Source organism: Takifugu rubripes, chromosome 8 (genome assembly GCF_901000725.2).
Source record: "Takifugu rubripes chromosome 8, fTakRub1.2, whole genome shotgun sequence".
Classification (NCBI taxonomy): domain Eukaryota; kingdom Metazoa; phylum Chordata; class Actinopteri; order Tetraodontiformes; family Tetraodontidae; genus Takifugu; species Takifugu rubripes.
The window spans coordinates 3,458,307-3,530,395 of record NC_042292.1 but is presented as its reverse complement, the minus strand read 5'-3'; the positions used below and the strand labels follow the sequence as shown (position 1 = coordinate 3,530,395).

General features: G+C 41.3%; 1 protein-coding gene and 2 long non-coding RNA genes across 6 annotated transcripts; 2 read left to right on the top strand and 1 right to left on the bottom strand.

Annotated features, from left to right (window-relative positions):
* Positions 1-18,923: 18,923 nt before the first annotated feature.
* LOC101069053 (E3 ubiquitin-protein ligase Midline-1) lies at positions 18,924-67,662 on the bottom strand. Of its 4 annotated transcripts, XM_029840461.1 has the most exons (12): positions 67,440-67,662; positions 67,155-67,242; positions 40,783-41,570; positions 34,049-34,087; positions 31,879-31,974; positions 28,315-28,422; positions 26,468-26,616; positions 24,180-24,307; positions 23,210-23,353; positions 21,312-21,473; positions 21,025-21,232; positions 18,924-20,946 (listed from the first exon to the last, which is right to left on the bottom strand). In XM_029840461.1, exons 3-12 carry the CDS (start codon positions 41,500-41,502, stop codon positions 20,598-20,600), a joined length of 2,103 nt encoding a protein of 700 aa, XP_029696321.1. In that variant the 5' UTR covers positions 41,503-41,570; positions 67,155-67,242; positions 67,440-67,662; the 3' UTR covers positions 18,924-20,597. The 4 variants fall into 4 exon arrangements, with proteins under 4 accessions (XP_029696321.1, XP_029696320.1, XP_011604430.1 ...); XM_029840460.1 differs by lacking the exon at positions 67,440-67,662 and having other exon boundaries at positions 67,155-67,280; XM_011606128.2 differs by lacking the exons at positions 67,155-67,242; positions 67,440-67,662 and adding an exon at positions 52,218-52,460.
* Positions 56,980-60,285, top strand: LOC115250725 (uncharacterized). The gene is made up of 2 exons (XR_003889293.1): positions 56,980-57,101; positions 59,613-60,285. It is a non-coding gene; the product is annotated as an uncharacterized lncRNA (long non-coding RNA).
* LOC115250724 (uncharacterized) lies at positions 67,027-71,644 on the top strand. The gene is made up of 2 exons (XR_003889292.1): positions 67,027-67,282; positions 71,054-71,644. It is a non-coding gene; the product is annotated as an uncharacterized lncRNA (long non-coding RNA).
* The last annotated feature ends 445 nt before the right edge of the window (positions 71,645-72,089 follow it).

Below are 72,089 nucleotides of genomic sequence, written 5' to 3'. Positions count from 1 at the left end.
TAACTACTTGCATATGTTTGCTTTTGCAGGTCTGTCACACTACCATACTTCTGGGTACATATGTCTGCAAATTTGGACACTTAAATGAGAAGACGGACAGTGAAATAAGCAACATAAGGCATTACTGCAATGAAAGAAAGAAGAAAACAGCATTTATTTTTTGAGCTACATCAATTCTGAAGATTTGGTTCAAAGCTGTCAATAACAGGAGAGGGTTCAAGAGAAAAGGAGGGCGCACACACACTGGTTTCTTTAGGATTTACATCCCTTTGCTGGCTGGGCTCGTTGATACACCTGAAGAACACAGTAGATTTCTCCTGCCTACATCAGAGAGAGGAGAGATCCTCTTTTCTCACAGGTCCCTGCTTATTTAGTTTGAAACAAGTTGGATTCAAACTTAAAACAAGGCAAATCTCATTAGTGCAAACATTCTTGACAATGTCTGCCACTTCAAAATGGCTGTGAACAAACTTTTAGTGCTGTTATCAAGAGAATAAAAGAGTCCTGTGCTGATTATACAGAAAATGGGATTCTTTACAACATCAAAAGCAATAAATATATATGTCCTTGAAATATCCCCACAGTAATCTACATATAGGGCGTCTGTGTGGCCCCGGCTCCAAGGTTGATAAACTGCCTTTTGTTTTTTCCAGCTCTACTCCAACTTTTGTTTCACATAAATTAATTAATGACAAACTCCCAGAGGAGACCTCCTGCAGAAACAGGAGAATCAAGACGGGGAGAAAACAAAAACAGTCTTTTCAAAGCCGTGGCTTTTGACAGCTAGAGATGAGAATGGCCCCCCTTATTTCATTCACCTCGACTACTCAGCCTCCCCAATTGGACTTCTTTCTGATCTGTCTCTTTTCCATCTCCTTTTCTTCTCTTCACAGCATAAATGACCCTGGAGGCTTGGCAGGGTTTGAGCGGAGCCCAGTCAGTCAAGATTGGAGATGCGAGAGAGGATCCAAGACCATCATGCTGGATCTCAGGCCGGCAAGCCGGCACGTTTGTGTGTACGTGTGTGTACTCTAGCAGGGGGTTGTCAGCGCAGGGTGGACTGACACAGGAGTCGGTTTCAGAGGTTGTTTCGGAAATGAGGCGGAAATGAAGACGCCTGAAGACAGCCAGTTAGAGTGACTGCAGGGTGGATAACCAACAGGCTTGCAAACAAAATAAGTATTTTTAAAATAAAAAAAACATTTATTTGATTTTTTATTTGATTTATTTGTTGCTCTTCTGTGAGAAGCAGTCTAGGTTTTAACATGATATTGTAATTACCATTAAAATTTGGTGTTTATCCCTTTAAACCACTGACTGCACTATACATCCTGGAGATAAGGCAAATTAAAAATACGTTTTCGGTCTTGAAACAGTTACGCTTAGTTGAAAGCCAAAGGAAACTTTAAATAGGAAATGGGGACTCTCGAAGTTATTGAAGGAGAAAAGATGTCCAGGTTTACTCCACCGACATGAAAGAGTCTTAATCAAATGAGAGTAACAGCTAATTAAACACACCATTAAATCTGCAATGGATATGCTAGATATGCGTACAACAAGGTTCATACATCATAACTGGGCTTCAGTCGGGAGGCCCTACGTTCACTGAGGCGTACCTTCATCATTCTCTGGAATACTTTGACCCACTTTTTATTTATCTAGTTTGCCAATGCAACACAAAAAGACACACATTTACCCCAACAAATCGGTTTGAACTCTACATGTGCTCAAATGTGGCACCCCCAGCATTTCCCAGGAAAATTCCTTTCACCGGCTGCTTTAGAAAAAAGTTCTTTGACTGCCTCAAGAAAGAAAAAAAAATCAAATAGAAGCTTACCAATTCACATGAGTTGCGGTGCTACATACAAGTGTTCGGAGGTGGTGGGGCTTTTGTCTTCAGAGAAATATCTGAGTGGAATTCCTACCTGCCTCTGCTGTGCAGGGAGTCTTGACAGGTGCCTTTTATAATGTAAAGCGCACAGCATGCTGGCTTTTTAAAAAATTAATAAGATACAGTGCAAGCTGTTCTGTACTGCTCTTTTCATGCAACAATAAAGAGGCTCTTTTGGATGTCACCATTCGACAAAACTGTATATTTGATCATGTTTCTTGGTGTATATTTCATGTACTGTAAAGTGTAACCAAACCAAGATCAATTATTCAACAAACAAACCGGGGTGTACATTATCATGGGGAAAACAGGGAGGTGTCCCCAATCTCAACCACTTGCATTTTTATTTAAATGTACCTTAGTTAATATTATAGAAGCAACAAATGAGTGAAAGACACTTAATATTTAGGTTTTCAACAGTGGATTTCAAACATTTTCAAGTCTGTTATATTAAATGCACAGATCAAAAGCATTTACCAGCATCTCTTTTTTTATTGTTCTAATGTGCACTTAGGAAAAATCAGGGGCAAAAGTATCATTAAAAGGTCCTATTGTACTTGTTGGGCTTTTTTGTGAACAATCTTTGATTTCAGTGTTTAAGACGTTTGTGACAATATAGGCTTCTCGTGTTCACTATTTCTGCTTTATCATGCAAAACTTTCTTTCAAAATAATGCACCTTTATGCTAAAAAAACAGCTTTTATTATGTATCCAATTTAGAGTTTGAACATGTCAGTATCAGTGCTTCCAGAAATTAGGTTATAGAGCTTGTTAAAGTAGTGTAATTCCCTGTTCCACCAAATGGCGGCACATGTGCTGTGGCTACCCTGAGAGCATACAATCATCTAATTGACAACTCCTGGGTGAAACACTAAAAATTGATGTGGTTTGAGAAGCACCTGTCAGCAGGCCTTGGCTCCACTTAAAATGCTAACGTCATGGTGACTCTGCTGATGTGATCACTGTTCTTTCTTTTTTTTTTTAAAAGGGGGGGTTATTGAAGCTGTGTTAGTGTTACTAAAGATCTGACACTATGTCAGTAGAGATCTTTCTGGAAGAATAGTTGGAAAAGTTTGTAAGCAATGTTGAACTAGTCACTAGCATGGTAATGCTAATCTTTATGATTTTCATGCCACTATTACTTGTGTTAAGCTACTTACACTTTTAGAGCTCTAAACTGCACATCAATAGGTACATTATACTTGTGCTGCATTTCTACTGAATGTATTCAAAAGTCTTTCCACTAAAAAAAAAAATTCTGGTATGTGGTGTCACATTTTGGTACCTTCTTTTTAGGGTTCCAAAAAAAAAAAAAAAACAGCCGGGTACTTTTAGATACAAAAGGAATGTATGCTGATTGCAGATATTTTAATTGCCAGGGGATTTACATCATTGGGGAGTCAAGAGAGCAACGGGATTCAGAAAAACGTATTCCCGCTATTTTAAAAAGCCCACTGTGGCAACATGAATGTTTTTAATTTTACAAAAAAAAAAAATTAAAGGCTACAAGTAAGGTGATACCATGGTCCAACAGCGAGGTACAGTTGCTTTTGAGCAGTATGGAAGACAAGAGAAGATGGAGCTACATGAGGACACCAGAAATTAGCTCTACCTGAGAGTCTCTGATGGGTGCTCAGAGGAACCAGCAGAGACAAACGTTGTATTGAAAAAAGCTAAAGCCAATGATGATTATCACCTAAGGAATAAAGTGGAAAAATTGGATTTTTCTTTTGTTTGTTTTAGGAGAAAATAGTGTTTTGGTATTTTTAATCTCTTTTTTTGGCCCCATTTATTGAGATGTTATGAACGCTAGGAACCTGGCTTAGTTAGACGGAGTCTACGATTTCATTTTTACAATGTTGTGTACAATACATCCAACATACCATCCCATTGGGTGTGGGCCTGATTTCTCTGTGATTTCTCTATGCTTACAATATGATAATGTGCTGTATGTATTGAAATATTATACAGGAAAAAAAATAGCATATCACTTGGACCCTGTGTAATTAGTATGCAAGAATCTTGCAAGAAGTAAATATATTTTTAGTTTACAGTTTTTATATTTAAGACAATAATCACTTCCTTCTGGCAAATGTCTGCTAAATCCTCAATTCTATATTTTTTTATGGACAACCCAAACTCACTCAGAGGAAAACCATCACTTCTTATTCAATTTTGTTTGGGAATGTATGATGACATACACACACATCAAACTGACCTGCTTTGTTCCAAAACCAATATTTTCATTTTCAAAAGATGCTCATTCATCTATAATATAATAAATAGCTATTTGTGTCCCGACACTGTTATTGTCAAGTACATAAGTACAGAACTTTCGCTACAAAACTGAATGTCAAACAAGAATTATAATAGAATAATTGAAGTTTAAATGTATACAGGACTGATAATTTAAAAAATATATATCTGGAATGCAAAATATAAGTCATTTTGGAGTCCAGAAGTTGTATTTAAACAAGCTAATTGGCAATGACAGGTGGGACAGAAGTCCAAAACCCTACTCACATTTCTTTTATTAAATCACAAAAAAGGAAAATGCCTGGGAATGTACCGCCATGGTAGAGGTACAAGATAAATGCCAATATCAGCACGGTTACATGCACACAATAACACTTTGCAGTGGAGTGGCAGAGTGTGGCCCATAAAATTGCTTCTGAGCCCATTACTTGCACGGGTGTGACGTTTACATCAAATTCAGAGCCGTCCATCCACGACTGAAAACACATTTCAACATGTCAGCGACTGAACTTGTCTGTTATGATGGAGGACCCAAGCAAGCGTTGTGCTTACGTAGCATGAACTTAGACAAGATTCAACTCCATTCGTCTGCTTTCTCGGCTTGGAAGAAAGTACCAGCTTAACTTTTTTTCCCCCACCAAAAATAATTTCTTATGCATCCAAGTATTGTGCAAAGTCAATAAAACAATTGGCTTCCATAGATGCTTCTGCTTTAAAGCAGCTGTATATTAACAAGATGCAATTAGAACAATCATCAAAGAGTTCTACTCAACCTTTTGACCATGTCCTTGGTGTGAAAGGGTTACAGAAATCCCTCTGTTCATTAACAGCATTGGAACATCCTTTGTGCATGCTTTGGCCACTTCGCTCTCTGCTGTTATTTTGGAATTCCCTCTGGCAAAGAAAGCCCACACAAATCCGAATTTTAAAAGGACTGCGTCCACACATGTGCCTAATTACCCCAATTATGACACTGTTATGCATCTGAAAGCAAACTTTTGTTCTATGCTTGAAAAGATACATAATGTATGAGTGCAGCTAAAGCTAATTAAGTCTTTTTTTATGTGTGTTTTTATGGAACTTGATTAAACTTGACGGTGCTGAATCTTTACTTACACGTACCAATCTTGGACATTATGCATGCTATTAATTGTTTTAGGGTGTTTTGTTTGTGTGGCTCTGAGGGACCCTATAATTCACAGGACAATGCTGAATAGCAAGCACTAGTTCTCTTCGATTGTGTTGTAAGGTCTTTTATCCCCTTGGTAGCCATGAAAGATCATGAGAGGGAGACGGAGGCGGCAGGAAGCGAAGGCAAATAATATCAAGCCCCAAAGAACTACAAAGAGCTATTTAAGACCACAAACAAATAATGTTGGTGTAAGCGTAATGCAAGCAACACATCCCTAAAGATAATGGCCTTGGACACACCTCCCTGTCAAGAAAGATAAAAGTACTGCTTCATCAGGTTGTTCTTTCCATTATCAGTTCTTGGCATCGAGGCGGGTGTACAAGACAGCTCCTTATTGTATTTCCTGATCTTATCCTTTGCCCCCTTTCATTTCCGCTTGGCACCTTTCATTTAGACTCCAGCACCTCACTTTGCCAGGCTTCGTCAAAGCTTGAGCTAAATATGCAGCGGCCGCAAAGGTGGTCTTACCCCCCCTTCCCTTATCTCTGTATTGCTCCCTCATTTTCACCCACTCACAGTTTCTGCCCATCTTCTTTTTCCCATCTTTTCACTCAAAGCTCAAGAGCAACTGGTGCTCTCAGTGGAAATGCAGGGCCTTGCCAAAGAATTCATTGAATTTGTTGTACAATTGATCCCTTGGAGGCAAGCTGGGATTTAGAGTGGGATAAGGGGACGTAGAGGACCTGGAGGTAAGGAAGGGTCAGGAGAACAGGGATGGAAGGTTAATGTGAAGGGCTGGCAGACTGCACTTGGGGGACATGATTGAAAAGAACACGGAAAAGTCTCAATTGGAAAAGATCCTGTTCAAATCTGTCCACCCGAATACTGTGGAGTTACGAAAACAGGAGACTGCAAACATTTAGACCTTTCTCCCAGGTTAAACTATATTCAATAGGTGTGGTATTGTATGACATGACAACATCAATTGTTAAGTAGCAACCCATTTTACTGTATGTCACTGTGTTTCCGCAGCTGCTTCCTACAATATATCAGATGACTTTTGCAAATAAAACACTAAAATGGAAGCATTTAGGCAACTTGTCAGGGAAGAGGCCTGTTTTGCACAGCTAACACCCAGAAAAAGTAATACACACATTTATTTCCTCCAAACATGACCATTGTAATGACTTTTATTGCAGCAAAGACTCCAGTTAGTGTAGAATGTGGCCACAAGACTATTAAAGGAATAGAATAATCACCAGCCTCAGCTCCCTCCTCAGCTTTCCGAGGAGTTTTACAGGTTTAATTTCAAGATTTTATTGCTTGTTTGTGAAGATTGAAATGGCCAGTCTCGGTCTGTATTTTTCAACAGGGGGTTTTCTAACTTTACAAGTTATTAATATTTCATTTTTAATTCTCCTTCTGTTGCAGAACTTGCTGGTAGATTTCAGGCACACAAACTTTTTTTGCTGGCTGTTGTATGTACTGAAAAAAAGCCAATGGTTAACCAGACGAGGCATTTTTGGTGCATTTATGTTAATTTACATAGACATGATGCTGACAACAGAATCAAAGCACCCATAAAGGAACACATCAAACCTGTGAAAGCAAGAGACAAAAACTAAACTGCAATCCAACGTCAAATTTATTCATTACTTATTAATTTTACACCGTCACAAGTCTTCCCTGGTTATCAAACATACCTAGTTTGGTATGGGTCAATGCAGTGATGAAGTTTGTTGTATATAACAGTTTTCTTCCTCCAGCTGCATCAAAAACTCACAAATAAGAAATTGCAAGTCAAAGCACAGCTGTTAATATCAATGGTTAGCATTTTTGTCTTCCTTTAATTTGTCTATTTATTACGGATGTACTTTGTAATGAATCTTTGTAATGCTTACTTTGTAAAAAGTTCTCATTTTATCCAATCAGCTGGCTATTATACTTACTGTTGAAATCATTAAATTATGTTCAAGTCTTTATTTCATGTACAGTACAGCAAAACCATCTTCCTGCATCCATGGACCCAGATCCAGCACAACTGGATCGAGAACAAAACTACAATTTATAGTACTTTGGTGTCTTGGACGGGATATTTTAGGAGTTGAGGAATAGCAGCATAATGGCCATACCAATTTGATCATTAGAGGCTGAAAGCTATGGTTGCATTTGGAGGACACTGGTGATTACCGGCTGTTCCATTTTGATTTCAAGAAAAAACAGAAATGGGCTTGTAATTTGTATGAAAGGGGCACAATGTCCTCAAGGAGTGTGAAGTGGTACTTATTTTGGTGTGACGACACTCAAACCACATTGGTGGACAATGCAAAATGATGGCGACTGATAATTGCACAATGTATACAGGGTTTTTGAAAATAATCTCCACATTTTGGGCAATGCATTTGGTCCTTTTATACTTGACAATTTTTATCAAGTAATTACTTACCATAATTGTAAAGCATTACTTTTTACCAAATGTTAAACCTACTGTCCACCTTTTCTTTTATGTCCTTTCCTGGCCATACTCTTTGAGCAAAGAGCTGTTTTCCTAAAATCCAGAGTTCTTTGTGTTTTGGAGGGGAGATAAAGGAAAGGATAGATGATCCATTTCATCAAGGAGGGGATTCCACAAATTACATCCTAAGGCTTCTAAACTCAGCATATTTGGAGAACAACCACTAAGAGCAGCGGCATCCAGCCTTTACGAATTTCAGAATTCAGGAGACAATAGCCCAGAAAGGTCTTTCTGGCCTACATCCTTGCATTTCTATAAGGTTAGAGTTACATTATTCTGATAAAAACCAATCTGGCCATCAGCAAACAGAAGCATTTTATTGGTGCATTTGCAACCAGAGTGATGATCGTCGTTTTAACTGTACTCCAGTAACTAATCTTACTTATCTCTATCTAGTGCTCTTTATTTGCCAGTTTGTTCAACTCCTTGAGACAGAACTCTGCTTATCAGTCCCCCAGACTTTCCATTTATACATCACTTACAACAATATGCATTTCTTTTCAAAAATTTAATGTGGGACATAAAATGGTGAATCCTACTGGCAACTCAATCAACTCTTGCAATCAGCATGGAACTTAATAGTTCAAATAATAGATAAAAGATGAAATAATTCACTGTAAAATTCCCTTTTAGAGCTTTTGAATTGCTGGAAATTAGTTTAACATCTTGCTGCGCTTTGAAATCTACACAGACTATCTTGAAGTTTTACTTCCAGCCCGCTGCTGCAATTTATCCTCACTTCCCCTCAGTAATATTACTGTCATTACACAGATGACTATTCCTTCCACTTTTCAGCCTCTAATGCTCCTGAAATTCCCCAAATCTCTACCTTGAAATATACTTCTTCTGTGCTATGAACCCTACGCTGCCTAACCACAATCCCTCCAGGCAATAATTTCATTACCATAAGGAGCATAGCATATAAGGGCATTGCTTCTGCTTCAAAACATGCGTCTCACTGCGTGCATTACTCCCACAGCCATCAATCCCATGGCAGCATCTCAATGCATTAGCTGCACACTTGCATTTCAGAAACGTTCGGGGTTGTTTTTTCCGTTATTCTACAGATACATTTGTGAAAATGTATCTGTAGAATAATTTTAGATGATTTACTATTTTTTGAAGGGATCCCTTCTTTTTATGACCTGCTAAAGCTGTAATAACAGATTAAGAATCTCAGATAAATCTCAGTCTCCATTGATTTACACATCTGAGGTTTTGTTTTTTTTTTCCCCGTTTGATTTATCTTTGACCTATAACATCCATTGTCTTTGTGGATGGACTCCAAATACTTAATAGAAACATAGATGCACAAGCCATTAAGTCTGTAAGAATCAGAACAAGGGGGATGTTTTTTATAAACATAATCAAATTCACAAAGTGAAAAACCACCTCCATTTTAAGATCTTTTGCATGACATCCTGGAATTGCGTGGTTCTTCATGTGTGGTTCTTTTGCAGTTATTCACAGTCTGACGTTGCAGAAGTGTTGTGTAGGCTGTATTGAATACAGGATGAAGCTGTATAGTCATTGTGGGTAACATTGTTAGCCGCTACTACCTGAAAGCTCCATGTTATGTGTCATATGGGATTGTGTTTTTCGAAAATAAAGTAACAAAGAACTGGTTGAAAATCGGCAACATTTTCCCATCCTGTCATGCAGCAAAGTTAAACATGGTTGGAAGCAATTTCTTTGAATTTATTTGCTTGCCACTGAACTGTTACACTGACTGTGCATATTTGCTCATATTTTGTAGAAATTGACTGGAAGACTTCTGAATTCCACTGCAAAATGGCTACAACAGCCACTCTATGTACTGCTCTCTAATAAATAGACCGTAATTAAATGGTCGAAACACCGGAGTTCCTTTTACAGGCCCCGTTTAAACTCGCCTGGCAAGAAATGCAACACTCCTGCTGTAACATGTGCCCACCTTCAATTACCCATGAACAGACGACATCCAGCACTTAAAAGGTGTTGCCAGAGCATTTATGTCCTTCCTCTGGTGCACAGTTGACCCATAAAATGACTAAGTCAAATGGATATTTGACTCAAACGACACCCGGGGATGTTAATGCTGCACTCTAAAATGGCAAACAGGTTCAAAATTGCCCTGAAGTAATTATAGGCATATCCAAAAACTGCTGCAGCATAACCATGTCGGATCTTTGAGATACAGAGGCATATCTGGGATGATTTGGAAAAAGGACGGCTGGCAAGGAATCTCCATGGTTACACAAATCTGCTCCTAGAGCAATGTCTTAGGCTGGAGCAGTGGGTGGAAGAGGCTTTTTCAAGTTGTTACACACAGGCACAGGGAAATGATCTCAGGCATCCTGTTTGCATTGTTTGGAGTGGCCTCCATTGTTGGTGAATGTCAGCGTGAAACTTCCAGCTCTCCAGCATGTGTGGAGAGGGCTAAAGCTTAACGCTATCAGATACACACGCGAACATGCTGGACACACACGTGCATGCAGATGAAGTTTCAACTCTATTGTTTATGGTTGGAGATGGAGTACTAGACAATTCCCTCACAATCCCCAGTCTGGAAGGAATCCAATATAGTGTGTCTATTACTCTCTCCTGGTGAAATGAGTGAACTGCACCTACACTTCTTAATTTTATGACTGTTCTAAAAGGTTCATTGTCATCATTATTATTAATCTCTTTTTTTAGTGTCGTCAATTGAAATCATTGTCAGTGTTTTTATTAGCCATGAATTTTTGAGATCAACGATTTAACGATTTGCTAATCTTTATTTTACAAGTGCTGACAAAGAGGTTTCAGGAAGCATGGGGTTGGATGAATTTGGTTTTATGATGTATGGTATCTGTACTTTTTGTTGACGTTATAGCATTTTGTGAGACTTTATTCTGACCTCTTCATTCATTTATATCCAATTTTACTTTCAGACGAGACCCACCCTGCCAGTGATACAGTTCAGTTTAGTGCACAAACCAACAGAAAAAACTCACATGTATGAGTTGTACAGTGGATCTACACCCACCCAAATCATTGGCCACTGTGTTGACTCTTCTGAAGATGTGACAAATTCTACAGTATGGCGTGGGATCTTATAGATATTTGAATGTGTTTCGAGATAAATTTGAAAAGAAATCATGTATTAAAGCTGAAAGACAGAGGTCCTGCACTTCAGTTGGTAATTAGAAGAGCGCTTTTTGCAGCAGTAATCTTGGGTAAGCTGCCGTACTACACACAGAAAATTATTGATTCACTGGGTAAATCAGGAGCCTCCAGGGGAAGCCCTGCAAAATAGGACTTTTAAAGAATCAATTGCAGATTAAAGGACTTGAGTGAATTCACTATTGTTTCTTGTCTACAAGAAAAATGTGTGCATAGGAGCATTCAGGTCTCACATCTGAATCCATAAAAGGTGATTTAAAACTTTCAGTCGTCATTTATTACCCAAATTGACACTGCAAGCACAGACCGGTTTCCATCATGCACCCTGGAACCTGCAGAGGATAAGCCCTGGAAATACAAGGACCAGTGAGTTTTGAGCTTATCACGGTCACCCCTCATCTACTCCCAGGCCCACCATGGATCAGCACGCACTCTGTGTACAGAGGACTATAACTGAATGCTACCTTTAACTTTCACTGCTCACAGGTTCCCTGCAGACGCTGGAACATCATCACACACGACTCACAAACAACCTACCCAACCTATCTGTCTGCTTCTATCACCATTAGCGTCATTCTGTTTTAATCAGAGATGATTGCATTAGGTTTCGGGCTCACGAGATATCATCCTTGTGCATTTCTGGTCCTATTTCTGGGTCTATAATCTATTATGTATCCTGTCATGTAAACCAAAAAGATTGTTGCAAAACATTTTCACCCACTTTCTGCAGACGTTCCTGTTCAGCTTCTTTAATGGCTACATTGAGGTTTGCAGCACAGACTAAGTAAATGAGGGATGATGTTTTAATGCGGTGTGTGGACTTGAGGATAACCTCACTGGGAAATTACACATTGTCATTCACTTCCCTATCTCACCTCACAGTTAAGGGGGCATTTATTTAAGTCTAGTCAATTTGAAAAGAGCTAGTTTCAGCAGGCTATATTTCAGTGTCAAATCAATAAGTGTCTCAGTCAAAACACCTCCATTTCGCTCTTTCATAACAAGATGGATTGTGCTTTTGTTTTGGGGCTATTGTGCAAAATAGTTTTATTCAAATAAGGAGACTTACTTCTCAACTTTATACATGGGAATCTAGTGGGATATCCAAACTGCTCACATGGCCCTGCTGTGAGAGAACTGACAAATTTTGAAAATCCCAAAATGCAATCCATTGGAAAAACTTTGATCAAAACAGATTTTTACTTTTTTCGAACAATAAATGACCGATGTAAGAAAATGCTTTTTCTTTTCTTTTTTTTCAAACAACCTAGACTTTGTAGGTAAGAAGGAAAAGTACAATTTTCTCCAGAGCTCTCTCAGCCTAAATCCCAAACTTGGTTTAAAACATCTTCACGTTTGATGCCATTGGCAGCTGTTAAACTTTCCAAATGCTCGAGTTGAACTGAGAAGTGATCAGTTTTTCAGTGATCAGCACAGTAAAATTTGGTATTCTTAGGTCGTGCTTGTTCCTTGCAGATTTGTACGACTGTTGCGTCCTTCTCTATTAGGTCAGAGTTTTCTATATGTTGCCAATAGAATGTAACCATTTTTTTCTGGCCATCACATTTGAAATCTTACAACTAGAGGTCCGATTCAGCCATTGGACCCCTGGCTCTTCCATGATGCTGCTAGAACTCCATACATCTACTCCATAATATCACTGTCAGAGGTCAATGGCTGCCAGTCATCAGAAATATCCTTTATCACTCCAAACCCAACCAAAAGCAGATGAATGACATTCAATTGAAGTATCGTTATTTCATCACATTCCTCTCTCATCGATTTATGACTGTTTTAAAAGGCTGATGTAGCTGGAGTTTTTTTTTTTTTTTTTAAACTAGAGGAAAAGCTGTCTTGTTTGCAAAATGGGAAATTGCTTAACGACCACAGACACATCTAGCATTAAGTGGAGAAGTGGGCTTTGGCCTTCATAGCTGATTGTTTGGACCACTATCAATAGTGTAATCAGGTGTGCTAAAGCTGGCGTGTTGTGCAAGGAGAAGTGGGAATTTCCGATGTAGTTCTCCACACATGCAGTCAGACCTAATGTAGCATGTATACATCCCGACCGCTTCTCAAATACCCCCTAAATACAAATGACCTTTAGCAGCCATGGTAGAGGGGCCACTGCGCTCACACTGCCAGACATGATAGAGAAGCTCTCTGTAATGGAGCATCATCATTCTGGCTTTGATGGAGCAAAATGGAGTTGAGCATTACTATGGAGTTAAGTTCATGCCAAAAGATTCTGAAATGAACTAAATGTGCTTTGCAAATATAAAACAAGTTTTTAATATATAAAAATACCATTTATACATTCTGAAAAACTAAATGTGAATCCAAAATCTGCAAGTGTACAAAAATCTCAAGTACAAAACAGCGCAATATTTGTACCAAATTTTGGTTTTGCAAGTGTCTTGTAGTCCAACCTTCACACGAGGTGGTGTCAAATACCGACTCCACATAAACGCTGCAAAAAAGAAGATGTAGATGTCCGAAGACGATTGGTCATTGAGCCACAATGAGCAACCCTCAGGTGAGAGAGTGGATTTTACATTCTGCTCATTTCTGGAGTTGGGTTAACAAGGCATTTTTCAGCACAAACAAACACTCACTTCCTCGTGAGCCGCTCATCATGGTTGACTGGTAATCGTTCAGCGACGTCTTTTATTGCCGTGTTCGTGTCCAGGCGTTATGCACCAGCGCGTGCGAACGCTAAACTTTTAGCAGAAATATTCCACTGTAGAGTGTTTGCTTCACATTTCCCTATTAAAACGTTGTATTTTGTGAAAGGAGTTTTACATTCGAAAACCACGTTTTATATCTGCAAAACACATTCAGTTTATGTGCATGAATTTAATTCCATAGTTACCGGCTGAAATTAGGCCGAGTCACTGATGATGGATTTAGAAGTGTGTGTTTGCGTGGTGTTTCAAGGGTCATGCGCAAGTCCCTTCGATGGAGACAGCATATCAGCCTGGATCACCACACAAATAAACACACACACAAATACAAGCAAAATAACACCCCAACCGGATATGAACATGATTCAGGGAGTCACCTGGGAGTGTCATTTCTTAGTATCTCCAGCGGGACTTGCCTCAGGTAATCCTTAAGCAATTATTCTGGGGAGACAAGAGACAGGCCTGTCATATCCGTTCTCCTCTGTGCAAGCGTGCTCAAGCAAGACCAAATGCAGTCAATACTGTATAGATGCACACCCACACGCAGCAGGTTTTCATACCCAAAAGTGCATCTTTCTGTTTCTGTCACCTTCCCACACCTAATATCAAACATATGTATACTCTCTGTTGCCTTCACCTTGTTCACATTTATGTTTGTTCCTGATATTTTCCCCATACTGTCACTTTCTCTTATTCAAACCAACACATTTTATACTCATACCTTCTTTGTATCATGAAAAAAAAAAACCCTCAGTACACCCACCTCATCTAGAATACTAAGCACCCCCTGTATCCAGTCAATGTTCTGCCCCTCCTCCACAGCTGTAGCTTACCAGATCTGCCAGTCCCCATCTAAAAATGTTAACTGAGGTTCTCAGAAAATGTGGCAAAGGCAGGACAATGCTATTTCCATGGCAACAGTGATGCCAAAAGACCAATATCTCAATAGGCTCTATGTGCAAATATGAAGGCACATTATTACGAGAGGTGAGACAGATGAAGGTGTTATCTTTTTACATGCCTTTTAATTACCACCACAAAACTAGAGGGGTTACCAGGCTTGTTAAATGTAGATAGATCAATACAAAACACATAAAAAAATATATGGTGCATACCGTACAATGCACACGTCGTCAACAAAGTGGGACAACACGCCGACAAGTCAGGTCACACCACAGAAATCTTCCACTCAAAGGATTCAAAAATTCGCTTTGTTTGTTTCTGCAAAATTGCAAAAATTCAAGAGAGCACCAGCTGCACACACAAAGAAACACAGCTCTTTGTTCTGCCACCTTGATGGGTCAGACACCCTCTCTGGTTCTCTCCTTAAAGGTGATGTGTTGCTGATACACCCGCTGCTGCCCTGAATTTCAAAAGCTGATACAAAAAAGTCTCCAAGTCCTCAGATCACCTGTGTTGCATTTTGCCCTCGAGGATTTCTTGGGAAACATTTAAAAATTTAAAAAAAAGGTGTGGACTGGCTCAAAAGGAGAAAATGAAGAACACTCAGCTCCAGACAACAACTGTCGGCTACCTTTTAATTAATGCATTTATCATTTCTTGGTGGCTACCTTCTTTGTGGTTCTTAAATATATTTATTTAATTTCCCAATTACTTGAGTGCAAAATAGCTCTTGCCCATTTGGAGTGCAATAAATTACTGTCCCTTAATTAGGCTGCTGGATGATAAAAGCATGTCTGTCCAACTTTGTTTCAAACTGACTGAAGATTTTTTTTTCTCTTTTTTGATTGAGCGGTGCAGACTAATTGGATTCTTGACTGGCGGTTGGAATGAAATTATCAGTCAGAAAAAGGAGTTGATTGCTAAGATGGTGGGAGAGATTGTTTTTAGAATAGAAAACAATGAAATGGGGAAACACGCCAGACTGGAAAAGAAGAAGAAAAAATAGCCAGCATTGCTCACAAAAAGCTGGAAATAATATTTCATGATTTGAAAGTGATGCAAATAGTTGTAACTACCTTGTTTCACGAAATATGTTTCATAGTAGCATCTGCCCATTTCTGATTCTTCCTAAATTGTGCTCATTACTTGAACCGCTGACTGCGACTGTACTTCAGTACAGCAGTACGAGGAGGCTGCTGTCATGGATAAACCAGTAAAGCTGTGGAAGGCAAGAGTCATGCGGAGCCTGCTGAAACATCTGAGGGAGGAATTCTGCTCTCGTCTGTGCTGAGGTGTGGCCTTGATTACGGTACAGGCTGCAGCTTACAGCTAAATGCTCCAGTCCCGAGTGCACCCTGTAAGTCACATGACCAGAATATAATTACCTCTCTCAATTAAGTCTAACATTTTCTCCTTATATTGATAATACTGCCAATCGATAGTTGTGTTATAGACTTTAAGAGCCAAATTAAGATTTATAGTACTGAAATATGAAGTAGTTAAAGATACATGTTATGGTAGATAATGTAATGATTCTCACTGTATAATTGTTACATAAATGTGCCTATAAAAGAAGAGACTTAATTCTTCTGTTGAAGCCAATTACAATTCAAGACGGGTGCCTGCAAACGCCCTTAAAGTCCCACTATGTGGTTTTATTTTCAGAACTATCAAGATAGAGGGATGAAACAACATAAACCAGATCAAGCTTTACTATTCCTAAACCGTCAAAGTAGGACCTGCAATTTCCAAAATTATTGTTATTGAAAACAGGTTTTAAGCCCTTTTGCTTTTTCATGCTAATGATGCTGAGCTGCTAGCTGTACTTGAGAAGCTGAAAGCCATGAAAGAAAGGAAAGAAATACCTTTTGTAATCTTGAAGCCTCCCAACAGCTATACCGTGTAATTAGCATAGCCTAATTGTTGGCTGAAGAAAACAATAGTATTTAAGCCTCCCACCATCAATATATGCAAGCCGGGGAAAAACTTCTGGGATTTTGTGCTTTGTGAGGTCATAGAGATGACAGTCATTAAGCCTCCGTGGCTATATTAGTCCCTTTCCCTGTAAGATTCACTGTTACAGATTAAAGCAGCAATGTCATGTGACCTTTCCTGACATCAACCAAATTGCCAACAGGCAGGAGGTGGATCTCCTTTAACCACTCCGAGTCGGAAACGCACGGTAGATAACCCCTTTGATTCGCTGTTAGGCTGGCATGCAGCTGATCCAATCACCTACAGTTAAGAATCGGAATCTGTTAGCCACGATAGCTAATGAAATCCCAATAATAATTGTAATTTCATCCTCACGCGACCAATTGTTTCATCACAGCGGGTGTATGATTTCTTCTGTGGTGGCTATGTTACATGCAGTGTGTGGCAATTATCTAATTCACCTGATGATAAAACGTATGAAATATCATCTCTGGGGGTAATTAGGCATCAGGGCTTTGCTCAAGGGTATTTGATTGTAAGATCACAAACAACTGATTTTGCAAATGGTGTTGTGTAATTATCTTCTTATAACCCTGTCCCGTGACATTTCAGTGTCTCAGTGTCAGTGTGATGCTTTATGAAGGATTTTCTTCAATACTAATAGTGACACCTGCTGGTTAGTTTGGGTATTTATCTTCAATACTCTGCACGACACTCCACACAAACCTAAATACATCTTTGGGTCAGACAGACACATCTAAATCAGTATGATATGCTTATAATATGATTTGGGATTATAAAATAGATGATTTGTGTATGTATTTTTTTAATAGACCCATGTGTGTTATGTATCAATACAGCATTACATTTTAGCCTAAAGGTATGTGAATAACTCTAGAAGGAAAAGGTCAGTGATTCAAATTTCAACTCAAAATATAGATCAATAAAACAGAGAAATAAAACAGGGAAAAATAAATGAAGGCTAATGTATCAGTGAGTCCATTTTACAGATCAATAAAATAGTCAGCCCTGAATGTTTGCAATACGTTTTGGTGAAGCTCAAACTCTCTAGACAGCACAAGTAACCATATTGATCGTTTAAAATGCTTCGTAAAGCCTTCAAAAAAAAGAAAACAGCAGAAGGGTCAATAACAACATTTCAAGTGCTGATATTGGCTGAATTCACTCAGAGGAAAATGTCAAAGTTCATTATGGGACCACAGGTGTTTTATTCTTACGGTAGACAACACCTATAATAGATGCTGGACTGGTGAAAATGTGAAGAAAATAGCATTTAAAGCAGCCTGTCGGTAGTTTATGTCTCTGATGAAGCCTTTCAGATCACATACCAAACCAAAGGTTGCGAACAGCGCGACAGCTGTTGTCAACACTTGTCATGTTGTCAACACTTGTCATGGCCAGCTTGTCAATGATTAGCACAATAACACGGTGCAGCCCTGCTATCTTCAACATCCCCTCTCTGGACCCGGTTGGATGATGGATAAACAGGCACATACCTCAGGTATTTACCAACAGTGACCTGCAAACTGCCTCTGTGTCCTTTTATTGTGTACCAATCGAAGCACTGAGTAAACTCATTTTTGTTCCCGCTTATGCCACTAAAACTTTTTTTTTTTTTTGAAACACCCAAAGCTCCCTCTCATGCTAGCAGTTTAGTGGCAAGACCGCCATCAAGGCCCATAAGCTGAAAGCAATTGCTCCTGGAAGCTCAGAAGGAGGCAACCATTTCCACGGGAACCTTTACAGAAAACTCAACTGTTTCCTCTTGTCGTGGGAAAATCCGAAACTGGCCTAGCGATGCTGCACTGAAGAAAAGGAACATTTAACACTGAACACAAAGCTAATGCACAGTCCCATCTTGAACTGACTTTGTGGCTGAAGTTTGGGTTATTATTTAAGGTTGGGAACCATTTATAAGCCAGACACATCTTGTCTCGCATACTGAAACTGCACTTCAGACAGAAATATTGAAAAATGAATGAATATAGTTTTGAAGGTTAGGCGTTTCATACCCTTGTTAGAAGCTTTTCCAATCGGTCCCTTTTGGTTTACACACCTGTTAGTGTGGATTTTCTTGATGCGGGCGACGCTTTACCAAAAGATATGATTATGGTGTGTTTTGGGGAATGGGAATTTAGGAAACACCTTCATAATGCCAAATCTTGAATCCTTGTCCATCTAAAAACATGTAGTTGAGTTGTTTCGTATTAAACTGCCAGAGTCCCGAGTAGCTAATCATATTCATGCCTGTAAAAAAGGCTGCAGCAAGGAGACTTCACTCTTAAACACATCAGTATTTTACAGTTTCGATAACTGGACTTGGGTTCACGAACCCTCCTTAAACTGCTCTTGTGTTTGCATTTCTCACAATGAAGCTCGGAAATGGCTGCAGGCACGACTTTGCCCTCTTGGGTAAAAGAAAGACAAAACCAAGGAAGAAAATATGGTTTCATGTGAAAAGGAATTTTTATTTTTGAACTTCTCATGAACACATCTCAGATGACAGTGAAGCAAGTGCCCACATCCACAACAAAAAGGTCTGCAGACAGTACAAACAGTATTACACCATGGTCAGAAAGTTAGGATGGAAACATTAAATTAAGAAGTGCACGTTCGCATTTGTGACACAATGAAAATGCACAGTTTGAATTGGAACAGATAACAGGTTATTCCTTCTGTTACTTTTAAGTGTACCAGGTATTGAAACAAAGCAACAATACAAAATACCAAACAGATTTTTATATTTACAGTAGGAAGCATCATATATGGTTACTTTAGTAACTATTTTATTTGTTTATCAAATCGCAAATGGACTATTCTGGCAGGTTTTTTTGTTGCTCTTTTTATGTTTTGTTTTGATTTTATTAACTAGGAAAACATGAAATTAAGAGTCAGAAAAAGAATAGTGAGGTCCTCTGTGCTGAGCTGTTTTTTGATCCACTGAAGTGACTCTGAGTGACTTTTTTGTCAAATACCAGCTGCAAGTGTTTAAAAACCAATTTTTCAAGTAAATGAATCATTCTGGGATTTTAACAAGGAAATGTTTTACTCAACAGCTTGATTTATACAATAGTGATAAAACAAAACCAAAATGAGCCATTTACACCCCACATTTAATTATAACCTGGGGCCGCAGAAAGAGAAAAAAAAAATCATCATGTACCACATGAAATTATAACGGCAGGCCCTGTCAAGCTGCCAAAAACAAAATCAACATGCTAACTCATTAAGAACACGACACCTTCTCAACATTGTTAATTGCACCAACATTATTTTACCTTTTTGGGCTAGAGAAACTCTGAATAACATATGACCAACATGTACAAAAACAAGGTCTACCTTTTAAGGGAGTTTTGTATTTGATTCGCATCTCATTAGCTATTTCCTTTTTCACTTCCAAAATAATTCTGCAGCTCTATTATGTTTGTAAAGACACCAGGACAGACAATAATGGCTATTTTGGTTGCTTTGTCATCAGGGAAGTATAATCAGTAGGGTGAATTTACAAGATTTACATTGTCTGGCACTTTCCTGTGATTATATTTGCCCAAATTCCTGCAAAAATGTAATTCTTGCATCACATCTGCATCCTTGGCTAACCACGGATCAGGGCATTCAGAATGACATCAATTATTCATCATCAGAGAATCATTATTTGACGACTCAAGGGTGAGAAGGAACTTTCTGGACAAAATCCGAAGCTAGCATGTGCTAGCTGGGCTCAATCTAACCAATGCCTCGTGGCTGGCTGACCTGGTTCTGTGCAGAAGATGTGATTCAAAGGTTTTCAAAGTGCTATGTCTGATGAGATGAAAGTTAGAAACTGATTTTGTGCCCCTCCTGAAGTACTAATCCGACGCTTCACTGGCATCTCAATCGCATGACCCAGCCAAATGTTTTTGCTGTTGCTCCACTTTTGAGGCATAATTAACGATAACCGCTAAACATTAGCTCTTGTCTTTGTAATTTAAAGCTGCAGGAGGCAAACTTAAATAAAACTTCATGACCTAAGAAAGAGAAGGTAGGAAATATGCAGTATGGTATCATACAATTGTGCCTCATGCAGCTTTAGGATCGCTCGTCCTAGCTGGATTTATCCCTGATTCTCTGTACTCTCTAGTCTTGGGGGTCCAGTCCTTCTAGATGGTCAGGGATAGGAAGGCCAGTGAGGATTGTCAGACACCTGTTCCACACATTGAACACAGGGCAGATAGGTTGAGCAAAGGACACGTGGAATGTGTGCAGGTGCTGGGAACCCACTGCATCGTAGAAAGTGACGCAGCCGGCGTCATAGTCCAGCAGAACCCCGACGCGTCGCAAGTGGGGCAAGGGCTCGATAGCAAACTCTTTGCTGTTGTGGCGCACTGCCCAGGAGTTGTTGCAGCGGCACAGCACCCAGGAGGCCGAGTTTTTGCCGATCCACTCATGCTTGGGGCATGATTTGTAGGCTATGCCCACAGCGTACCTGAAGAGTACACGGCACATTTACACTTCTATTCTAGATATCAACATTTTTAAAGCCTAAAATAACCAAAACCCTCACCATGTGCTCCCGCCAATCAAAGCCTCCCAGTAGTGCCGACCACTGTCAATGTAGACATTTCCAACCACTCCATAGCTGCTCTGGCTGCTGAAACGCTCCTGGCTGTGGCCTTTTTTGGAAGTGGTCTCATCCCGCTCCACTGTCAGGTTGTCATGTGACACCTTCAATTTCTTGTGCGCAGATTTTGGATCCAGTTTAAAGGGTTGACCTGGTGAAACAGAAGAGCAATATACATTAAACAGGCATAACATGTAAAAAAGTCACGCTTTTAGTCCGTTTGTACTGACTGTTGGTCTTCAGAGTTGCAGGTTCGCTGCTTCTGCTTCCTGCTTGGTTGATGGCCTTGACAACAAAGATGTACTTGGTGCCGCTCTGCAGACCATGCACGGTGTAGTGGTTCTGCTTGATGTTGGGAACAATCATCCAGCTGTCCAACGAGTTACACAGACCTGGCAAGTCAATACAAAACAGGCCCAGATGAGTGGAAAATGAAAATCCAGTTCATCAGTTGTGTTGGACAGAAATTGGGGTTCCAAGCGTTCGTCTTGGCTTCTTCTAGCAGAGAAATTAGGTTAATTTAATAGGTTTCCTACATTTTATACAGCTGTATTTCCACTGTCCAGGCTGTATACTAAACCTTGTATACCCATGAGGAATAAGCAGTGGCTAACAGAAACCAGAAGGGTGAATATTTAAGACATCATAAGGTAGCAATTTTGAAAGACGTGTTTATTAAAAAGCATGTGCTTCAAAAGATGTGTTGAAGACATTGAGGACTTTGACGATGGCAAAAAGCCAAATAATGAATCCTTCAGAGGATGTGAAATACAGCCGTGTGAGATTATTATTTAATGCTTATGGGTAAGCCTGTGTTGGAGAGCACAGATGAAAATGTGTGAAAAGGCATTTGCACCTTTGCTGGCTTCAAAGCGACAGTGTTTTGCCGTGTGCGTCTCTGTATAATCCTCAGGCGAGTCTGAATGCCCGCGTGCACGCATTTGCCTTTTGTAGCAAGGCATTTGTTGCTGCCGTCGCCCTGCCTGTGAAATCTATGCAAATTATCCACCGCCTATCATCATCAGCGATCAAAAATACAAACAAAATGAAAATAATCCTGGTTTAAACTTGAATGATTTTATGACATTTGCAAACCAAAGCCAAAGTCAATTTTCCCTGGAGGAGTTTTGTAAAGGCTGAGGTGAACAAGTTAAGGCTGTTGTCTTTGTGTTGACATTGGAAGACTTTGTGAACAGTGATTCATCTCTCCACGGGGGAAGCGTCCAACTCGTGACTTGCATGCAAACAGCAACACCTCTCTGACATTATCGTGCGTGGAAAACATGAGGTGAGAAAGCCCCGGGGTGTCTGGGTGAGGGGAAAGACAAGGGATCAGTCTCAAGTTAGTCTTTAAAGTGGTGAGATAGCGACAAGACACAAACAACAAGTGAAAAAGTGCAGCTGAAGGAAAGTAGATTAAAGAGAACAAAAAGGCAATGATTTAGTGCTCTGATGTAAAAGTTGAAGAAACATCTGATACCCAGACCTCAGTTTTCATCCAGGCAGATGTTGCTACATCTTATTATGAATCTAGGTTCGTGAATTTAGTGAAGTCTTGAGGCACCATTGTCAAATCTTCCCTCTGTCATAAGCTACTGTTGTTTGATGCTAGCATAAAGGCCTCCAGGTGTCCCTTCAAGAGATTCTGCTGCCGGAAATTTGTCATTTCTCAGAAGAAGCATGTCATAAATTCGAGACACCCAAAGGGAAGTGTTGGCCAGAGGAAAACGTCACAAAAGCTCTGAGAGGAACATCATAAGTTATTGTAGCCCTGAGTGACAAGAAAAGGTGGAGGAATAAAAGGAAGGCTGGTATGGTTTCTAATATTTGCTTCAAAAAGGTTGTATTGCTATGAGCGAGCATGTGTCATTTGGTTTGAGCTGCTTATATTGTCACGATCTCCAGTCGGAGCGTGACAGCATGCTAGCATGCCCATACTCTCTGCAAGGGGAATTCAAACCCATCAGCAATTTCTATGAAAATAATGGAATAATCTCCAGTGGTGCTGCATGTTGCTTCCACTGATTGGGAAAAGAAAGAACGTCGGTGTCAACAGTGTCAGACAACTCGAGCAGTCAGCTCCAGCAGCTGCACCAGAGGAGAGTGATGAGTTCATCAAACTACTCACTGGCGATGTTGGACTGTCCGGTGAAGATTGCGTACTGGAGTTCGTATGACACCACTGTGAATTCATCGTCCGATGTCCAGTGGACAGCGATGGTGTCGTAAGATGCCGTGCACAGCTCCTCCCTTATGGACGGAGCGTTGGGAGCTGCGGAGGGTGAAAAGAGTCTTCAGTCTCGGTTTCCAAAAGATATGAACGTGTAATCATTTTAAAACTACACTGTCAATTATTTTGACAAACTGTTGCCCCAATTAACCTTGTTTTTGTTTATGCAGTTTGGTTTATGAAGTCAATGCTTTGTTACACAGGGGATTGAACATGTTCTTTCCAGTCGAGTGGTGCGTTGAGCAATTAAAGCAATACGGAGCAGATATGATAAAATATTCAGCTGAACACATTATCACAGCAGGAAGAGTAAATATCACAGTCCCTTTAGCAGTGACAAATGTGGGTCATTACGTAACCACAAGAGATCCCAAATCAGCGTTTTTGTACACTTTTTTAATAATAAGCTGCATTGCTTAAAGGGGGAAAAATAAGACAAACGCGTCTTTGCATTCAAAGCATGTAGCCGTTAGCAAAGCGAAGGGGAAAAAAGACACAAAGGCACAGCTTGAATTGATTGTAAGGCCACTTCCTATTTTTTTCTGAGTCTGTCACTCTACCCCCCCCCCCCCCCCCCACCCCCCCATCTCAAGCCTTCTGCCATGAGTGGCTGCACATAGTGGAGTGATTCAGACTGATTCACTTAGTGAAAAGGCCCTCCAGCAAAGCCCTTGTCCATTACAGAGAATAAATATGAGCCAGCTATTTTTCACAGGCCTTCAGGTCCTCCTCACATGATGTTGTGATGCACTCATTGTTGATGACACCTTGTGATTGGCTCCCGTGAGAAATAGTGAGAAATAGTTTTCAGTAATAATTGGTTGAGTCGCTTATATGTTTCACTTTTAGGAGACAGCAAAAGTTTTACCAGTGAGATAATCCAGGTTTTCCAACAACTTCTTCTCTCTGCCAAAGTCCAGGGCAAACGTATCAAAAGTGTCTGTCAGGTGAATCTCAGGGATCAGTACTTGGGTTGATGCAGTTGCCATGGAAACCCTAGAATGATGGAAAAAGAGCAAAAAGAGGCATTAATGTTGCATTTGTTGGATTATTCTAACTGATTTGTTAACACCTACAGATACAAAAATGTTAGAGCAAGAAACTTGCAAATGAAGGATGACGTCATTTTCTTGAATGATGGACTGTTCTTAAGCATTGATATTTTGGGATGGAGACGACACACCAACAAGCTAACGTGATGCACTAAGCAAAGTTGTTTCTCCTCTTACACATGACATGACCATTTCATTTAGCTTCTCTGCAATCATTAATAGTCCACATTTAATAATTTACAAAAGATAAATCATTTTCAGTTATCAGCATTTAGGCCTTGAAAACTCTGTTATGTTCTAGAATCATCCAAGGAATTCTACACGTTAACACTAGAAGTCCCAGAGAGCGGCCATTTGGCCTTTTTACCTAGAAAACCCACAAGACGGCCAATTGGCCCCAAGTCCCCCCTGTGGACACTCATTTTGTTATGGAAATGTGGCTGTTAGTGGCACACGGCCGGAGCCACTTGAACCTGTGTGGGGGAGGGGACATACCTTACAGCTCAGGAGGTTCTTTTGAGAGCAAGCTTTAGTTGTGAGATGGATAAATACCTCAGTGAACATAGCCATAAAGACTTAAACTGGACTATGAGCTGTATGCAGTGGAAAGGATCAACAGGAAGGAAGGGATCAACACACTGACATTTATTGTTAAAAAAACAAAACATATTTACAAAGAATGAAAAAGCAACTTTTTCCCAGTTTTGGTGTGGAGGGTTGTTGCAGAAGTAATTGTTATTTTTGTGCTAAAAATAGTAAAAAAGAAAAAGAAACCCAAGCATATTTACAAAGAATGAAAAACCATGCATTATGAGTGAAATACATTTGAGCAGTCACTCACAATCCTGGCACTGCCATTGCTCCTTTCGGCATTTCCCACATGTAAATCGGTAGCAGTCAACACAGCGCACAGTTGCATTATTGTCCCTACATTTAATTTTAGCCTGACACTTGGCTCTTTTTCCTAGTTGTGATGTGGAGGGTTGTTGCCGAAATAATTGTTCCTTTTGAGCCTTTTTCTTACCCAAGTGGGTTTGAGCCAACTCTCTTGCAAGCTCCAGCAGGAACTCCACCCGTCTCTCCTGCCTCCCGGTGCATAACTGATAGAGCACGTGTGCATTCAGTGCTGCCATATCTATCATGTTATAGAACACTGCTACTGGCCAGCGCCGTGTTCCTGCGCGGACAGTGTACTCTCGCACCATCTGGTCCATGACATCGACGCCGCACTTTGTTGTGTTGTAGAGTGTGATGGTGTTTGGCTTCTTTTTGGTGGTATCCTGTGTCTGAATCATGCTGTGCATGCTGCTGAGAACAGCTGCTGAAGCGATAGTCCATGTGCACTGAGGTATTTATCCATCAAACAATTGTCTGGTTGCAGTCGATGAGTCGTTATGGTCACATGGGACATTCACAGGTCCACAATTTAGAATAGAATGTGTTTTTGTCTGTGTAGATTCTCAATCATCCAGGTCATTGTATCATTGTAGTTTTCTCTGTCAACTGGACTGGGTTTCTTCTCTTGAAGACATTTCGCCTTCTATCCAGAAGGCTTCTTCAGTTCTGAGTGAATGTGTTTTTATTCCTCATTCTCTGTAAGGTGTGACCCCCTCACCCCACACACTGCCACTAACAGCCTCATTACCATAACAAAATGAGTGATTAGTGTATTCGGGAAAAGTGGTCAGGCCAAATGGCCTCTGTGTGGGTCTTCTACGTAGACAGAAAAATGCTGGGACTTCTAGTGTTAAATAGGTTTGCATTTGACAAGTAATTGTCTTGATCACGATGATAATACAAATCTGTGTCTTTAAAAAGATTCTAATTATCATTTTGACACAAAAAAGATCTTGAAACATAGCGAAGGATAAAGTTCTCCAACAAATATTGAATAAAAAACACAGTTTACTTCCTGGTTTTGAGCTGGAATGTTCACTTAGACTGGCAGAAAATAATCCTGTCAACATAATTGTGGATTGGAATCAAAGTAATTAAATTTATTGTTGGAGGCTCTTTTCTTTTTCAATCACTGTGTTCTGTTTGTGCCTTGGCACACTGTAAATATCTCCATCATGTGTTTCCACAGCGTGATGTTGTGTGTGACCTCTCGTTGATGCTCTTGGCAGTCTGCAGGAAGCGGGCGTGATCAGTCTCTTTCAGGGTCTGGTCGGCCTGCGTGATGAGGGCCGACGACCTCTCGATGCACTGCTTGCAGTTGGCTATTTGCTGTGCGAGCTTCCGAATACGCTGTGACTGAAGAGAATGACAAATGGGGAGAGAGGTTTCAGCTGAGTCGCTCAGACAGATCGAGCCCGGGATACCTGAAGATTATCAAATCGTGGTTAGCATAGTGGGGATTATTAGGGATAAGAACAGAAAATACACTCCATATGGTGTTTCTGTGGTCCAAGAAGATGTGTTTCAACTGCATTTTTAGACACATCAGGGATTCTGTTTGAACAAAATCTTCCCTTAGTATCCCCCTTGGTTTCATGCCCTCTCCTAAAGGAATGAGCAGAGATTTTAGGAGACAGATTGAGGTCAGCTACTGAATTGAGGGCAAAGGACATTTCATCAGAAATTTGGCTTGGACATAATCCACTCATCTTCGCCTGAATCCATGTAAATTAGCAATGAACATAACAATAAAAAAAAAACATGAAAGTGGTTGGAAACACTTGTGTTGTCTTTATCTGCTATGATAGCTCAATCTTTAGAAATCTGTTGGTCTAAATGTAAATGTAGCTTTACATTATTTGAGTCAATCCTCATTACAAAGAGGATCCCTTGTGGCTCATTAATTCGAGCTGGAAAAAGAAATCACTTGGTTTTAGAGTGCAAGTAAACATAAATAAACATAACCTCGTCCCATATGCTCGCAGGCCTACTGTACTACTGGCCAGTCTGGCTGTTTTCACTGTCCCTTCAGACTGGGCTGAGAACCAGGCTGTTCTCAGATCAAGAGGATGAATCAAGTTTTTAAGGGGAAAAAAATGCTCAAATAATATGCAATGCACCAAAAATTCAAGCTCTAGAATGTGTCTCACCATCAAGTGGCAGGGAAGCAGAGTGACATTAGCCTGTTTTTGTGGAGGAACGTCTATTTTTCAAGATTTTCAAAAACTTCAGCAGAGTTCGACTGAAATTACAGAGATGAAAACTTCACGCTAAAACTGCAAGCAATGGAGCAAAAGAGGAGAATCTATGAGAAGTGGACGGACGATGAGGCTTCTTGAAATGGACCAAATCTATAAAAGAATAGCCAACAAGCTGGCTAAGCTAATTTGGAGCACACACTGAAGAAATTCCTCAAAAGGTGGAGCATCACAAGCAAAACTCTAAGAAGCTGAAGGACCACGGGAGTCGCAGTGGGTCTGAGTGTGGCACTAATCCCCATAATGACATCAGCCTGATAAGCACATCACAAATTCCTTCTTTAAAACCAGTTAAATAAATTGCTGGAAGCAACAGTTCTGGAAACGTCCTTGGAAATGGGGCTTTTGACTGCAGCCACCCATATTTGAAAAATAGTTTTGACCTCATAAAACACATACATTAATCAAACCATCATTTGCAAGTCCATTTGTTTGCTCTTTACTCCTAAAACCAGTCTGGACCTCATGAGGGGGACCCATGTTAGTATTTATTTACCTCACATGAAATGATGCCTTCATTTCAGTGATGAAGGTTCACCACAAAAACTTTATAATTTATGTTTATATTTGATTTCTGACAAGAATATGTTAAAAACACTGAACTTGAGTACCGTAAGTTATGTACAGCACTTGAGCAAATGTCTGTCGATTGTATCAAAACACCAGCAAATTCTTGCAGCCAGAAAAAAAATCTTCATTTAAATAGGAGGCAACCTTGAGCAGGACCAGGCTCGTATGGGGAGCTGATGGGCGGGTAATCACGTAAAAACGGGATGAAAAAAGGAATTGACCTGACCTTCCCTTCCTTGATCTTGCTGCCGATGAGCTCCCTCCTCCTCTGAATGATGTCAATGAGGACGTCGCACTCCTCCATGAGCTTACCCTCCTGACGGGACGCATTCACCTGCGAATTCATTTGCAAACAGAAGATTGGATAAACATAAAGACTGATGGATGATGGTGCATGTGTGTGTGTGTGTGTGTGTGGTGGGGGGGGGGCTCCTTAGGGACATCCGGTATTGTCAGTGGTTTCATATCATGTTGACAAAGGGACAGGATGTCACATTCATCCATCAGCCTTCCCTGTCCCCACCAAACACTCGCGGAAGATGAAGCATGTTGTCCAGACATTTTACCTTCCAGTGGTTTGGGAACAAGTGACAGTAGCATGAGCCTCTGACCGGGACCAGTGGATATTTCTGTTATATTTCTGTGGTGCAGTTGTTTGGCGGATGCAGGACTGTGACAACTTGTGACATCATCATTGATGGCAAACCAGAGACAATGTGGTTGATGACTGTTCTTAATCATCAGCCAACCTGAAATCAGACTCAGTAAAACTAATTTAAAAGGAAATTAAAGTCAGAGGATATTTTTGAGGATAATGACACCGTTCAGAGTCGCTCGAACACAACAGCCCAGATGAGATGTTGCTCGGGGGCTCTATTCACAAGGTTATTCTTTTTCTCCTTTTATTTTTCATCCTGGCTAAGTCTCTAAAATCCAATGGAGTCTAATTAAGAGACTTTTAGGCCTCGCAACAAGAATAATTCCACGGAGTGTGTCGTGGTTCGGTTTCTGGACGGCATCCGGGGGCAGGCCGATCTCTGCGGAGCGCGGAGCCTCCAGCGCACCTGCGGCTCGTTGCGCACTAATTAAGGCCGCGTCTACTTAAGGCCGCCCCTCCTAGCGGCCGGTTCCGGATTGTTGCTTTTGTTCGTGCATCTAGCGCCAGCTCCCCGAGATCGCCCGTCCTTTGCCTCATTGTTCTCTAGTTTTCTGAGTTTTTTCCTGTGCTTTGTCACCTTTGTTCAGTTGGTTTCTTCCCATCATTTTTGTTCCATTTTGAATGGTGATTTTTCGTTCGCTCTTTCAGTTGATACTTTTCCTGAGTTTCGTTGTTACTTTATGTGATCTTCTTGGATATTGTGCCAATAAAGAACCTTTTGTTTGGACTCTGCGTCTGGGTCCTGGCCTGCCAAACCGTTCCGTAACAGAGTGGTCTCTTCCGTAGGGCCTGATTTAGCCAGTTGTAAAGTGTTTTGTTGCTGGTTGAAGAGGAAGCAATAAAAGGGAACGGTGCTATGCCTGCAGCACTCCCACACATGCACGGGTTCAATTTTGACATCACGAGGTCTTTTGCCAGTTGTTCTATTCTAAATCACACCGTCAAATCAAGAGAAAAGCCACACACTCAAAAAGAGTGAAAGTTTTCAGTCAGGAAACTAGTATTAGAAGTTCCACAGAAGCTCTGATTCACAGTCCCTGACATTTCTCAGTGGAAACAAAAGTGACGCTGTCTGATCTTGCTCATCTGAACAGAACCAAGTGCCCATGAGGCAGCCAAACACACACACACACACACACACACACACACACACACACACACACACTCCAATTTAAATTTCGGAATGGAATTTTGTAGGCAGAATGTTAACTATGCAGGCACGCACCATCACGGTTCACACACGCTCTGTGATTAAAGTCATGTGTAGATGGAGAACATCTAATAAGTGTGGGCAGAGCTCTTAGCATGACAGATTGTGCCCTTCTGGCGAAATGGAGTGAATCATTCAACCAGAGGAAAAAAACACGCAAACATCTCTATCCTCATTAGAGTGTGGCAAATTTGAAACAGCGGATGCAAACAACACTTTCATGCAAATTAATATGCGGATGATATTTTTCTGCATTAGCAACATCTTAGAATTGTGTCCAGTGCTCCAGATCCAACAGTTTCAGCATCGAATTCCAAGATGATCCAGAGTGACCCTGAACAGAGCTGAACAGATCTCTGAATATGTGATGAATCCCATTACTGAATGAAGAACAAATTGCCAAGAAACAGCTTCATTTCTAAAGTAAAATGTGTGCATCCTTTATCTGAGGAAGAGCTTTGGAACACAAGAACCTGACGTGAAATATTCAGCAAGCTGCCAGCTGGTTCTCTCAAGTGACCTTCCTGTTGTTTGGGGAGGTTTTTTTTGGTCATTTTCACACCTCCCATGTGCATCTGCACATCAAATAGCTTCATTTATGGAGGCATGCATTCACTCTGGCTCCGGATCACAAAGTTCCATCTATTGCTCAGGCAGCATTCTCACCTAAAATGTACCATTGCTGTGCACTCTGAAAGCTATTTCAGGGGTTGAGGATTTTTAAATCCCCTATTCCACATTGTTGTGACTTAAATGTGCGAGATGCGGGCAAAAAAGAAAAAAACCCAAAAAAAAGAGTCACTTTTTATATGCTGTATTTAAAGTTTTCATTAATTTTCACTTGAAAACAAAATATCCCATAAAAGGAAGGGGGGGGAAATGAATTAATCCAAAACCAAAAAGACAGTACGAGTGTTACAAACGTGACTCGGATACAGAGATTGTTATTCCCAAAGAAACATGAGTAAACTGCCTGTTCAACCCAATGGGGTCAAACGTTTAAAGCTTCTTAATGGACCAACACAACACGAGCTAGCAGAGGCTTAGCACCAGACTGCCTGGAGGATACGCAAATCCACGTAAACCTTCTCTGTATAGTAAAATTATTAAATGGCCCAGTAATGCTCTCAAAATATTTAACCAGAATTTCTGTACGTACGACCTAAAGCACAATAGTTGACACTAGAGTTCAGTGTTTAGCATTTATAATGCAAAAATAGTCCTTGTGTGCATATAAAGCTATAATATGTTTAATGTCATTTATATTTTGTATTGTTTAGCCTTACATTGTTCATCTGCAAGCAAGAATAAGGAAAGATCTTTAAAATGATCTGCATAAAACTTGAAAAACTTGAGTTTAACAAATTTCTCTCAATAATATTTACAATGATGAACAAAAAAGTGTGATGTATTCATTGTTGCTTGAGCTCTGTGCGTTCCAAGTGTTTACTTCTAAATTAAACGAGCAATTCAAGCGCAAATAATGTTAGTTTGAATAACACCATCCAACCAATGTCTCCATAAAATAAAAAAACTTTTTTTTAAATTTTCATTCCAAATAAAAAATTACATGGATTTGCCACATTTCCCCGTCCAAAAAAATGACTTTCCTCTGATTAACATATTAAATATTTCAACCCTTTAATGAAGACAGACTATTTAAGCTAACCTTAGCAACCTCCATCTGAATAAACTTTTACTGAATAAACATTTAAGGGTTGACATTGCTCACAAAATGCTAATCTCTGAGATAATATAATTACAATGATGGGCAATAATGAATTCTATAGAAATGAAAATTCAAAATGTGATAATTTCCTGAATTTGAAAAAGCAGTATAGATGTTATATGATCAATATAGAACTATGTTCACTGTAATGGACAGAAAAATAGACAATATAGGTCAGTATTGGAGGACTCACCTCAACGTGTTGACATGTCTGGATTAGTTTCCCCATCAGCGACTCCAGCTCGTTGTTGCGTTTGATCAAATTGCTCAGGTTGGAGTCCAGGGCTTGCTGTAGCAAACACAGAAAGATAATATGTATTTTCAGGATTTGAGAAGTACTCTGAACCATATCTGGAGGATGCAGGAGAACCCCATGAGCTCAACCACCCAGAAGCATAAAGTTCTAAAACAACTAACAAAACAAGACAGAAATGCTGCAACGCTTCCCCCTCCACCGGGCTGCGAGGCTTCCTCGCAAAAATCCTCAGGAGTCGGAGGTTTCTCATGAAAAAGAGAAAGCGTTTTAGCCACATACCTCGGTGCGAGGGTGATACCCCTCGTCTCTGTATTGCCTCCTCATCCTGGCCAGTCTGAGCCTCCAACAGCGGATCCTACTCTAGAAGAGGATGTGACTGGGACAGCCACTCCACTGAGCAGCAAGCCATGCGCAAACCCAGCCAAGCAGCAAATTAGGCATCAAAAGCTTTCCCTATGAAAGCGCACAGCAGCACTCTCGGCTAACGAACCGGCAAACAGGTGACGGCACGTCAGCTCCCCATCCCAGAACACTCCTCCCCACTTTTTCTTCCTCTCCTTCTGCTCCTTATTTTATCCTCTTTTGCTGCCTTTTATCTGCCCCTGCACAAGCTGTCTCCTTTACTCCCAAGACCGTCGTGTTATTGCCAAACCGAGCGTGTTTAAGCCGCTCTGACGCTGCGTCTCCTACAGGACCCTTATTCCCAGGTGGGTCTGAGCTCCTGAGATTTCCTGACCAGGCACAGAGACCAGAGCTAAATCCAAAAACAAGATTTGCTGCAACTCAACAATGACAATCCTCCAACAACTCCCAGCAGTGTGGTCGGAACACAGGATGTGGCCTCAAAAGAAGCCACCCTGGAGGAAATCTTGAAAATACACAACCAGTGGTGGGATTTCTGCATGGCTTGTGTGTGTGTGTGTGTGTGTGTGTGTGCGCGCGCTCTGTAGTTGAACTGGAGGGGCTTAATGGATGACCTTAATACAGCGATGACACAAATGCTAATGCTGCATAAAGGCCTCCCCCCACCCCCAGGAGGAAAAACATAGGATGCTTCTGAAACTGTGGCATTAGAGGCAGTAAACTAAACCTTAAAAGGATGCAGGTAATTCAGCACCTGCATCGCATGCAGGCTCAGGGAACGCAGGGAAATCCGTGGAAGCTAACGTGGACGGTATCCAAGCTGCCCAGCTAGCGGTAATTGCTCAAAGCTGAACATCACGGCCACCTGTCAGCTGTCAATTACACACCTTCTTTGTCTTTCTCTTTCAGCCAGTCTGAACTACGTTTGACCCCACCACCCTTCCCCAGACAGCCCAAAAATCTGCCATCGAGGCTAAGCCAGAGATTTGATATGCTTCTTCAGCTATGATATAAACCGATAGATCCAGATGGGCCCAAACTAGACGGGTGGAGACTGTTTTTACAGAATTAAGCTGAATTTTAAAGCCAGCTCTTCGCATGAACGCTGAGGCCCTTCAAACTTTCTTACGACAGCCTCTGAGAGTGGTGGCGAGGCCATCAAAGCAAATCATAAGTGATTGACCCAGTTTAAAAGTACTAAAATGGATTATTCATGTCGCTTTGCTTGTGGGCCTTCATGACTCAGCAGATTCAGTCAAAAAACCAAAATTGCTGAGTCACTTGTGTTTTTCCTATTGATTACACAACCTTGCCCGAGAATGCCATCATTATAGAAATACGATTTTGTGACAAATAATAAATACAATAATAAATACAGTTGCACATGTCCTGCCAATATGTTTTATGGGACCTAAAAGGTCAAATTGTGTTAAACACGAGGTTTGTACAAGGAGGGCATCACTTTAGCATTGGCAGAAGATTTAAAATATCTAACAAGGTAGTGGAAAATGCACCAAGTGCTCACAACATATTGTGTTTTATAGGTTTAAAGGTTAAATCTTTGTGTCATGTGTCAACATGAGACATCAGTAAAAGCTCTGAACTTGTCCTTTCAGTCTTTCTTAAAATCTTTTTTTCAAATAATTAAAAAAAAGACTTAAAGAAAACTAAAAGTTTCAAATATATATATGCAGACATCATTTTGACATTTAAAAAAAAAAGACATAAATATACAAGTACTTACATTTCCACTGCAGGAGATTAGCGAGTCAGTGTCTTCACCCTGGAGGCAACATGTTTTTATATTTCACTTGTGTACTTTTCAGCAGATATTAATAATGTATTTTAAACTGTGCTGATGATTAATAATTCATCAGTGTAAACCAAAGTAGGCCTTTTTTTTGCTATCAACTGCACGTTAGGCCTTCTGGCCCAGACAACGTGCCGTTATGTTGCAGTGCAAGCTGTCTGAAAAGAAGACAGCAGCGTTCCCTCTTGGTGAGCTGACGCTGATTATGTGTCGTTGCGCTTGTAACCCAAAGCTACAGTGATAACCTGGTGCGGTGACACCCTAGAATGTCTACACTACTGCAGAAGAACAGCGTTCAGCTGGTGTTGCAGAAACATAAGTGCAACAAAAGTAGAATAGCCGACCAAGACTGACTTTTACCTTAATGGAGAGGGTGTAAAACCACTAAGCTGGAGAGTCACCAGCCCTTGTTGTGATTATGCATCAGATTTTGCAAGAATTAGCAGTAAATCGAATACTTGAAACAAGGAGCGTTGGCAGAATTATTCAAATAATTATTAAAATAATCTATTTCGCCATAGCAGAGACTCGGAAACGTATGGAAATACGTGGCAAAGTCTGGGTGACGTGTGCCATTTCAAAATAAAAGCATGGCTTCAAAAGATGACAAGGTTGATCCGTTTGATTTGATTCTATTAATGTGTGAGGTAGTTTGAAACTTACTGCAACAGTAAGGTACGCTGCCTTGTACACTAGTCAAGGTTTTAATGACGTTCAGTCACTGTGAAGTAATGCAGAATTAGGATTAAATAAACGTTTTCCACAAAGGCAAACTTTTAATCAGCTGACATCTCTTTGTCACTTTGTAATTCCTACTTTTTTGAATTACACATCACGCACAGGTAAAAAAAACGAACTCGTTGCAAGAGGATCTCTGTCTTTTTGAAGATCTGGGCCACTGAGAGCAGGATTGTGTGCTGACAAATCCTCACCCAACTGTCAAACTGAGTATGACTTTTCCCCCTGTTGCTTCTCTATGGGAGAGCAGGAGAGGGAGATGAGCCGCATACATGACACGTACAAAGGAGCAGAAATGGAAGCCTGCACAGCAGAGGCAGACGCAGAGAGAGGGGAGTGGGCAGAGCAATGTTGAGACAGGAGCTGAGAACGAGATGAATCATTTATTTGTTTACCCCTCTGTGTTCAGCCGTCTTTGCAGACAGCGAGGCAACATTTTATCTGCTCGGTCATCATTGGATTGGGATCTTCAGTTTTTGATGAAGAGGTACCGGTCTGTTTGCCTGACATCTAATTTTGCTTGACAGGGGCATAAATAAGGTGGGAAAAGAAAATAAAAATGTAAAGAAGGAATACAAGGAATGCTGCTGCAATTGTTGCTGGAAGACGTGAGGGCCCCAAGCTAAAAGAAATGTTCTGAACAGATGGATACCTAGTCAGAGTACTTGTAATCTGCGTTTTCAGGAGGATTTCCTTTTACAACGGTGAATACAGACTTGATGACACTTCAGGGTCTGTCTTTCTGCTGTAGTCCAAATCATTTACTTCAAAAAATAACAGAATTTCCTGAAGAAACTACATATGAAACACCCTGAATAATTTCTTGATACACACAAGAGCACGTATCCCACAATATTTCCTCTGTTAAATGAAATATGATCCAGAAACATCAGGGAAATATTACACACGACTAGATTACTCGAATGTATGCAAGAAACTGTGTGTAAGGTGCATTTAACAACCTGGATGCAGCTATAAATATCTTTTTAGATTTAAAAAAAACCAACAACACAGATTTCCATTTGTCTTGCATCTGATTGTTTTGTTCTCATTAATCCTTTTGTGTTGACACTCTTAAACCACATACATGTTAGCTTAGCACATTCTAACATTCTAATCCCCTTTGCTCACCGCATGGGGTAAAAAGAAATCTCATAACTTGTGAAGGCTGCAGAAGGGTCATTCGTCAATAGATTTAACCATGTTTGAGCCACCACAGTGTGGTATTTATTACTATATAATAACAAAGGTCCTCAAGTCCTCCCACAAAACCAAATATATATTAAAACATGCTGAACTGGTGACGTCATTTGGAGGATCGTGACAATACTTTATCTGACCACCAGGGGACGCTTGAGATGCTTTAACATGTATTTCTCAGAAAACTCATATTCATCCATTATCTCATCAACATTCATTTTTGCTAACATGCACGTTAGCAAACCTTTAGGCATGTTTATGAATCTAAATCAACATTTTTCCTGCTTAAGGGTCTGTAATCAGACCTGCAGTCAAGGACTTTAAGAGCTATTTCCAGCTGTCTTCACAATCAATTTCCTGTGACAGGGGTAATTTTATCTGCAAAAATGGACGGGTGTTTCCACAATAACCTCCATGTTTCTTATCAGATGCACCACCTCCGCCTCTGTAAAGAGGAAGCTAAACCAATCATCTGATATCTTGGAAAGAGTGGGAGGATATCTGCAGTTCTAGTGGAACAGAGAGATGCATGAAATGGTCCAGAAAATATGAGCAAAATATTCCCAGGCTACAAAAGTATGAGGAAACAATCCCATTTGAGTGAAAGGGGAAAATAAAAGAACACCATCATTTCCTAGTTTCCACCATTTGAGTTGGCTGTCAAATAGCCTTTCAGGCTTGTACTTTGTGACGCTCATGCAAACATTTCTGCCTGTATAAATTAAAACTTCAAAGAATTATCCAGCATCATTGCACAGCAGATGAGGCCATTTAAAAGCTGCAGCTACATTCAGTTTAGATATGAAATAAAAGAGACATCCTTCATTAAGAGGAATTATCTTAATTAGCTTTCAACAGATGCGTGCATTAAATCATCTTGAAAAACACAATTACTGCTGCTGTCGGGAGGTTTTCGCTGCTGCTCTGTACATTTAAAAACATAACAGGAATACATTTTGCTGAGAAATGAAAGGTTAAGTGAACTGACATGTGTGCCGACTCCAGCTTTCTCCTTTGAAAATGAATTTTGCCTGAAGGCTGCGATAAATTTAAAGCCTTGATGTTACGGAAGATGCAACAAAACAAGTCAGTGCAGTGAGGATGCACAGGGACCTTATTTGTTTCAGCTTTTAGTTTAATTTTGCTTGACTCACAAAGCTGTTGCTTTGTTTTAAAAAATCCTAAAGGAAATATATGCACATTTAAATACAGTTCAACGCTGGTAAAAGATGAAATTAAAGATGAAATAGGACAATTCCACATAACACAACAGCTAATTTCATCATATATTGTCCAATCTGAGGATGTATTTGGGGGAATCTTGAAGGACAAATCTCCTTCTGAGAACAATTAGAGATACTCTTGGTGGTTGTTATAGCCAAAACAGTGCCAGGATTCACACAAGGTCAGAGCTACCATGGGGTCACAACCTGCTGTTCATAGAATGACAGATTATGCACCAGCTGTGTGAGATATATCAGGGCACCGGAGGTGTGCAAATCCCCACTAACCTCAGGCATAAAGGGCACATTTGCTTGCTGCGTGTGAAGATAAAATATGGCCGCCTGCATTATTGTCAGCTTTAAGGGAGCGAGGGCATGTTGGAGTGGTCTCTGATGATGACTCGCATGTAGGAAAACTCCCCTGGAAAATGTGGGCATGTAAGGATGAGAGGCAGCCATACGTGTTTTTATTTTTCCACTTGCTGTCAAATTACAGAGATCCTGAATACTTCTGCAGTAATTAGCCTGCAAAATTCCAGCTTATATCAAACTAAACAAGCTTCCAGCAAGCAGATTCCTACATTTAGCCTTCCTATAGGATTTGTTTATCGAAGTGTTGACAGATTTTTTTTTTTTTCAAAAGGCTTATCATCTATATAACTACTTTAAAAATGTAGAAAGCAGTGTCTGGTGAAGCTGAGAAATGTTTCTGACAGTTTAAAAAAATGGGGACGGATTAGAGACAGATGCAATATGTTAGCTAATCAAAAACATCTTCTTTTGCTAGCATAATGTAAGCATAATGCTGTAATCAGTTCGGATTGAGCAAGTAATGAAGCGCTGCCAGAAAATCAAACTGCAGAACAGGTCAGCATCAGAAATGCTGCAGAACCGTGAAACTGATTATGCAAATTCCCTGTGATGATTCCTCTTCAGGTGCCAGCGGATAAAATCTTGTACTTTCCTCTGCCAAGGCTGATTCATGAGGAAGCAACATTTGACTTCTTGAATTACAATGAATATTTTTTGACCTCAGCAATGTTTATGAAGTGACTTAATGCCCAAGAACGTGGGAAGCATTGAAAAATGTGACATTATCTGAATGGTCAACAGACATTTAAGGAAAAATAGCAAAATAAAACAGACACTTGGAGATGCACATCCATTGATTCATCTCCTCCCACTATATCCCTCAACGGGGCACTTTAAACAACCATTCACACTCATTTTCACACCTTAGCTCAATTTTAAATTAATCTATCCAACAAATGTATGCTTTTAGACTGTGGGCGTTATCCGAGTCCCCAGAGAGAAACCCCACATGGACAGGGAAGATCTAGACTCCACAAAAAAGCCCCAGGCCCTTGGAACATTCCTGCTGTGAGGGAACAGTGCTAACCCCTGGTTGTCTTGCCTCCGGTTCTATCTGCACCTCCAGTGGCAACAACGAAATACTGTACCTGAACCCGCAGCATTTCTTCTTGACTAAAATCAGGCTGCCTATCGATTACATTACATTACATCACTAATATACAGCCGAGCAGCAAACTGGAATTGAATTTGAATTGAATTTTAGGTTGTTATTTGAACATGTGGTTAGTATTAAAAAACAAACAAGACAAAACACACAAATGTGAAAACACTTGAAACAAAATCATACCAAGATGTCCAAAAGGAGTAGGAAGAAGTATAAGCTTAGTGAATCCTACCCTTTCTCCATATCTTACACTTACCGTAAATTCATCAGATTTCCTATCTTTATTTACCTCCTTTTATGAAGACAAACAACCTCACCAAGTCACCTAATCAGTTCCCAGTGTTCCCTGTATTTAGCTGTTCCCATCACTGGTAATTGGTATCATTGTGGTTTAGACAATGACCCAGAGCAGGAGCTGAATGGTTTTCTGAAATGTTATTTTGGAGCGGATTTAATTCCCCTTGTGTTTGTCAACTTTGAGTTGGAAAAGTTGACTGAAATCCAAACTTCCACAAGGAAGGAGGGATTACGTGCTTCTTTCTCCCTGTGTCCTGGCACGATGCCGATCGGGTTCAAATACCGCACATGTGAGTCGCACATTCTGCTGTGATGTTTCTTCAAAGGGGTGCTGTGGGTGGACCATCAGCTTTACTTTCCACGGGCGCTTATTAGGGGGGAATGTGTATGGTCATAGCTAAAGTAGTGAAGATAACGAGCATTCATTAGAACATTGTGTTCTCTGACCTGTGATATGCAGTTCTTACTTTTCTCTCATCCCAAATGAACAGATCAGAAAGAGCAGCCTGGTAATTGGACGATGCGCTGACGTGAGGATGCACTGCTAATTGCTCTTAGCTGCCTAAATTTGCTGAAACAGGCAAGATGAGGAGGTGCAGGAACATGTCTTCTGCAATTGGAGGATTGGAAACTATGGGCTTACGTTTATCCACCTCTTACGACACACAATGCCCTGTAAAAGAGTTTGGTCGGGCTTAAATGTGGTCATTTTAACACTAAAAGATATTACCCTCCTTTGAGAGGCTTTGGCAGGTTTTGTTATTCTGCTCCAATGTCTCAAAAGTTAAAGAAAATCAGTAGAATTTCGTATCAGCATGGGATCGGTTGGTGTAATGGTTTCCTTCATTACACTGAAGAAAGGGCCTGCCTCCTCCCTGCGGATGTATTACCTCACACTCAAGCACTTGCTTCAAATTTCTTTTTAAAAGGAAAAAGCTCCTTCTCATAGGAGAAATGCCTCAATGTTTGATTCTAGGACTCTTAAAAGAGCTGCGTAAACACTTACTGCAGATTGTGCAACAGGGTACTGCTGAAAAGGTTCCCTCGGTGAACCACTGAAAGTACTTTTTCACTCGCTATGTGATTTGTTTTGCAAAGGTTTGCAGGGAAAGGATCCATTTATCGACCCGCTGCTTGTAGGAAACCACTTATTCCAAATCAGGGTCACTGGAGGTGCTGGGGTCCATCCCGGCAATGGCCGGTGAGTGGCAGGAACACAAAGGACACATTAAAAGATTAGTCCAAAAACATCATCCCCTGAACACTCTGAGGACGAGGTCCAACTGTGTGAGCTCTAATTTTACCTACACACATACAATAGACGCCGCCTCCGTGGCCATTAGCGGCAGACTCTAACTGTCTAATAATCTACGCTCAATTAATCGCATACCTACACCCCATGGGGCAATCAGGACTTGTTAACCTGCAACCTCATTTACAGCACCGCGCCTCGCCACTAATGACACCTCACATATCCGTTCCCAGTGCGTGTTTCGGACTAACCCTCCTGGCACGCTGGTGTTTTTGTTGTGCTAATAACTTAAAAATAAAAAAATGATAAAAAGCCAGACTGAGATCCTTTACAGATGGAAGCATAGCAGCAAATTCTGTACATGAGATCCCCTCTTATTGAATCAAACTTTTGCATTTGAGGCCTTTTGCATCCTCAGGACTAAAAAGAAAATAATCAACAAACAAAAAATGATGCAAGACAAGTAAACACCTTTGCCTACCTTGAGCTTTTCATAGCGGTCGCTCAGTGCTGTCACCTGGTGGTCCCTGTGCCGTCCGACTAATTTGCACAGCGAGCAGATCAGCTGATCGTCTGTGACGCAGTACATGTTGACCTTCTCTTCCTCGTGCTCGAGACACTGCAGCCCTCTGAGGTGCGAGTCCGGCATGGGCTCGATCAGGCGGTGTCCGGTGAACGGCTTCTTGTTTGGGTGAGTGGCCCTGAGGCACTCCTCGCAGTACGACACCTCGCAGGTCACGCAGGTTTTTACCGCGTCCTGAGGAGGGTCCTGCTCGCAGAACTGGCACTGGACCGGTTCGGGTGGCGTACCTGGGCTGGACATGGCGGCACTGACAGGTACTAATGCCAGTCGATTACTCCCTTCTTCACCGGGAGAGTTGGGCCCGCTGTGGGGCAAAGGCAGAGGTAGAGGCAGTCCGGCCGAAGATGAGGCCCGTTGCACTCGGTCAATAATGTTCTGCAAGGTCACGTTTCTCTTAAGGCCCTCAAGTCCACGCTCAGGACTCAGGGAAATGACATATCTACAGGTAGGGCACTGGAAGGCACCAATGCTCTGAACGGATTCGTTGGTGGCGCAGTGGGAGATGAGAATGCGGTGGGCGCAGCCAAAGCACAGGCTGTGAGCGCAGGGGAGCAGCAGCGGGTCTTCAAAGAGCTCCAGGCAGATTGGACAGGTCAGCTCTGACTCCAGAGTGTCCATCCTGCTCAGAAGAAACCAGGCGGGACCAGGCGCAGTGTCAACAAAATCCAGAAGAGCCGCTCAGCCGTCTGTGAGACACGAGAGAGATGGACGTCAGGAGGCACAAAGAGAGTAGAAAGAGAAAAGGGATTTGTGATTAAATGGCTTGAAACAGCTTTACTGCTTCACGCTTTCTTCAGGGGGTTGATATCTCAGGGGAGCAGACCACTGTCTTAACTGACTAACTTAAAAACAATGCCAGAGCATTTCAAGCTGGATTTTCTTTCACAGACCTGAGAGCTGAAGACAGGGACAAAATTAAAGTATCCTAAAACAAGAAAAAACACTGAAACTGAGACAATAAAAGTCACCGGGGCTTTATTAAAAGTGCCAACAATCACTCTGCTGATTATAGTTTTCATCAATTTGAAAATAAGACACAGGCTGTTTTATCACAGGTTGCAGAACCGCTGTCATAAAAGAAGGTGCTGTTTTCATTTTCTTTGTTTACCAGCATCATCAATTCAAACTCGGTGCAGTTTTCAAGGGAAAGGTGGCGCAGCACTGATAAAAGGAGGTGCGGCAGGAATAAAACAGCATCACTGGTAAAGAGCAACAACAAAACAATCAAGTAATATGGGCAACATCCATCACTGGTGTCTCCAGAGAAGCACAACAGGTCTCCAAACTTTTGGTCTTTGCAGGAAGTTTTGCAACAAGGTCTCGTAAACACGATTGCTTTCCCCTTCATCGGCAATGATTTATGATTGATACCGTTCTCAGCGAGATCTTACTTTATCTTAAAAACACGACCTTCAGGTTCCTGCTGCCACGCAAGGAGCTGTGTCTAGTCTCCAGAGAGCAGCCTGGAAAACAGCCACAGATAAAAATGCCACGCGTTCTTCAGAGGGCATGGTTTTTCACCTTTTGTAAGAATCTTCACAAAGGACGAAATTAATTTTGAGCCCACGCAAGCAGGTAACTCCAGCACTTCAAACAGCCTTCAGTAAAGGGGGGATATTTCTACAAAGCTGCAGCTCGCAGGGGTGCTCTTTAGTGTTAAAAGCTGCTGCTTAAAGATTAATGAATGAAGAAATCGCCCGGTGTTTTAATGTGTGTTTTCAGAGGCATAAAACATGAATTCTTCTTTTACTTCCAGTTTTGCTCGTTTTTATATTAAAGCCTGCGTGCTTTGTTGAGCCAGTGGTGCTGACCTTGACATCTTTTCCTTTAATTCTACAGTCATGAAAACCCATTTTTCCTTTTTGATTCCAAAGATCTTGAACAACAATTTTTTGGGCAACAAACCTAATCAGCTGCTGGTGCTGTGTTCCTTGCAAGCTTCATTAGACAGTAAATCTCATTACCCACAAGTTTCATCAGTTGGACTATAAGTTTAACTTTCGACCTCTGGTTTCTCTTTTCTTCTGTGGGAGAAACAAGATGGTTCGTTTATGGTTACGTAGGGATTTCACAGATTCAGACAGGCAAACACATCTCCACACACACACACACACACAAACACACACGAGGGCATACAGAAACTCTTCACAAACCCTCCAGGGATATGGGATCACTGAAGAAAATGAATTATTGCAAAAACAACAGATAAGACTGGCATAAATGGATTTTATTAAACACTTAATTATACTATAAAACAAAGCATTAAATTAAAAAGTTTATGTGCATGCATTAAAGAAGAAAATCTGAATCTTATCTTGATGCATATTTATGCAATCACTTCTTATCTAATTAATGGTAAGTCTGTTTCAAACCTCTAGATTAGATGTTAGATGAAGATAAATGAAACGCATGCATCTCTGCAGTGGCAGAAGTGAGGTGTTTTCAGTAGATGTCACTGTTCACTGAGCTTAAGGCTTGGGTGCCTCTGAATGGACCGCTGCACTGAGAACTCCCCCCCATCTGTTTGCCATTTTTTAAAGCAGTTTTCTTTCATTGGCTCAAAAAGAGAGGGGGTGGGGGGCAATGCACCAGATAAACCGAGTCACCCGTGATGACTGACGTCAGATGACATTCATTTGCAGCCCAGATTAGCGTATATGCAAGAGATAAGGAGGGGGTGTTGTACACATATGGTATTTTTATCCCCCATACAAACATTCTCTGTACAGAATGAATAAAACTCATACAGCTTCAGCATGTCTGATGTCTGAAGTTCCAAAATAGGATCTGCGTTTGAAGACAGAAAGGTTTGGATGGAGGAGAGGGTGGAACCTAAGTAGCAAGGGATTCAGCAATCACACGCTTCAAATGACATGACATGAGAGTGTTTGGAAAGATGCGTAAACATGAGTCGTCCCGGGATACGGACCACTTGCATTTACACTTTCCTGCACCTTTACATTGTCTCAGAGAGCCTCTCAGAGGAATTTGTGTCTCCAGTTATTTTGTAGACAGAGACTGAGGCTTGCCTCATAGAACATGAGCAGATTTCAATGTATTCTGATGCTATTGACATCTTTCCCGTCCAGTCGTAGCAGGGGACCATGATTAAAAGCTTTAAAAAATTACAGCATTCCTGTGCTACCGTCATGCTATTAGTCCACAAGGAATATAAATTGTTAGCAGATAAATGTTGTGAATTATCAAACCAGCACACATTCACCAAAGCTTAAACAACCAACAGATAGAAAACAAAAACTCTCCTGGGAGAGAGTCTCCTCAAACATCTCTTTATTCTCTGTCAGGGAAAAGACCAAAGAAATGCAAATTCACTGTTCCTTTGGTTTATTAATGTATTTTAGTGACAGGGAGGTGTTTATAGTATATTTTATTGCCTCCTGGTGGCCAAAATGTCAAATTACACATCTATGAATTGGAAACTGGGGGCCCTAGCCCTGATTGATTAAGTTGCTCCAATATTAAAGTTAATGTTTCTCAGTGGACAATGAAGGTCGAATGGCAGATGGTTCAAATCATTTCCCAAATGACAAATCTTGGAATGATTTAGCTCTAAAAGTCAGAGCTTCCACTCAAAATTCACTCAGGATTTTTGTTTTGTTTTGTTTTGTTTTTAAAAAAATGTAACACCGCCTGAGACAAACACACACTGACTCACACCCACATGAGCAGGTGAGACAGGGTGCGTTGTCTCTGTCCCTGCCACGGGTGACATAGTTGAACCGCATGACACCGCTGAAGCGGGAAGACAGGCGCAGGCGGAAGGAATGGACGGAGGCAAAAAAATAACATCCACTCAGTTGTTTTTCCTGCCATTTCCAGGCTAAGATGTGTGAACATCAGAGGTGCCAAAGTGTGCAAGAGAGGCCCACCTCCTCTCAGTGAAATGTCAGTACCGGCAGAGGGGGGCCGCACAAAGATGATTGAAAGAAAAGATTCTTCCTCTTCTCCCCCTTCAGCATATGTGTGATAAATAACCCCCCCCCCCCCCCCCCTGACCACAAACTGATTACATTTGTGTTCTGGTTAATACATCCTGTTTAAAATGACATGGGAAGAAAGAGCTCTGACAAGTGTACATTGTTCTCCTTCCCCTTCTTTTTCCCTTGAATACACCTTAGGGGTCATATCATGTGTACATACATTTTTTCCGTGCCCATTCGGGCAAGCACTGTGGATTGCTAAACCTATATTTAAAGCACACCAACATACTTTAAAGTTGCATTCTAGAAGTTACACATTTTACTCCTTATATTCTAATTTACACTTGGGATTCTTTGCAAATATTACGATCAAGGAGTCTGCTTGACTTGGTTTTGCACTTTACTTCAGCCTCAAGGACAACATCTGCTCTTAATTTGGATTCACTTTTTTGTGTCAAATGTGGAATAAACTATTATAAACCATCAGTGGTGGATGTACACCTCCAGCTGATGTAGAGAAGCACCGAGAACATATTTTAGATGGCCTTGGAGACAGTAATAGAAAGAGCAAAGAACAAGACAGATGATGTGGTTGGACTCTTTTCCAGTGTCATCTTAGGGTCAAACTGAAGATGTCACTTCTATTTAAGAGCTGCAGCCCATAGAGAGACAATTATTCATCCAACAGTGCAATTTCATCCATCAGTAAATCAGGGAGTGACCTCACTTAACTGTTGTTCAGCCAAAAAAGGTATTAAAAATATAATGAGTGTGGGCGGGTTCTTATCCATCCAGGTCGTGGAAGGTGTCCGTGTTAAGGCAAACGAACCTCTCCAGAAGACTTATCCTCTTACCGGACTCTAAGAGTTGATACTTCACAGCACAAGCATCGTTCCTGGGTCAGTGAATGAGTCTCACCCTGACAAAAGTGACCATAAAGACTCCTGATGATGGAGAGGGTCGCCAACTCCTTTAACCACCACGACACCAAGTGGAATGCCACAACTCAGCGTGTCAGTGAGAACTTAAGAAGTCTGTCAGATCTAAAGTGATAGACGTGGTCTCTCATTCTGTTGAGGACTGGGCTGAGAAGCGGAGGGTTCCTGGTTCAAGCCCCGGTGTGTATAAAACATGGAAGGTGTTCTGGCAGTAGTGAAAGGTGACATGATGCCTCCAGAGTACCACTGAGGTACCCATGAGCAAGGACAGAACCCCCTCTAGAGCTCACATAGGGCTCTGCAATGAGCTGGTGATTCATTCAGGGTGTACCCTGCTGTTGCCTATGCAGCTGGGATAGGCTTCAGATTGTCCCTGTTACCCCGAAAGGAATAAAGAAAATATATAATCTCAAGATTACAACCAGCTAGGACTGGCATAAACTGGCCAGAGCCAAAGCTGGTCCTGCATGACATTCCCGAACAGGTATGAACACGTCTTACGTCTGGGCAAACTCCGAACTCCCGGTGAATGTCCGTCTGAAAAAGGTCACTAGCCACCGTCATGCAAGAAGACCCTCTGGTTAGTGCCTGAACCTTGAATCACAGCTAGTAATGCTCCACTTTGGAGAAATGTCAAATTAAGGAAGCAATGAAAACTAAACCTGGATCTCACCGCCTGTTTATACGCAGCCAGACTCTGCCATTAGTGCGCGCTCCACTTCTAAATCTTTTATTATTGTCAGGGCCCCAGCAGCTTTGAGGCTTTCCCTTCCACTCGTAGTTTAACCTGTTAAAAATTTTATGACAGCTCTCTCTTTCCATTTTCTAAAAAACGATTCGACAAAAGTGCAGATGTGGATGAAAAGCACAGGCTGGAAAGGAAAAATGGGATGAGCGCTTCTAATCCATGAGGGGCGTCTATAATTCCGCAGTACAATCAATAATTTATTTTAAGCGGGAATCCTGTGAATTTCATTGTTATATTAAATAAAATTAATTTGAAAAATACTTCCAGGAAATGTTGGGAGGGGGAAGGCATCGAAACAAGTGATCTTCCCAGCCAAAAGCTATGAAAAACATTTGGCTGTTTGACGTGAGCGGCTGTGGCAGTCCAGGAGCTGAACCAGAGGAAGTAGGTCAGCCCCATTGACCTGGCTCACACAATCAGCATACACTTCTGGAGTGCATGTCACCACATAACTCAGCACCACCGGAGGCAGAAAATGGCAGCAAAAAACTAATTCACTCATTTGTGGAGTACAAACCCACTACACTTAGCTCTTAAAAGGGTGGGGTATTATTACTTGACTGACTTAACTCTGACTTAAAAATAAATAGTATTTTTCAGACATGAAATATGGACTACTTTTCCTTAAAAATAAAATAATTAGGTTTATTATTAGTGATACATGTTGGATATTTGAAAGTCCAGATTGACAGGAACTGCATTACATAGAATACACCCCAGCATGTTAGTGGTTGTGGTAAAATAAATCAAATTTAATTTCATGAGTGGTGCTGAGTTATAATTTCATCAAGGGATTAAAATCTATGCTTCTGTGTAGTTTAGAGGACAGAGGCAGCTGCAAGAAGACAGTAATGGGGGAGTGATTTGCCCTTTTGTTTTATTACTATAAGAAAACTTACCCCACACCCCACTGGCTAAATAAATTTGGATGAACTAGCCTTTTGTATTGCTAATAATTGACCCTTTTATTCATGTATTTCTGGATTAATATGGGAGCTTTTCATACTCATAATATTTACCATAACATTCACACCTTGTTCACCTCCATCTGTCAAAGAATTTTAAAAACTTCTTCCACATACGCTTATGGGATTTGCAATTTAGACACACCATAATCTGCTCAAACACAGCCTGAGATTAGCCCCTGACCTGAAGCAGTCAATGACACAAAATTGTTGCATCAAGGTCATGGTATTCAAGTCAAAGTCGATACAAACTGCTTCTAGGGGAAAAGAAAAAAACATATTTTTAATGATTCTATCTTCTTCCCTGCAGCGATGAGATATGCGGTCACTCCCGGCTTTATGGGGAATGTCACAATATTTTACTTAAGTACTTTTTTGCCAAGTATTTGCAGGAAGTATGTGATAAATTCTGCAGATGCTGGACAAAATCCATGTCCATTGTGTCTATTTTCTGGTAGCTTTACTTTTTAATTCATTGCCAAGGAATTATCATGTTAAGGTCATAGTATTCACTGTCACAACCCATAATTTATATGCAAACCAAATACCGATGCATATTATTAAAATTAAAAAGTAAAGAATTCTATTTCATTTCATGGAATGGATGATAGGGACTCGCTTTTGTAAATTCTGTGAGTTCAATTAGGGACGCAAATTTTTTTTTTAAATTGCCCTTAAAATTTACTGAGATATACTAGCTCAGAAGGCCAAACGGCATTTTGAGATGACTGATAAGGCGTCAGATTTCAAAATCAAAGAAATGTTTGATTTGAAAATCTCTCTCGTGTCTTCTCATCTCATCCCATTTCTCCCTTCTCTATTTCCTCTGCTCCGTGGATTGGACAGCTCTAACTGTTGCCACACATGCATAAAGTCTTTGTCCGTCTCCAGACACCCTGCACTGTTGATCCCTAATCCGCTTCCTACCACACTGGCTGTGACCAATCACGGCCTTTCATGTTGTGTAGCGGTCAGTCACACCTAACAGGATTGGCTGCTTGTAGTCTGGGATGCCAGCGCTATTAGTGATTATGATAAAGAGTGACATTTGTGTATGTGTGTGTGTGTGTGTCCTTAACAAGGCCTGTCTGTTTGTATGACCCAGATTGGGTACAGTGCTGCTCGTGAAATTAAATGTGACGCTCCGAAGGGGGCAGAGATTATCAAGACAACAACAGGTCTGCTTCTGTCAAGGACACGTTTCATCAGGACAAATATTTACATACACACATAAACACACACCTTCTGGGTCAGTAATCAGAGCAGATGCTTAAAGCTGGACACAAAATGCATCAAAACACATCACGTGTCTTCATTTAATCCTGCGCACTGGGGGAAAAAAACAGGATTACCTTGATTTTTTCCACGCATAATGTTGCAATTGTGTCTATCGTGCAGTGATGCCGACTCTCAAAATGTGCTTGGAATTCCCTGGAGGACTTTGAAGTGATTGTTCCAAAAAGTACTAAATATGTCATGGCAGCTCCTGCTTGATAACGAAGTGTTTTTGACTTGGAACGGGCTGCTGTAAATGATGTGGTAGCTCATGCACACATCACATGTTCCAGAAGGGAAATGGCATGAGCACAGTTGAGTCTGTGGTTTGAGTGCATGAAAAAAGGTAAGAGGGCAAACACATTTCCACTTATGTTGGACATCAAAATCAAAGAAAAGCCCCATGTGTTTGACAGAAGTCAAAAGTGGACCTGGTCTACCTGGACTGTGTGCCTGAAATGACCCCTGCTCCTCACACTGCACACGTTTGCCCTCGACATCTTACAACATCTGGGAAGGGTTAAAGTGCGAAGAGGGAGGTGAGACTGGACATGATCTTGAGGGAAGGAATGCCACGAAACTTCCTGAAATACTTGAACTCCAGGGGCCTCCCAAATGATGTCGAAACATCACGTGAGGTTTCAACATCTGCTGATCCGGAGCAGAATATACAGAAGCATCTGTCTCACGGTCTTAAAACAAAAAAACAAAGGATTGAACTCAAGCCGATTTTACAGAGAATATGGTTGTAAATGAATTTCCATTGAATAAGATGAAACATTAAAAGGTCAGACTTTATCAGACACTTCACAGGCATCTGCTTTGCCTCTGTGTTTTTTTAATTCCCGCCTTTTTGCTGTGAGATAACAGGGTATCAATTTAAATATGGTTCCAGCTTGTTCAACACTTTTTTTGTCCTGTAAGAGCTGCAAGCCCCCATTGATTTGAACTTCATTAAAGCAAATCTGGTGGTCTGACACGTTTTGTCTCCAGAATATGAGATTAAAAAAAGGAAAAAGCATCATCTAAAAGCTCCTGACAAAGTTTGACGAGGCACTCATCCTCTCCACGGGGCTGCCCGATATGTCAAGTTTTACCGAACCAATGTGAGCTCATTGTCATGTTTCCATGGCAACAAGGCCCTCATCATATTCAGTTGGTGATTAAAGAACGCACCGGGGTGGACAAAATGAACTGAACTGGAGTGGAAATGAAGGGAGATTGAGAAGGGAAAAAGTCTTCCAATCTGCCTTTGTCTCTTTTTTTTGTTATTTCTGAAGCAAGAAGTTAACAGCTAGCCCATAAGAGGATTTCTAATTAGTTTTGAAGGAAAATTTAGGCATTTAAGTGTTAAATAGTTATAACTCTCATTTGCTTATGTCATCAGCAGGCTCAGTTGTCTTCCAAGTTCTAAAACATGAGCAAAGAAGTTCTACTGGCAGTAAAAACATGCTGACAGATGTGTCCCAGTGCAGGAAAAGGATAACAACACCGCCGCTACTATGTTTGTCCACACGATTCCCACGGTTGATCATCAGGTTGAAAGAGAGAGATGTGAGAGCCGGGATTCTTTTTCACGAGAACCCAGAGCCGACTGACAATGCCACTGAAACGTGTAAAGGGAAACAGGAACAGAGGCAACAACAATGCCATTGTTGCTATATTTGTCAGCATCACTGCAAACCCAAACATCCAAAAAAGCCTGTTGTGTGGCTGTCTTACACTTACTTTGACAAACTTGTATGTGGGAAAAGTAAAATTTATTTCTTAACTTAGTTCAGACATTTTCAATATTTTATAGTATGTGTCTCACTTACCGATTCACATAACTTGGATCTGAGAGGTAATATGATTACTTGAGAATATGCAAACTTTAATGTTGATGTAAATAAACCCAACAGTTATTTAAAGCATCCCTGCCACTTCTGATCAAGCTGACCTGATGACGTGCAATCAAATTGCTGGAAAGACCCAGAAAAAAGAGGGTCAACACAGGGTCAAGTGTCTAATCACAACTTCTTCCCGCTCTAACAAAGAAAAGGCTTCTGTTTCTGGTCTGGTCTTCCTTACAGTGCACACTTGTAACACTTGAAGTTAGTATTGTTTTCTGAAAATAGTGTAGGTTTTCCCTAAATACCAAAAACTACACTCGTTCCAATTGAAAGTATAATGTCAAGATCTTGCATGGTGCCACAAGAGCTTTTTAGAGACCTTAAATCAATTTGGTTTCAAAGAGCTCCAGATCCAAAAAAGTTTCAATGCCCTTATTGGCGACAGAGTTCTTCCATTAAACTTTTCTCTAAAATAAATGTACTGTAATTGTAACACATTTTTCGGAAGAATGCTGTTAAACTTGGTCTGTCTTTGATTAGGACTACAGAACAAAGACTTAGTCATAATTTTATACTTTGGTCGTTCATTAAGCTTAACCTCTGTAACCACAGCACAGTGGGCCCAACACAGTGGCTTATTGATCTAACGCAGAAACTGGGTTTTCCTTGATCCCCCTGACCCGTAGCAGGTGAGAAGGATCAGCCAAGTTTCACTGGGCTCACGCCTGGCCAGCTGTCACATACACACACTCGGGCACACATCACTGCACAATATGAAGTAACCATGCCTCAGCACATGGGTAATGCTGTGAAATCCAATAAGCTAACATCTGGAAGCAGAAAGCATCTACTCAGTCAAACACAATCACAGACACACACCCAAAGTTTAGAAGTTAGAAATGCCCTCATTGTCAACCATCCTCACACAAAAGTGTGAGGCAGATCAAATATTTGGGCCTGACAGAGCCACAAACACTTAACGTGACTCAAGTACCCACACATTTTATGCCTCCCTCAAGGCGCTGCCTTTATTAGTGCTGGGCTTCAAGCAACCGGCAAAATACACAGAGGCTCTTTGAAATTAGGTCGCCAAAAAACAGACTCTCAAGCCAGTGCACGCAGGCGTGCACGCCCCCGCACACACACACACAAACACACACACGCCTGCCACCTCCCACCAGACACATACACACCAAACACATTGAGTTGTCCACTCTGCATATATCCAGAGCTAAACTTGGAAGAGTCGCCCTCGAAGTTGACGAGAAGCTGAACTGCTGAAAGAAATCTGGAGTGGGCCCAGCGTAATCAGACACACCCCCATGAAAATAAAGAAATCAAACCAAGAGTTTCCCAGTTTGGACTCAAGCGAGTTCCTCTTGGATCAAGACATAGATGTCTCGCCAGCACTCATTGGTTGAATACCAGAGTCCCTTCTCTATCATTATCATTCCTGTGATGCTGGCAAGTTCCACTCTATCCACAAGAAATACAGAGCGAGATGGGTGAAAAGTATGTGGGAATCTCCCGGGACACAGATTCAAGTAAACTAAAGGACACAAGTCCCACGGATGAACACGCCAGTTATACAAAAATGCCCCCTGCCCTCTCTCAGCAGCATCTTTTTGTCTTACCTTCCACATGATTAAAATCCCATCATCCACAGACTAAAAAGTAAAAAAAAAAAAAAAGAAAAGACCGGGGAGAGAGAACGGAGGCAAATTTAGGCTCTTCTCTACTCTGTCGGCAGCAGCAGCCAGAGCAGCAGCGGCAAACTTGGGAAGCAGTAAGGATGTGGATGCGTCTCTGTGTCTGTGTCATCACCTCTCATGACATGTTTCCTCCCCAGCCTGTGTAAGCCTTTTCCATCCCTGACCCAGAAGAGAGAGAGAGAGAAAGTGAGAGAGAGAGAGAGAGAGAGAGAGAGACAGAGAAAGCTAGCAAAAAGTAGTGCACGCCCACTTCTCCACATCCTCTGCCCAAGCCTACCTCCCTCCTCTTTTTATTTAAATCTGCCAGTAGGCTGCAGAAGGCCAATCACTGACCCCCGTGTGGGCGGAGCCTGCCTTTCTAGTCCGATGTGTCATGCGGACATCTGCAGAGATCAATGCTTTCCAGCTTGCATGCTCTCCTGCATGTAAACTCATGAGGACAATGGTGCAAGTGCTGTATACATGAGTTAAGCAAAAGTCAAGACTTGTCTTGGGCTGGACAAGTGAGACTCCAAATCCTCAAATAAAAAAAAAAGAAAGGTTGGGATTATTTCACGTAGGCTACCGCTCACATGAACACAAGATCAGATTGAGTCGATTTTAACAGCAGGATTGATTTCCCAGCTACAGTATCTCCTGGTGGCTGCACTGAGCACAGAGGGGAGGAAAGAGTGGCCATTTTGGAATGGCATGCAGAGTATTAGCTTAGCTGTAATTCACCGAGAGTTATTGAAAGTCTCCGAAACTTCAGGATCTAGCACAATTTATCTTAACAGAGATTAAAGGGTTAAAGGACCAGCCTGTTTGATGATCCCTCGCTGCCAAACCCTGCTTACAGCTCAAAGGGAGCACTGGAGATGAGCTTAAGACTGGCCAATGTTCCAGTGAGCAACCTTCTGCACAAATGCATCCCTTCTGAATTAGAAAACAAAGCCGCTGGCATGCAGCACATCATTTAATTGTCAAGTCCCATAAGAAGAAATCCTGGAGAAGTACTGTAGCACTGTGAGATCTGTATCAGGTCACAGCGATGCTCTGTTTTGTTTTGGTTTTAAATGCTGTCTTAATCGTAGTGGTTAGTTTCACAGATCCGTGCTTTTTCCTGCAGGCACTGATGGAGTGTTAAAGCTGCCAGAAAGATTGAACACGGCGCTTTAACAATACTTCTTCGACTGAACTGTTTCCAGCGAGATCACAGATGCGAAGCTGGTTGATGGGAATTCCACAGCTGCAAGTGAGCATATCCCATGTTGCAACATTTTTAAGGCCGGTCTGGAACGTTTTGGATGGAGGGTGGAGGATGCAAGCTGCTGATCTGCGTTCTTTCAAAGAAAATCATCTGATTTGAGTCATATTGACTCGTGATTTCATTCGGGTCAGCAGACAATCGTGTTTTCAGACAGTGAATTCCGAGCTGGAATGAGCTGGAGCGTCTGATGTTGCTGATAACTGTCAGTCACGGGTCTTCTCGCTCCACTGCTGCGTCCACAAACGTCTTTGATCTGTGTCGAGTCTTGTGTTTATTTCATTTTAATTGTCAGAAAAGGAAAATCGGTGGTTTCTTATCCCCTCCCGGGGCCTCCAAATCCTACTCACGCAAAACACTAACATGATGTCACCCTAACTTAAACTGGGATTCCAAAATATGCACGGATACTGGTCCGACTGAACGCATGCTCAGTCAAGTAACTGTCAGGCAGTGGATGCTGTTGTAAGATGAATGTCTCCTTCAGATCATTGGATGCGCTGCACATTTACTTGGCTACAAATGCTACATAAGAGTAGGTGTGAAAGAAGAAAACGATGAAGAAAAAGAGCAATAAAAATTACACAGCGGTATGCAAGCCAAGGTAAGGACTCAGCTGTCGTTCACAATGACTGCTTGAAGCCCTACATCTGCTGCTAGCCGCCTCCAGTTTTCCAAAAGTTGGGGTTATTTTTATGTCTCATATTGAGCCAGAGATATTGGGAAAATAAAGTTGTTGGGGAATCTTTTCAGTCATCTAGGTCGAAGTGAATTTCAGCTCAAGAGAATTGAATTGGACTTTGGTTAGTTGCTTGAAACTAACGGGGAAAAAACAACAACAACAACTTGAATTCACTTAAGCCAAGTTAAATAAAGTTAATGGTGACTTCAAGGATAGTGGGTTGACTTAACAAGTTTTGCCCTTGCGTCATACTCCTCTATGAACTTTTGCTCATTTAGGTTTTTAGTTCTTTAGAAAAAGTTGTCATTTTACCCCGCATAACAGTGGGTTATGATGAGATCTTTAAATATTTAGATTCAGAGATTGAGTGGGATCAATTAAGGATTGAGTATCTTTAATTAAACTGTATGAGACATTTTTATCACATATAGAAGTGCATTTTTATCACATATAGAAGTGCAGATCATTAGAATGAACTCAAATACTAATTGCTATATTGCTGTATTTGTGGATCTAAAATCACAAACCAATACACAGCCTCCCGCTGCCAGTCTATCAAGATGATCTACCAACCCTATTCCAAGAGTAATTTGTGGTAAAACTCACTACCTGAGCCACTTTAAGACTTCTGTCAACAGTACACCGGTACCGTCTTCTCAGTGTTTCCCTGCACTCTCTCCCAACATTCATACTTGAGTTGTTTTCGGGCCTCTAGCCACAAAGACACCACCCCACAACCCTTTATTTTAGCAGCCCACGACGAAAGCGGCTTAAACTAATCTGCAAGACGCAAGTCAGCAATGCGGTCTCCCAAACCTCCCGGCTGGCACTGACTGTGGGTTTCTGTTTGTTCTGTCTTCCTCACCTGCCTCATTTTAACAGTAGGGGGAAGCTTTAACGTGCAAAAATCACAAACCCTGACCGTTAGTCAGAACTTTTAAAGCGATGCAATGAACCAACCTCACAAGAGTCTCATTTGTGGGTAAATCCCAAATAATCCCTAACATTTTGCCCTGGGGAGCAGGTCTTTTTTTGTAATTCCATGCTGTAACGTGGACTTTAGAAGAAGCAGAAACAGCATTTTCTTTTAAGTTAAACACATCAAAGGAAAAGGTTTATTCATCTTCAGTTCATTCCAGGTGTCCAAAATAATTGTGCCATGGAAATTCCCAACTTAAAGGTGGCTTTAGAGAGTTGTGTTGGAGGTGTTTGATGAAGGTTGAATGGTACTATAGGCCCCAGCTGTAAGTCTGAATGCCCAAAATATGTTCACAGCGAGTTCATGTGTTGAACTGAGGCTGCGATTCAAGAATGTTGTTTCTGGTAAAGGACAAGAAAAGAGTTTTCCATCTTCTCAGCAAGACCAAGAGGTTTTGGGCTCTTTTCAAATTCCCTCACAACAGCAGGAAGAAAAGTCAAGACCCATGGAAAATAGTATGAATAATAAAAAGTTATTATATATATATTTTTATGCCTTTAGTCATGAAATGAATTGTGAAATTTGGCCAAGATTCTGCTGTGAGGATGGCTCTTTCTCCTCGATGACCTCCTTTAGGTCCTCCAAATCATAGAAAAAACATATTATCCTGTGAGACATCTGGAACTTTATATGTCACTTAGTAGTGACCCAAAGTAGCAACGTAGGATGAGAAACAGTCAATTATGTTTTCTGTCTAAGTTATAGATTTCATGTTGTGTGTGTTGTGTCACCTACTTTGCAGTGGTATCTCATACACACTCTCAAATCAAGTCTAACACTGACTTGCCTATACATAGTCATAACTGAGTCAAACTGAAATGTAAATAATCTTTATATAAATATTCTGAGAGTCGTCATTTAAATAACTTTTTTCAAGGTGATCCCATCTACGACCATTTGGAGTTTAATACTGTGGAGTTGGAAAACTGCAAACTTCTTGAACTGCATGTTTTTATCTGTTTGGCCTTGAATGACATTGTGCCGGCTCAAAGAGGACGATGAATTGAATTCTGTCACCTGGATTCACTGTGTACAATCATTTTTTGTCAGCACACATGAACAGAATAACTATACAAAGCCCAACCTGCAACCTTGGGTGCAATTTCCTTCCAAAGAGAATAAAAGCTCACCTCGTGAGGACTGTCCCCATGACAACTGTCTGAATTTAGCAAACCGCGCCTCCATCGACTCGAGAGGTGGGTGACTTTTAGGGAGCGGGAATGAGGGGAATGCAGTGGAGTGCATGACTCCTCTCTAGGGGTGGAGACTATTACAAGGATAAAGTAAGACAGGGTTATGACCAAGACCTTTCTGAGGGCACTGGCGCCAAGGGTACCCAGCAGCATTTATATAATGCACACACAGCTCGGCACGTGACTGCAACACTTGTAAATTTGTCTTTCACAGACTCCCAGGCCATTCTGCATAAAAAGCACTCTAAAAGTTGACAGATCATCAACTTGACATGCTTTGATCTTGGCACCCATATTTTACAGATATAACACCACACTCACGAATATATTATTTTCACCAGAGGCATCTTTACAACCTGAATATACGGTGTCTTAAAACATCTCCTGTCAGTGATTGTGATCTAACCAGTAAATTAGATTCATCTTGCATGACTCATATGAGGAAAGTGTCCCAGTTGCTCTTCCGTGCCTTTTTCCCCTGAAAAAAATATGTGTGACCCTATTGGTACTCGCGGCTAATGGCCCTTTGCAAAATGTCCAACACATTTCTTCGTAACCTGACCTCTGACCTCCTAAAAGCAGCACACATGCAGGCAGTAAAGCTTTGCTTTCCAATGGGAAAGTGAGGAGGGATGGATGGTAGTAAAGGAGTCGTGGCACAGAAGCTTCTTCGGAGCACAGTTGGAGGAGAGGAAAGTATGTGGAGGTGGGTTCTTTTTTTTCCATTTGATTCAATTGTTGAGCCATCTGTCCCCGTCGAGTGACCGTGAAGTGGCTTAAAATGAAATAGTGGAAAAAGAAAGAGATTATAGAAGACTGAGGGAAAAGAAGAGATAATGACATCTGCATGACGTTGTTTAACCTCCTTTTCAGATGAAGAGTTTTGATCAACAAAATCAGCCACTGTCCCAACAACGTTGCTATCATGCAAATGATGTTTCCCACAATCCCTTGTGTATGAAGGTGTATAAAAATGTGCATGTCACGACTGCACATTTTTAGACATGTTTGTGTTTTTTACAGCATGTGTTTGAATAGAATTTTCAAACATTGTTAAGTGTTCACGACTTGCACGTGTTCTTAATTTGCCAGAACATTAACTGTAAGCTCAAATTTCTTAACTTTTCCCCCAATTCCACATGATAATAAATCAATTGTCTTTATCACCCCCTGGTGGCTATGAGAGCTGTAATGAAATATTGGGGAGTTTGTAGAAATAATGTGATAGTACCAACCAGTTTATTAATGCATTAAAGATTTTTTTAGTAAAACAGCATACAAGTTGACATTTTTGTTGGTTTGGACAATCTGGATCCTATATAATGCATTGATTTCTGCTTTTAAGTTATGCTTGCATTGAAATGCCAATTAATGAGATGTTTGACATTGACAATGAGGTGTTTAGGAGGCGAATCAATAAGCTCAGGGTGAGGATTTGTGATAGGCATGTTGACGTAAATGCAGGCTGGCAGATTGGCCTAACAAATACTCCCAATGGGTGCCTCAGGTCTGGTATGACTGAGATTCTCTGTATAAGGACTAGAAACTTCACTCATATCCACTCTGAACATCAGGATGAGTCAGACAACCACACAGTATTTTGATTCAGTGCAGTTTCGCATGTTCGGTGAAGGAGGCACCAGAGGTCAGAGTGAGTAATCACGCATTGTTGTTGGTGAGCAGCTTTGCCCTGCTGGCTCCTTTCAACCACAACACGAAAGTAGACGTGATTAAACGTGTCATTATTCTGGATGGGGAAGAAATCACGCTATTTGTCTGAATATATAAACCTGCCACAATTGTGCATGCGCATATTTAGATCCCTTGGCCAGAAGCTCAGACACTTTAGGTCATTTCCTGTCACTCTGAATGCAAATAAACCATGCAAACGCCTGCACCCACTAACCTACCCGAGATGCTACTGTGTAAACAGGCTAGCATGCTCTTAAAAACACGTGCATCAGCATCAGGTGGAATCATCATCAAGTCAGCAGGCCCAGGGTGTCCTTAAACTGTCAAGGACAGAATTGTGTCCTCACTGAAAACCCTCAATCCATAGACCCTGACACCCCACTGACAGCACTATGTATAGAGAAGAAAAAACAAACCATACTGCTTCTAATAGGAATGTTGTTCAGACTCTTAAAATGCACTTTAAGTAGCTCAATTTTCAGGATAAAATTTAATTTTCCAAGATATTATAAAATAACCATTCAAAGTGACCCAGTATGTGTTTGACTGATGTGAACAAAAATATCCAACATTTGGTAAATATTAGGTTTCCGGCTCCTTTTGAGGTTTTAGTTTCCCTTAAAACACTGAAAACTGGCTCAGTGGTTGGACAGAACTGGGGCTGAACCTGGTTTTACTCTGAATATTAGGGCACTCTCATAACTACAGCCTTTAATCCAGTAAAAGAAGGTGGTCTCGATCGGAAATCATGCAGCATCAAGTGTTCCAGATGGAAAGAAAGTGCCTCCAAAACTGCACATCCATGTACGAATGAAGGCCAAAGATTTCCACTCAAACTGACTTTATGAATCATTTTCAATTATTGGTAGAAACTTAGAAACAGCAGCAGGATAAAGAATTGTCAAACAACAAACCCACATATTTGACTTTTCAAAAATATTCAATAGCCAGCACACAACACTGCATCTTCTAGTATTTAACACCGCATCTTCTAGTATTTACTCATCATCATTACCCACGTCAGATGCTTCTCAGTCTAGGTTTATAAGTTTATAAATTGATCCAAGAGCCAAGGCTATTAAGATGGGGAAACTTGGTATAGTGACAACTAGTGGAAATTCCTGTTAAATCAGGTCACAGTGGATATTTTTAATAGCCTCTTTATTCTTCCAAATAATCCAAATAAAATTTCATAATCTGCAGTCCAGTACATAGGTCTTGTTTTATAGGTGTTTGATTTGATGAGAGGTCATCTTTGCAAAGATCTAAAGGACATAATGGCTGGTAATACGCTGAATTTAGAGGGAATCAGTCGGACTAAACCTGACTTAACATTCAGCAAACATTCATGGTTACTATTAAGGCAGACAAGCCTCCTTCCAAACATGGAAATGACAGGCGGTGGTTGGTGGGTGGTAGAGTTTTTCAGTCTGACCCTGATTCCTTAATGTTTACAATGCAATGCAATACATGTTTAATTTGACTCATTTTACAGACACATTTTCCCCTCTTTGTATGTTCCCAGGGCCAGCATGCTCCATATTCATCACGGTTGTATTCCCACTATCCCCTTGGTATCAAGACGAGCTGAAAAATGTGACCAGATTGTGCACTGAAGCATGAAAATGGAGCCATCTTCATAACTCATTTAAGACTCACCAAATTGCATTTTCTAATAAAATGAAACTTTAAAATGTGCAAAGTGGGTGGTATTTAGCCTTCCTAAAAAATTCCCAAACTTGAAAGAGTTGATTCTTCACAGCTAGAGATTAAAAAAAAAAAACAGTGCTTATCAACCACATGTAATAAGTCAGTGGATATTCTGCATCACTTCACCGCAGCATCAAGCAGCTCTCAGGCGGTGACAGCAGAGCTGAGGCTAATGTGCTATTTCAGGCGTCGCTACATTATCTATTTAAGTTCTCGAAGCAGAGCAGAGTGCAGTAGCTATAGTTGCTGTCTTGCATCCAGTGACATCACGGTGTGATGAGGCATTGAAGATTTTCCTTCTCTGAGTCCAGGGTTATAGCTAAGCTAATTTCCAATATACAAGGTTTGAAATTCAAAGCGAGAAGATGGAATATTGGGTTACATTTAAAATCTCCTCTGCGCACTGCGTTTAGAAAGAACGTCCCAATTATGCTCCAATTATTGCATTGTCATGCTACATATTCAAATAAAAGTGCTATAGTCACCTTGCTGTTGGTGCCTTTGGAGTTTGTTTTCAGTGACAAACAGAAGTATTTTTTTCAAGCATTCTATGAGAAAGTTAGAGTAAGAATGAAAACTGGAGCACAATGAGACCAAAAACAGGCTGACCGTCGGCACCACAGGAAAAATCTCTCCAACCAAGGACCAATGATTCAATCAGCCGAGCCTGAAACTGCTCCAGCAGGGACGCCAAACCCTGCCGTCAGCGCGGAAATGCTTTGGTGGCGCCGTACCAAACTTTGGTTATAACACGCAGCCCTTTTCCCTCGGAGCCCTGAGAGGAAAAATCTGAGATGTTGTGCACAAATGTTACTTTATAGTCATGCACTGCTGTTGGAGAAGAGCCCCCGCAGAGTGAAAAGAAATGGACTTTTTCCTAAGTGTCTGAAATGACAGCATGAGGCATTAATAACTTATAAGTAAAAGCCAGGCACTGCGATCTTCCCCGCGGTCAATCACCACCATGTTTGCACTGCAAAGGTCGATATGCCAGAGTGAGCCTGGCAGTAGGAAAATATTCTGATCGGTGGGTTCCCCCGTATCAGGGCAGCGAGTGGTGACATCTCACATTGCTCCAAGGATATAACAAACCTACTCAAGTACCCTTGGTGGCAGTAAAGGTAGCAGAGATGCCTACAGGAGATGCGGAGGGGTACAAACTGTCATACGTGTGAGAGGAATGAGGGGACGCTGCAACATTAATCTGAGGACATGTATTTTGTATGAGGATGGAGAGGAGGCCCAGTATGGTATGATGACATGGTGATTACAGGATAAGACAGCAGTAAATAATAAATGGAATAAATGATGGTCTCAGTTGGATCATTAGTGGCTTGAATAATTGATTGAGTTTTTGAAATGCAGGGATTCACAGGTGACAGTGGCTTGGTGCGGGAGATAAACAATTCCTGGTGAAAAAGTTTGCAATGACTCAGCAACTATAGATGTGGTTGCGAAATCCACCCCCTGAAAAAGAAAATTATTAACATATGATTGGAAATGTGGATGCTGAGATGGCTGTGGCAAATATTCAGGAAAAGACTGTGAATTCCTCCCCATGGAGAAAACAGATACTTATCTAAAGCAACAACAATCTCTTCCAACGCAGTTGTCCGCCCTTTTTGTGTCTTGATTTTATTTCTATTGAGCTCCAACCATTCCCTCAGGCAGAATCAACACTTTACTCCTGCCAGCACCGTAGAGGCCCAATCACACACACACACACAGACACACACACTGACCGCAGAAGTTTAATCAATACACAACCTGCAGCACTTTTCCACAGCGCTTTGTGTGTGTATTTGTCCAACTTCTGTGGCTGTCTGACTCGAACAGGCCAATCTAGCCAACCATTAGTCAGACTGCATTTCATACTCCTTGAATGGCACTAAACACAATCTCCATGTTTTGTTTGTAACTTTAATCCTGGCGGATCAGCTTATACTGTATTCTGCATAAATCATGAAGTTGTGGTTTAGGTCATTTATGAAGCCTGTACCAAACAAATCAATCACATTTAGCACTGGTGGTGGGCAAATTTCTGTTCGATTATCAGATAAAAGCAATTTCAGATGGATTAAACGTCACATTAGATTTTTTGTATGCAGTGCTGACTTGCAAAAGTGGTTTTTACAAGAATGGTAAAAGGCTGCTTAGTGTTATTCAAATCTAGTTGGAAATTTTAAGATTTTAGTTTATACCTCGCAGGCCAAATATGTGATGTTAAGTGGTAACTACAAAGAGTATAAATTCAAAGAAATATTAGACTTTAGAATGTGATCTGCTTCCAATAATTAAAGTCGGTCTGCAGGTTTGACCCTCTGGTCAAAAGGGTCGGTGCCAAAAGACTGTGAAAACATCAAAACGTGTCCCAGATGATGTGAACATACCAAATATGCATGAAAAAAAAACTTTAAACATGCCATCCTTGCTTGAATGAAACCTTGCTCCAGAAAAAAGAGAGATAAGGACAGACAGTCATGTTTTATAAAAACAGCAAAAGTTGTAATAGCTGATAGCTTATTAGCATGCTAAATTAGCAGTGTAACCTGCTAACTCTTTACAGGTCAGTCGTAACATCATGTCTTTTGAGCAACTGAAGTGACCAGAAACAAGCTAATCAAGTAATTTCTAGATATTTCCCATTTTGGTTATGTTTCAATCCAAAGACAATTGACACTTTAACTGTGAGATGCATTTAGGAAGACAGAAAAGATTTATGATGATGAGGAAACTTTCAAAAAGTGTGTTTTTGCTTGTCTCAAGTCAACCAAAGATCACTTTTCCTGTGAACATGAGAGAGCTCTCCTTGTTTTTCCTCCAACGGTGCGACCAGTTCTTCCAACTCTGACTTCTGTATTTTGGTATTTGACAAGGCTCCTCCTTGGATTTGTGGTCTCACAGTATAATGTTGTATTTTCGCCACGACATCCGTTGTCCTGGTAACAGCATTTGCAGCCATATGGTGACAGGCACTGTTTTCAGATGTAGGCAATATTTTTGGGAGCTTGATAGCGTGACCTTTTTTTTAACCCTTTTTTAAAGGCTTGTTCAAACTGAACTTATTTGGGCTGTTTCCATTTTTATGCAGTGAAACAAAGAGCAGCGTTTCTTGAGTTTTGGCAGTAAATCCAAAAATAGCTGAACTGAATGAGAGTGTCCTGGTATGCACTGAAGCTCCCACCAAATCAAAACCACACCTGGACAACCCCTTTTAGCCAATGTCTCTTTCTGGGCTCACACGGGAGCCCGCAACTGTCACGTTGCTCCTCCAGCTCTGGGCACATCTATTCCAGCAGCACTCCCCCAGCTTATAAATTCACCACAGGGACACATTGATTCACTTCAGCTTGCAGGCCACACATTGACTCCAGGCTTCAGCTAATCAAATAGAGAATTAGCGCAGACAGCAGCATTAAAGCCGGGCTGCAGCATTAATCGATGATGTACTAAGCCACACAGGCTCAGAAACTTTGTAGAGCAGGAGATACAAATTGCGTCTCGTTTCGCGGTGGGTTGGTTTTATCTCTCGGCTGAGTTCGGACTAGGCAGGGTCTCTTTGATTTATGGCCATCCAGTCTTGATTTTTCAGCTGCTCCTTTGAGTTTAAATGGAGCTGGCTTCGAGCTGCCTACGGCGGTGTTTTTTCAGGCGACGGGCAGGTGGGAGCGACAAACAAAGTGGGCCTGACCGGCTGCTCCCGTCCGTTGTATCAGATGGTGCGACCAAGTCCAGAATTCCCTGAGATCCTCATTTAGTTCAATGTCTGCACCTGTGCAAAAGGGGGAAATGTTTCCAAAAGTGGAACAGAGAGCAAGAGAGCGTGTGAGAGGGGATTTACCCACTCAACTGTTTCGTGTACACACACGAGGACAAAGAAAGCAAATGAGGCATCTCCGTTCCAGTTTAGCTTTCAGGTAGAAAACGGGGACAGGTTTAATTTTCCATTCACATGGGATGTGTGAAGTCCTGGTATGAGACTTTACCACTTGAACGTGAGATTATTTAGGTTTAATTTTTGTGTTTGTGTGTTTTATAATAACCCGCAAGGCTTCCAAAATCTTATATGATTATGCTGATATTCCAGGAAGTCAAATCCAAACATTGACACAATCATGCAAGTCAAATTTGTCATGCTGATACATCAGCAGATTGCTTTCTCTAATTTATTTTTTTTCCAAGCTTTCTTTAAAAAAGAGATGTCTGGGATGTCAGAAGGGTCACAACACAGCATCATCTCAACTAGAGTCCACAGAGAATGTGAGTATGCTTCGAGGCGTGGGGAAAAAACGCAGCTGGAATAGTGTTGAGTTCGATAAATAATCACTCACTTGCTCCAAGAAAATTGGATCTTTTTTTTTTTTCATTTTCTTTACTGGAGAAAACCGTTTGAAATTTTCTTGAACTTAAGTATTAGATGGGACTAAAGACCAGTGAACAACCCATAAGATTATAAATACACAAAGGAGGACGTAGTAAAATGAAAGAAAGCAAGATGAGCCCAGGATAGCACCTCGCAGATATTATCCATCTGCCAGGAACAAGAAATAAAGGAAGTCTTTTCATGAACCTTTAGAACTTTGCTTTAAAAGTTCGGTGAAGAAGAAAAGGACATAAGCTGCATGCATAGGAGTGTTAAAATATGTGGTTCATCAACAACAACAGAATGCAGCCAGATTTTTCATAAACAGGAAGGTTGCATGGTTTGAACTTTTATTTAACATCTTTGGTGGTTTAAATGCAAACTGAGTCCTTTAAGGAGTAATTGGATAGTTGAGACGTTCTGGTGGGCAGCTTTGGTCTTGGACGTGCCAAAAATGTGTAGGTGCTCACTTTACGAAGGCGATTCCTCATTAAATGACTGCAGAGAAGACAGAAAGCTTGGAAAAACAAACGAGAGTCCCCTTGGAACACCCCATGAAGATGGTAATTTGATCACGACGGATCAGAACGCCTACAACCACACAGTGTCAGTTTAGCTCATTATTTTGGAGCCCCATCACCTCCTCATACATACCATTTCCCTGCACTCATCGGCACTCATCTGTCTGTGAGTGGGAGTTCTCCTGCCAATAGAGTCTCGACAAGGTTCCCAGCGATTTAAGACTCAACTATTGTCCTGTAGTGGTTGGCACAAGCACGCAAATGAATTGGGAGCAACTGGATCCTCAACAAAGCTGAAGCTGTATCAGAGCCAGAGCTCTGTATTTACCAGAGATGGAACAAAACAGAACACTTGACTGGTTCACGCTCCATCTCGTTACCGAGTGTCTTTGGCTCACTCCGGCTTCACCACTGTGCAGATGAAGGTTCACCTGCTGCGTCTGGTCGCCTTCGGAACAAATCGTCGCATTCATGCAGCCCAGCGGCGATGGTGGGGGGGTGTAAGGGGGTTATTGCCAGCAAAATGCCTCTACGTGTATTTAAGTTCATCTTACCTCTTTCCAAACCCACCCCTCTGGCTTTTCTCCCTATTGCAAATCTTTCTAAGCTTCGCTGTAAGACTTCAGCTGTTGGTGAGCTGAAGCTTGAATGCCAGGCCTTTGAGTCCTCTACAGAGAAATGAGGATTTTATAGCTGGAATGCTCGAGGGGGTGTTGGCTGAGAATGAAAAAGATCGGACATATTGGCGGTTGCTGAAGCCAAGGCCCCCTAGTATGATACCCCACTGGGCTTTAAATATGGCAACAAGGGTGGTAGGAGTGGAAACAGTGAACAGTTGTTCTTTGTGATTTGAAATAATATTCAAATTTAAAAAAAAAAAAAGGTTTTGGGGGCAATAAACACAATTACACATCATTAGCTTAGCAACAGCTGTCGTGTGTGTGTGTTGTACTGCAAAATGGCTTCTGAAAACCACAATACCAGACAAAAATGTATGCAAATCTAAAATTTGTAGATACTGACTTCATCGAGCACCTGGGCTCCACACAGACTTTCCCCCGCTCCCCGTATTTATGACTCCAGGTTCATGTCGTGTCTCCCAATCGTCCCGAGCAGACACTTTTAATTAATTTCAACGGTGTGTCAGTAGCTCCCGGGAAACAACTGTCACATCACGCTGCATCCACCTTTGCGCCTCCTCCCCCCTCATGTCAGGAGTGATAATAGCAAGCAGTGTGTTGTAAAGGGGAGGAGAATAGCGCGACTGGGGTTTTGAAGGAGACCTGAAGAAACCACAAAGGCTCAATACTGCTTGCTAACCTTTTAAATAATCTCTGCCAAAAACTTTTTAAAGACGGCAGGTACTTAAACCCCTCTGCAGAAACTTTAAATTTAACACTTGAATGGTGCACCATTGCTGCTAAAACAGCCATGAAGAGGTCTCGCTGACTGCTACAGCCCTGCATATATTTTGTATCCTTCTTTAATATTTAGGTCTGTGTATTTTGTTTAAGAACTTTGAAGGAAACAACATTGTTGTGTGAGACTTGAAAGCAAGCAACAGCTAAAAATGGTATGCGGCTAAAGATGCACGTGCAGTGGATGGAATCGAGTCAGGTCTGAAGTGTCCATTATTGATGGGAGCATGTATTCACTATTTGTATTATTCATTGACCATGTCAGTTGTCGTTCACGTCAAAACACATACCATAGCAACGCATCATGGGGATTAATGATCCGTACAGGGAATGCATTTGCTTGTTTTTGAACATGGTAAATGTGTGCATTTCAAAACAGGCTCCTTTAAAAGTTTCCCTCCAATATTCCACTTCAACAACTTTGTAAGGTTTCAATTCATTATTTATAAAAGGCATCTAGATGAGTAAAAACCTGTTTTTATTTACAATACAGACTTGGAATTCATCATATATACGATGAAGGCTGGACTAAAAGTATTCCATTGAAGGCTACAACTAGCTAGGTGACCAAGCTAAACCCAAAACACGGGGAAATTTGCATGTCTGATTCAAATTCATAAACTAAGTTGAGTCTGTTTAAAAATGTTCAAATTATATTGTATATTTTCAATGATCTGCCACCAGATTGCTAATATCCTCATCCTTTTTTAATGATCCTTTTTTAGATCTGCAGATGTGCTTAAAAGAAGCAAAGAATAGAATAATCCATCTACCAAGAGTTTGTGTAAGGTTACGCCGAGACAAAGCCATTAAACTGCAACACCGAGACAATAACAACCACAGACACGTGGACTAAACTCTTAATCTGAGCCCACATGGAGCAAACAGACTCCCCCCTACCAAAACACCCACCCACCCGCACGGCATCCCGATCCACTCTAGTTGTATGATGAGCTATTGTTCAGCTTCTGTGATGGTGGAGGGGGGGAATAGCCTCACTGTCTCTAAAAGAATGCCGCCAAAGAAGTGACCTGAGTAACAAAGGAGGTACTTACGTTGAAGAGCCTCACATGGTCCTCCCACAGAGAGAAAGAGCGTGGTTATTCCAGTCCGGAGGACAAAAAACAGCAGAACAACAGCAACCTCAGAGAGGACGAAGAGAGAGGGTAGATGGAGAAGAAAGGTGAGGCAGCTGATTCGAGCATCCACACATGCACTGCACACACAAATGCAAACACTTAGGATCACTTTTAGCATCTCCCCTCCTCCTCCCATACCCCCATCCCCCCGCACCCCCCCCCACCCAGCCCCACCACCCAGCCCGTGCCGCCAGGTTTTACTTGTCATGTGTTCAGACTCAGGCAAGCATGAAGCGGGCTGAGGAATCCGCCACTGCAAGTGCTTTGTCCGGCGGACGGGAAACTTGTGCTTCCATTACGTGCAACATTGAGCTTCTTGGCCACTTCTGCGCATCTGATCCAGAGCAGATGGATGGCGAGACAGCGGGGAGACGCTATCCAGCAGCATCTTGGCTCATCCACACACCTTCCATGGGAGGACGTTCTGAGGAGAAAAGAAAATCTGGACTCAGAATCCCAGTGGAAAATATGGCTAAATCCCTTTCAGAGGTGCAAAGTCCAGTTTCCAGAAACAGTTGGAAAGAATCACATTTTAAGCCGGTCCTAAAAAAGGAAGAATCCAGGAAAAAGTGCAGTGCAAGTGGAGATGTTGCACCTCAAGGCTCACTTGAACAGCACGTTCAGACTGCAGTATTTTCAGATGTGTTTGCAACTTTGCCGGGCTTTGAGGGTTTTCCTTTCCTGCACCGTCGTTGCAGGAAAAGAAGACGCAGCATCAGCAAATGTTTTCAAATTCAAGCTCAACACTTTACTGAGTGGGATGGGGGTTTTCAACAGGATTGATCATTTTCTTGGATAGCTGTATCTGTTTTAAACGCCTGAATTTTAAACTATTTATATTTCAATTGCAAGCTACAGCTCGAGAAGAAGGGAAAAGGTGAGGCTAAGGTCAAGGGCTAATTAGTACATCTATCTACTTAAAAGCCGATTGTATCATTTGGGCAGGCACAGATTTGTGGCTGGCTGATGATGGACAGCTGGGAGGCTTACAGCAATTTATTAATCAAACAGATGAGCCACACAGCTAAAATCTCCAAATGACATATTCTCATTTAGATCAGGGTCATCCCTGATGTACAAGGGCATCATTTTGGGGGGTTAAATCAGGATATAAGATTCTTTTACACCCCAGAATTGAAATGGCACCTTCATCAGAAGCTGCCAAATCATCAAATACTGTAATGAGATGAACTACAGTTAGAACTAGGACTCGGACCCCCTTACCCAGGCTTAGGGTTAGGGTCTGCCTAAATATCATTAACCAGGATCACTTTTCACTTTAGGTTTTTCACATTTTTTCTGATTATTGCTGGAGTTTGGGACTATGTGGGGTGAGAATAAGCTTCAAAATGAAGTAAATCCGAACCTGGCCAATCAAACTGAACTCGCAAATAGCTCACGGAAGAAAAACAGAAAGACGATGAACTGCGAGTTTACCGGTTCGGAGTTAAATGAGGTCGGCATGAAAAAAAATCAGTCTGAGAATTAGTGGTGGAGGCCAGGCACGAGGAAAAGAACACTTAGATGGAGTGTGTTGCTTTCCAGGGCAATAATGCTGGCAGCAGGTGATAATGCAGTGCAGGGGCTCAGGTGAAGGTGTTCAGCCTGATGATGCGACAGTGGCATGAACGAAAACAGGAGACAGGAGACAGGAGACAGATGAGACAGGACACAGCCTGGAACAGCTCCGGTATTTGAAGATCAGCACCAGAAAATACCGTCAGTGGATATTCCCCAGCCTCATACAGGCTGTAATGGTGTAAAAGCCTCATCTTCTGTCCATGTATGTTCCTGTCACACCGGGGACTGAACTGTGTGCACAACCTGAGCTATAGTGTCATGTGCCTTGATGATGACATCCAGGGTAGCAAACAACAGATCAGAATAAAAGATGCAACAGCTAGAAATTCTACAATTACTTGAAAGAAAAACAAAATCAAGCTCTTACCACGTTGGTTTTCAATGGAAAAATTCCAGAGTTCCCTTAAAATGGAGGCCAGTTTACAGGATTGAAGCGTCTTAAATGATCATGCTTATTTGTATGACCCAGACTATTTTCGTAGTTTTGCTGGAAAAAATATCCTGAAAGAGATCGATATATTGTATGTACTGTATATACCGTGGTATGAACAAGAGGCCTTTCATGTAAAAGGCTGATCAATGTACATTTTCATGCATTTGGCCACAGAGGACAGCCTTGATTTGGCATCATTTTTTGCTGGAGCAGGCTGCAAAAGCAAAAGTGCCTGGAGGGGGGAGGATAATCACACCTACACTTTCCCTCAGCTACTGTACGTCAGGCCCCAGACCTGCTGACAACGGTCAATGTGACTGAATAACCCAATCGCCACTATTGAAATACAGATTAAAGGCGATATTGCCCACGTTGAGCTTCCGATTGGCAGCTAATAAAGATTACAGCAGAGCTGGCGCTGTATTCCGTGTCATCATCTACTTTTCCCTCATGCCTGCAGACGTGTGGAGTAGACATAATCTTGATGTTCTGCCAGTGAAGTGGTGGAATAATCTCATAAGCCGTGCAGAAGATTGCTCAGACACATCCACCTTTGTGTTTGGCTAACTTTAGCCAAAACTGAACTATTGTTACCTGTTTAGCCACTGATTCTAATCCAAAATTAATGCTGTACGAAGAGCCCTGAGCGCAGAAAATCCTGTTACCAAGGGCATTTTCAAGCTATGCTGGTTCTGTTGTTGTCCTAGGCGTGTGGCATCTTGCATTACCTCATCGTTTGCTTTATGTGCCAAATAGCTGTGTCACAAACCGACCTCCTAAAGATGGAAAACATGACCTCAGAAAACAGACGTGAACACATGGTTAAAATAGTACAAAATGTTGATCATCCAAGGAGCCTGTGATATATAATTACATTTTCCAAAGTTCAGTAACAAGCAGTGGCTGCAGCAGACAACAGAGTGTGCATATAATTTACAGAAAGGGCCTAAAACATGACGTCACATCTGTGTGGAATGAAATGCCAATTTAGCCTGCATTTACTTTTGAAAAACCGCCAACTTGTCTATCATTGTGATGTTGACATTTGGACTCCAGACTTGCAGCAGGGGCTATTCCTCATTATGTCCACCAGAAAATCGAAGGGATACATGGAATCTGCAGTTTCATCTCCCTGTCTCAATACGCAAAAACCACAGATGGCGGGAGTTTCTGACCTCTAAACAACCTGCGCATCAAAAAGATTCACTCATGCTATGGCCTTTTCCCAAAGTGAGTTCACTTCAGAGCTCGTGTCCCACATATTCAAATTCCAGCTGTGTGGCGGTTTCAAAAGCAAACAAGGACCCCACATATGAGAGCATCAGCAGTTTTCTTTTTCTGCTGAATGTGTTGGCAGGGGGTCATCTCTCAACCAGAAGGGACTCACTGACACGCATGCACCGGCTGTTGACCCATTTAGCAGTCCCATATTTGGACAGCAGTGAAAACAGAAAGAAAGCATGTTACATTGAGGGGGAATTGACTAAATTTACAATAAATTTGAATCAGGATCATGTTGCCGCTCCCTCTCTGTCTCTTTTCTCTCACAGGCAAGCAGATCAACCTCGTCTTTGGTTCGAGGTGAGAGTCAGATTACCAAAAAATTGCAGCCTCGACCACCTATGACCACACACTCCACAAAAGAGCACAAATCCCACTAGATGGACCACGTTTGAATTATAATGCTAATGTTTTGCGATAACAAGCATTTGGCTTCCAGTTGTAATATCTTTTATTTCTTTATATTATTGAACTTTTTTGGATGCAGAATCTTAACAAATGCAACACTTTTCAATTCCAGGTTTTCCCTTCGCTACACTAAACCCAAGTGGGCCACAGTAGCCGAGTGATGACACATGCGCATGAAGCACGCACCTCACAGTATCCTTCAGGGACAAATTATCATCGCAAAGGACGAATGAGAGGAATTCCCAGAGGTGCCAGCGACTCCGTGGCCTGAAGCTTTTTCAGCATGGTTGACTTACTTGCTCTTGCTCATGTTTTACACTGTATATAGTCTGTATATAATGACCTTTACTAGTGCAATTACAAGCTCACAACACCATCATGCAGCACCAATGCACAATGTCTCTCATATTTTGAACATGTACTAATGGCATGATAAATAAAACTGCTGTTTTTAAATCCTAAATGCAACTTTAAAGCAGCACAGTTGGGATTTTTCAACTGAATTGGATTACAAACACAAAGAAATCACATAGAAATCTAAACATAACCCAAGTGTCAAAGTGCAACCATGTGTACATGTAAACTCAGTGGTTCTGCATTAGAATTTATTGTGTGGGTGTGGGTTTGTCTTACTGTAATACATTTCAGATCAGTGAGGTGATGGTGTGGCGGCTCCTCTTTAATAAAATGGAGGTTTCATGTGCAAAATGCGATTGCGTAAGTTTCTGACCTCTCTGTAGGCACAGCGTTTTGGTATCATTGGATCCTCCAGGGGTCCTGGTGCAGCCTAAACCTGATGTCACGACACAAACTGGCCTTGTTATTCCTTATGCATCTGCCTACAAGACCTCTGGAGGCGCCCTGGGCTGCGTGACATGTGGTGGGGGAGGGGAGAACATCATAACTCTTCAGTGCCAGCTTCTCTTGCTCAGCTCTTCTGACCCGTGGGCCACCATTAATTATCCTATATGTGCTATAATAACAGTCGCCAGCGGGACTCAGCTGTGAGAGACCAACAAGTGAGCTGACCTGGAAAAAAATGCCTTTACTCTAAAGGACCCAGAGGGTTTAAAGGGCACCATATAGGAGGCTGACCAGCTGTGCCAAAAGCAAGACAATAGCTCTCCCATCAGCTCCAACTCCAACAG

Excerpts from the sequence above, each read along its gene's own strand:
- LOC101069053 (XM_029840461.1), bottom strand. The coding sequence starts at position 41,502 with ATGGACACTCTGGAGTCAGAGCTGACCTGTCCAATCTGCCTGGAGCTC. Across the intron at positions 21,474-23,209 it reads CGGACAGTCCAACATCGCCA|GTCTGTGTAACTCGTTGGAC; the intron begins GTGAGTAGTTTG and ends TTGACTTGCCAG. Across the intron at positions 20,947-21,024 it reads TTGATTGGCGGGAGCACATG|GTACGCTGTGGGCATAGCCT; the intron begins GTGAGGGTTTTG and ends TGTACTCTTCAG.